A 72,089-nucleotide genomic window follows, 5' to 3' on the forward strand; every position below is an offset into this window, starting at 1 on the left:
TTAGGGAAAAATGTTTCTTGTAGAACAACTCTAAGAATCGGGTCCAGGTCAAATCTGGATTGCTCCCTCTAACCATCATCCACCACCTGCGGGCATCATCATCTAATGTGAATGCTGCCAACGTCACTTTCTGAGCGTCGGTGCTAGGGAAGATCTCGAACAACTTTTCCATTTCTAAAACCCATGCCTCAGCCTTCATCGGCTCTATACCCCTAGAGAATCTCGGTGGTCTCATTTTCTTGAACTCCCTGATCAAAGCTATCGTGCCATCCCCATATAAGGCAGGCTGCGGGGGAACTTGCGGCACTGGCGGAGGTGGAGGCGGAACTACATTTCGGCCGTTGGTCTGCTTGGCCTGAGTCGACGTAGCACTAGCGAACTGCTGTCTGGTTTGCCTCAACTCGCGGGCCAAACCTTCAACTAATCTTTCCAATCTGTCCATTCTATCTTCGGGCTGATCTCGGCCAATTGGAGGTCTCCCTCTCCTCATGATGCTATGAGCGTGTAAAGTATGACTTTAAAACAATTAAGCAATAACCCGTAGGCAAGCAACAAATAAGCATATCAAGACAATGCACATCTCACGCAAACAACAAGTACCATGATGCAACCCTACTATCTTTCTAAGGGAAAACCTATGCTCTTTAGGACTCAAAGTGTGTGATAGCGTATACCGAGGAACTTGTGCTCTGATACCATTCTGTCACGACCCCAAACCGCCCCTAGTAGTTTGGTGCCGTGATGGCCAGTAATCCGTAATTACCGAAGGCCAACTTTCAAAAACTTAACACAATCAGAGTATAGTGAACGGGGCTCACAAATGCGGAAGCAATAAATCAAATATAAGTGGTCCATAAGAGCTGTGCATAGATCAAATGAAATGTCATTCATCTTACAACTTGAATACAACAAAGCAAAGTATGTGTTACATCTTGATCAAAAGGCTTCTCGAGCCGACATACACAAAATACAGTAAATACAAGTCAAGAAGCATGATTTTCAAGATTCGCTGACATGAATGCAAAATAAAGCCGACATAAGCACGGATCCAAAACAAGCTTTCAAAACAGTCTAGGCGTCGCCGACGTCCTGCTCATCACCTACATATATATAGAGAGGGTGAGCTTGGATACTCAGTGAATGGTACTAGAAATAAAGGTTTTGCATGAATAAAGCCGGAGTCTTTCAAAACAAACGAATCAAACTTTATCAAGACAAGGGATGAACCGTATTCATCAATCAAATATCACAAGTCACAAGGGATGCTTACTGACATCGGCAAAACGAGGGATGAACCGTATCCATCAATCAGGTATTACAACATCGGCAAAGTAAGGGATGAACCGTATTCATCAATCAAATATTACAACATCAGCGAAGCAAGGGATGAACCGTATTCATCAATCAAATATTACAACATCGGCGAAGCAAGGGATGAACCATATTCATCAATCAAATATTACAACATCAGCGAAGCAAGGGAAGAACCGTATTCATCAATCAAATATTACAACATCGGCGAAGCAAGGGATGAACCGTATTCATCAATCAAATATTACAACATCGGCGAAGCAAGGGATGAACCGTATTCATCAATCAAATATTACAACATCGGCGAAGCAAGGGATGAACCGTATTCATCAATCAAATATTACAACATCGGCGAAGCAAGGGATGAACCATATTCATCAATCAAGTATCAAGGGCTGTACGATCCATAATCGTTTAGTCAAAGGTACTGCGAAAGTTTATAGTCCTCCAGCACAAGGGACTGGTGTTACTTAGGCCCGTAGCCCGATTTAACATAGTAATCTTTCAAGAAAGGACCGTATCCTATTACACTTAGTACTGCGAAAGTTTAGAGTCCTCCAGCACAAGGGACTTGTGTTACTTAGGCCCGTAGCCCGATTTAACAAGGACCGTATCCTTTTAAACTTAGTACTGCGAAAGTTTAGAGTCCTCCAGCACAAGGGACTTGTGTTACTTAGGCCCGTAGCCCGATTTAACAAGGACCGTATCCTTTTACACTTAGTACTGCGAAAGTTTAGAGTCCTCCAGCACGAGGGACTTTCCAAGAGAGGACCGTATCCTTTTCAAAGATGGCATCAAAACAAGGATTATACTTGACACATCAAAACAAGAGCTATTCATTCATGCTTAACAAAACACTTTTGTCAAAACAAAGCAAGCAAGATTTACCAAAACAAGTATAACATAGCTTTATCAATAATACCACTCACCTAGTTCTTCAGGTGTAGACTCAAAGCAAGGATCAAGGTCCTACAATCACATAGCAAACCACATTCTCAAGACAAGCCTTATATGCATGCAAATGATCTCGGCATTCTTACCAAATCCAGGTAATCATCAAAGCAAAACATGCTGGGAGTTCAAACACTGCTCCCGCCTCATGAGAACACACTGGGTACCAACCAGGTCTTTGCCGAGGTCCCACACATCCTTGCCGAGGTGTGGTCCCGTTGGCCTCAATCAAAAGCAAAGTCGGGAAAACCTGGGTTTCCCTTTGAATAACATGAAGAATATGACGAATATGATCATGAGAAAGATGAATGCAAGATCAAAACTTGTTACAAAATCTGAGATTTCGTGCCATGAGTTCGAAACATGGACCTGGGTACCCATACAAGAAGGTTATGCAAGATCAAACACAAAAACATGATTCTTATTCCAAACTTTTCGATCAAAACGAGACTTTCTTCAAAAACACATGAAAAACCATTTTCTCTTTTCAAAACCAACTTCAAATCGATGCATGACATGCAAAACAGATTCGATCATGCAATGCAGCTAGATGATCAGCAACAACAACCAAAGTAGATCAAGATTCTAACCTCAACACTCGAATCCAACGGTTCAAACCACAAAGATCAAGCTTGGAAGACTTACTCCCACTCAAGAACTTCTCTTCCTTCTCTCTAGAGCTTCTCTCTCTAAAGGCAAAGATTTGAGACAAGAAAATGATTTGTTTCTGGGTCTGCCGACTGTCTTAACAATCAGCTCGGACACGTGGCGCTGCCGGGTTGGTTCAACTCAAAAAGGTGATTGATAGATAAGACAAGTCTCTGACAAAGGGTATGCAGCAAGCTCGGTAAAACACATCGGCAAGAAATGATATCGGCTCAAATCAAGGATCCGGCAACAGGATAACAAAACATCGGCTAGGGAGGACGACACTTGACTAAGCTGTGCCACACCTTGGCCGGGGTGTGCCACATCTCGGCCTAGGCCATACCTGCCTGCGGACAAGGTTCACTGGGTGCAAAACATCTCGGCAATAAATGCTCGAGGTGAAGATGGGGGTCGACCAAGGTCTCAAAACAGTTCTAAGTACAAGGGTTCAAAGGCGAACTAAGCTCAAGACGACCTCGGCCACACACGCCAAGCAAAGATCAAAATCATGCAAGCAACTTTAAGCGAATCAAAACAAGACAAAACCTTCAAAACAATATAACAAGGCAAGATCATGCATGAATGTATGCAAGTATGACAAGAGTAAGGTAAGGGTTGTTACAATAATATTTAGCTGCTAATTTTTTTCAGTCGGGAAATATTGATTATTGGCGACTAAAAATTGTTTTAGTCGCTGTATAGATAGTTTTAGCTACTAAAATTTTTTAGTCGCCAAATGAAAAACAGAAAATTACTTTCAGACTTTTTGTGACTAAAAGTTTGGTCGCCAAATTTTTTTTTTCAGCAACTAAAAAATGTTTTAGTCGCTGTATAGCTAGCTTTGGCTACTAAAATTTTTTTGTCGCCAAATAAAAGATAAAAATTTACTTTTTACTTTTGCCGACCAAAAATTTGGTAAAAAAATTTTTAGTCGCTAAAGAACTAAAATATTTAGAGGGAGATGTTTCAAATATTGGAGGGATTTTTAAAATGAACTGGCGACCAAAAAATTGTTTAGTCGCCAATTAACGGATTACACACAATAAACTTACTGCTCTCTCTCTCTCTCTCTCTCTCTCTTAGTGTCCTCTGTCTCTTTTCTAGTCCTTCTCTTTCATCTCTCTCCTCTTGCCACCACTGCCATCACGATGCCACTAACCAACTCTCATCTTGCCGTCATCGTCTCTCGAAGACACCACCGACCACATTTTCTCTCCTTTTTTGCTTTGTTGATTATTGTAGCACCTAATTTTTTGATTTGTTACTGTCAATTTTTTTCTCGTTCTTTGGTTGTTTCGCCAATCCAACACGCTTAGAGACTTCCAAAGAGATTGCTCGCGTGTGCCCATTTCTTCGAGTTCCGCCATGGCTTCAGTCATTATCTCTTCTTCCATCTTCAATCTCGCTATACATTCTCTTCCTTGGATCTAAACCAATCATTTTCTTTCGATTTCTTGATTGTTCCCAAATTAAAGCCCTGAATTTCATTTGTTTATTGTTGATCTGATCTGATCTGAGCTGAGAAATCGTATACAGTTTTAATGGCTTCAGCGAAAGCATCTCGGTCAAGGGTAATAACACTGCAACGAAGAGCAACAACCCTAAGGACTCGAGCAATAAGCTTGAGCAAAATCTCAATGTCTTCAAGTCCGATAATTTCGATGTCGATAGCTTTGTACAGTCCAAGTGTAATTCCTTGAACGAGAAGGTCTAATATCCAATCCTTTCTTGTCATAGAATTTATCAATTGATTCTGAAAAAAAAATACTAAAATTTATTAGGTATTTGATTTTCTTTTGATTATTGATAGAAATTGGTTTGGATTGAATAATTGGAACTTTTATTTGGGAATTTGAATTGAATTCTTTTTATTGGGAATAAAATAAAATGTCTTGGGCATTTTATGTTCTTTTGATTATTCATATAAATTGGTCTACATTGAATAATTGAAACTTTTGTTTGGGAATTTAAATTGATTGTATGCTAGAATTGTGAATTCTTTTGATTGGGTATTTTAATTTAATTTAATTTAATTTTTTTAACAACAAAAGAGAAGGGGTTTAACAACTCAAAAAGCATAAGATGCATACCATACTCGGAATTTAGCCTCACCCCCCCCCCCACACACACACACAACAATCACTCTTTAATACTCCTTTATTCTATTCCTGAACCAAACAAATGTAGGACTGGGTACATTTACTCTTAGGATTCCTTGTCTTGATGCCAATTGCCTCACGATTTAACAATATCGTATTGTCTCGTCTTGGGAACAAATGGTCACATGTATTCAACATTACTTGTACTTATCTTAAAGCCTCTCGATCTAGAGTTGTTTTTTTTTTTTTTTTTTCCAAAAGGTTTTGGGCATTCATAAATGTCATGTTTATGCTTGAACTGGCACATAATTGTGCACTAATATACTATGCTGTCCCATTTCTCTTTTGGGTTCACAAAGTTATGGAATTCTCATTTAAGGTAATATACCTTTTTAAGTTGGGATTTTGTGGTTTTGATTATTGAGTTCAAATATTTTCAATGTAGTTTTGTGTACAACTCATCCTCCCTAACCAATTGAGGTGCTTATTGTCATCATTATTTTTCTCTACTTTTACTCATCTTGTTCTTATTTGTTTTAATTTTTTTTTCTCTTATGCCAAATGGTAAAAGGTTTGTGGTTTGGTATGCATACTTCTATATGGGCCAAGCCACCCTTTGGTAGTGCATACTTGTATACATAAATTTTCTTATTAGTAATGCATACTTATATTTTTAGATATTGAATTCTCTGGTGGTAGGTTAAGCTTGTTATATGCATTGTTCAGAATATTGTGGTAGATATCTCCTTCAATCAATTAGGAGGGCTCTATACACTTTGCTTTCTTGAGCGGGTACATTACCATCTTCAATTCTCAAATCTAAAGTAACGCCACTTACTTATTATCAAATAATGAAGGGAAAAAGGTGACCAACTCACTTAGTAGTTCAATGATTTTACATGAATACATTTTGTGCAAGTTGCCTCAATAAGCCTGGTACTGATAGAATTGGTAGTGTTAGTCTTTTATGTAATCATTGATTTATTTATATTCTCCTCCACCACTATGTTAAAATTATGGACATACATCTTCTTGAATGGAACCCAGGTTACTATCATTTGGGATATAGATTGTCAATATTTGCTCGGACTGTATAGTTTGGAATGTTCTTATTTCTTACATTTATAGTTATCTACCGTTGTGTTTTAGTTACCATCCATTATCCAAGGTCTTTAATATGTTCAATACTTACATTTTTGTGCTCATAGCATTGTAGGTTTTTGTTGTTTTTTCAAGAAAAATATCAGCTAAGTGTAATCTGATTCAATTAATATTGAAGGACACTTGTGTGTGTCAAAAATGAAAATTAGGTGTAGTATTTGAGAGAGTTGCACCTTAAGGGCACTATTAGAATCCCTATTCTATTAGTTAACAAGAAAACTAGTCTTGCATTTGAAACTGGAATAAAAATGTTATAATGAACTTATTGTTTGCATTCCCATACTCATTTTAGGAAATACATAGATTTGTATTCCTAGTGTTATTGGTGTTCTAATGAGTAGGTTAGATTCTTTGTAAGGAGTTCAAAAATCCTGGGAAATGAAGATTCAAACAATCCACAAGATGTAATTAGTTCCACATATAGGAAGTAATAAGCATAGAAGATTTTAACAATCCACAAGATGTAAAATCTGAGTGATGTTGCCATCACTTTCTTTTGTTTTCTTCTTTTTATTTTTTTATACTTTTTTTCCCCTCTTTTCATGCTCATTCTTTTGTCACTATGTTCTAATTTGATGCCAATATCTCTTGAAATTTGCATTGATTAGTGATGACATAGTTCTTACTTTAATTGCTACCAGAAAGTCTTGCATATATGTAGAAGAATTTCAGGTGAGTGTTTAAGAACAAAAAAAGTTACATTGACTCAACAAAGTACTAACTAGTTGACAAAAAGCAAAACATCACATGGTTTCTTCATTTCAACTTCATTCATAATGGTCAACGCTCTTGTGTGAGTTCATATTAAAGAGGTTATTGAAAATCCACATTTGGATTCTTTGCTTAAAATAATTCTGTTAGATGAGAATCCTGGTTCTGAGTTGGATTATTTAATAACTAAAGACCGAGCTGTGCTTCATGATCTTTTTATGCTCACAACTTTTCCATTCTCTAGATGTATATTGATAGGTATGATAATTGTAAATATGTTTATATCCTTTGAATAATTTATTTCATAATTTTGTACAACCAATGTATATTTGGTTTCTCTCCCAAACAACTTTACTGGTTTCCATCAAGAAGGAAAATTGTTGTAATATTTGGTTGTACCTCTCTCTCTCTCTCTCTCTCTCTCTATGTGTGTGTGTGTGTGGGGGGGGGGGTAGAGGAAGAATTGTTGATTGTAATTTAGAAGCTATGAATAGTGCTTTATAAGGTCTAAATATTCCAAACTTCAAACCTGTTCCTTGGTATGGAATCAATTTAAGACCTATTTGGGAATATACATATTACTTGGTAGGTGTCTATTAACCCCATTCTCCATCCTCCATTAAAGTATCCTATGTAAAAATGATGCAAAAGAATTAGCCGCTATGTTGGTTGGTCATAACTATTTGGTTCTGCCTCGTTCTTATGCTAGGCAAGCCTATGGTAGTAACTTTTTGGGCCTACTCCAAGGATTAGATCTTCTTGATTCTTTAGCAAAGGCTAAAGGTAATTTTTGGGCTCTTTCTATAAACAAACAAGTGTCCTGTTTAGTCATGCAATAGCTTTTTATTATTTCAGTCTGAATCCTAAAAAGATCAAGTGCTAAACCCTAAGAAAAAGAAAATCACTTTGGCTGTAGCTGTTCTTAGTATGGTTTCACATTTGAATGTATATATGCATTGACAATTTTGATTTAACATGTTTTATTCATTTCCAGTCAAGTTGGCCAAAGAATCCATGTTTCCCTCTAGAAAAAAAAAAAGGTTTGAAGATATGAGCAATTACATATTTGGCATTCAATTACAAGTTGATAATTGAAGAAGTTGCAGGTCGATGTTTTCATTGTTTTCACTAGGAATGCAATGTTGTTATCATGGCTTTTCATCACTTAATGTTAGATGTAAAAAGTAAATTTGTATATCATTTTTCTTAGACATTCTTGAAACATCAAATGATAGATGGACACGTGTTTTAGTAAAAATTTTAGTGAATGTAGTATTGCTCTCATATTTTTGTCGTGTAAATGCCAATTCTTGATTCACCTCACAACCAACACTACAATAAACTAAGGTTTTAGAGGAGGGGAAAAAAAATTTAGGACGAAAATGACATATTTTTGTCATTATTGCATTTTTAGTGATCAAATTGAAAATTTAATATCAAATCACTATCCTTTTGAAATCAAAATTTTCATTTGAAAAAGTAAATTTTTTTTGTATGAAATATTTTTATCCCTAAAAGTATATCTATTAGTGATATTTTTAAACTTAACCAAAAAAGGGCGTTGAGGGGGTGAATAGGACCTGTGACAATAGATGAAATGTCATTAGCATGTGTAAGTTGGGAGTTAGGGTTGGAAACGGCTTAAACTTAACCGAAAAAAGGGCGTTAAGGGGGCAAAAATGCAAAACAGCCCCCAAAGCACCGTACGAACGTCACGACCAATTTCCTCACGACAAATAGGACCTGTGACCACAGACGGAATGTCATTAGCACGTGTAGGTTGGGAGTTAGAGCCGAAAACGCCTTAAACTTTACCGAAAAAGGGAGAGTTTGACATCCAATAAATATTCAACAATTTGATTGTAATTGGTGTCATTGTTTCATCATATATGGTGGTCATTTGGGTGGTAAACGTATTAAGAAAGCATGATATGGTTATGGAGATAACCCTGTAGATTACTCATTTATTTTGCTTTGACTTAGAAATGGGAATAAAGAAGTGTTAAAATAAATTTACAAGCAAAACATTCTACCAATAAACATTGTATTTTATGAAGAGGCATGCTCCTAAAAATTGTATTTTTTGTACATCGAAATCAAGTTTGGAATAAATCTTTCATCAAACATACGTATGATTGTATTTCGAAAAAAGGTTTTATAGATTGTTCTACCTTAAATAAATGTTATTATAACCTTTTTCCTATGTCTAAAGCAATTGATATTTTGTAATGGGTGCTATTTTTTTTTTTTTTTAATTTTTTGTAGATGGCTTGTGGCGTGGACTTGTGGATAATCAATTTTTGTGTGTGGAGGACAGTTGACACTTTTGTATAATTCTGCTAATTATGTCGTCCTCTGCTTTTGTATAGATTAGTATTACTGAAATAGATAACTTTTGTAATCCAACTTATAGTTACTGGTGTAGCATATTGATCGCCTTTTGTCGTGGTACAGATTACGATGGTAATTTGTACCATGCCAAATGGCCATTTCACATGGTAGTAAATATATATATTTTTTTGTATATGGAGAGTTGGATTTTTGTATGCTTCTCTATTTTGTGTGGAAGTATAATTTTTAGTTTGGACAATAGTTGGTTTGAGTGGAATACGTACATTTATAGTTATTCTTTTTTGGATGGATAGAAGTAATTTGGATTGTGGAATGATTGATAAAATATGTGTTGTTTTGTTTATATACATACTACAGGTTGCACGGAATATAGACAGGTTGTGGAGAAATTACAATTTTGTAATAAAACATAAGACCAATTTTTTGGCGACTAAACAATTCGTACTCCAAAATGAAGTACATATATCAATGACTAAAATGTTAGTAGCTAAAACTTAATAACTAATTTCGCTAAACAATTATGGCGACTACAAAACTTAGTGCCATCAAAAAGCAGACATTAGGCGATTAAAACTTAAAAAATAATCAAACATTTGGCTACTAAAATATTTTGTAGCGAAAAAACAAAAAACATTTGCCAACTATAATTTTAGTAGCAAAAAATGTGAGACTTTAGCCAACTAAATGTTTAGTAGGCAAAACAAACTATTTGGCTACTAAAAGTTTAGTAGCCCAAAAAAAAAAAAAAAAAAAAAAAAAGACTTCTAGCGACTAAAAAATTGGTAGGCAAAAATAAAACTAGACTTTAGGTGACTAAACTCGTAGTAGCCAAAAACAATCTGACATTTTCCGAGTAAAAAATTTTGTAGGCAAAAACAATTTGGTGAACAAGGAAAACACTTTTTACGACTACAATTTTAGTAGCAAAAAATGTGACACTTTAGGTGACTAAACTTTTAGTAACTAAAACACAATCACACTTTAGGCAACTAATATATTTAGTAGCCAAAAAAATAATAGGAGGAACCAAAAAAAATTTGGCGACTAAACCTTTAGTAGCTAAATATAAGTAACGTTTTTTGCGAAAAATATTTTTAGTCACTAAAAAGGTTGTATTTAGTTTTTTTTCAATACTTTTGGCGACTAAAAAACTAGTCGGCATTGCATTATATTTGGCGACTAAAATAATTTTAGTCACCATATACCTTCCGCGACAATTCTTCAGTGACTACTCTTGCGACCAAAATATTTAGTCGCTAAAATTTTTTGGCGAATAAAAGATGGCTTTTGGCGACTAAAAATTTGGTTGCCAAAAGTGTAAATTCATGTAGTGAATATGACTTATCATAGTCTCTTTATTTTCAATCAAAATAAGCATTATTGTTGTCATAAATTTAAAAATGTCCTTGGCAATTTTAAATAATATTTTTATAAATTTTTTTATTTAAAATATTTTCTTTATACATATATTTTTTTTAAAAAATGAGTAGTGTTTGGTTTGAAGTGGTGCTGTGTGTTAGTATTAACCAAAAAACAAAAAAAAAAAGGAGGTGAAATGTCGGGGGGGGGGGGGACGTGACCCCCTAGACCCTTAGTGGCTTTGCCCTTGCGCCCAAGCCTAGCTCGTCCGCCCAATGGACGGTGGCGCGTGTGTTTATTTTGAGTCCAATGGGTCTAGCCTACTTTGTTCACAACCTCACCCTTTCACAAAACTTGGATACCCTTTGGGGCCCTCTCCAAGTAGTGAACCCAAGGCTTATGAATCCATACAATGTTAGCCTAACCAAGCAATATGGGAGAAGCTTTCCTTCCTTCAATTTAGGAAACTTACCAAAACACAATTTTCATAGAGCTTACTTTGGTTTCAATTTCTCATTCACCCGATAATGATTTTGAATAATCAAATATAGTACACGAATGACAATGCGGCATAAAATGCGTTACCACCAATCAATGCCGGTCCTGGGCATGGGCCAACAAGGCCATGGCCTAGGGCCTCTCAAAATAGACCCAAAAAAGGGGCCCCCCTTCTATTATGATTTAGTGTAATATATTAGGTATATTTTATGTTAAAAAAAAATTAAAGAAGGCCCAAACTAAATTAAAATAAATTGACCCATTAAAAAATTAAAAAGCCCATTTCAAAAAATTAACATTGTTATCTATGAAAAATAGACCCAAAAAAGGGTCCTCCTATTATAGTTTATTGTAATATATTAGGTATATTTAAAATCTAAAAAAAATTAAGGAAGACCCAAACTAACTTAAAATAAATTCACCCATTAAAAAATTGAAAGGTCTATTTAAAATAATTAGTATTATTATCTATTAAAAATGATTTTGCAAAAAAAATTAGATTATGCAAGGTATGATTGATTTATTTGCTTCTAAAAATGCAAGAAGAGCGAGAATTAAGCGACACTTATTAATTATTGTAATGTAATACTAAATATTTTTTGTGATTTTGACACAATTTTTTTGTCTTTTATCTTCATTTTTTTTTTTTGGTCATTTTTTGTCATTCAATGAAAAAAAAAATGTAAACAATCCAAAAATTTATTAGTTAATTATTGACCTTGTGCACCGGAAATCCCAGGGCCAGGCCTGCCACCAATACCCGCCAACCTTATCGCATGGGTTCCACTTAAAAAATAGACTAAAGTTTAAGAAAAAAAAAAAAATTTCAAAACCATTTTTACAAAATCTATTATATTTATATTTATGTTTAAGTAATATTAAGATATTACTATTCATAATAAGAAATATTTAAGTGATTGAATTAGAGTTTCACACGACCATTCTTACGATAGGAGTATGTAATAATTTTTCTTTAATATGAGAAATTTTTCCATTGGAAAGTTGATTAGGTACTAGCACTTACATTAACTACAAACGAATTAGGCAACTAGCCACAGATGTATCCTTTGTGGCAGTGATGATCACATGTTTTGACATGTTCCCTCACTTCTCGATTATAATAATGCCATACACGCTTTTACCCACGCAATTATATATCTCCATTGTGGGTCAAAACGGGGACAATTACCCAATTTTTGACCCACCTATAAAGTACAAAATATGATTAATTTGGAGTTGATGGTCAATTAGGATAATGTTTTTAAAAATCAGTACTATAGGTTGCAGCTGAGAGAGGTGCTTTTTCAAAGGCTGCGGCTGACCTCCAGTTGGCCCATTGAAATCATTTTTGAGTTTATTTTTAATAATTCAAACCGTTTATATTTTCGGATCATTTTTTTATGAATCGGTAATTTTTTGATTGTTCATTTTTTTAAGACAAAAGTGACCTGAATACATAATATCCGTTATCCGATCGACGTGATTTTTTTACAGGAATAATATACTTAACAAATCTTAAAATATGAACGGTTCTGATTATCAAAAATGGACCCAAAAGTGAGCCCAATAGACTGAATTAGACCAGACTATCCCAAATCTAGACGGAGACGGTTCAGACCCTTTACAAAACAATTCTTAATTGGGCAATTTATATAGTAGAACATGTCGTAACATTGAATAAGGTTCCTTAAACAGTAAAATGTAATTTACTTTAATGAGAAGAGTAAAATGCGAAAGCGAGTCACTTGAATTTTATTCATGAAAAGCTTAATGATTTAACAAAGCCAAGCAAAAATTTTTAACTCCACCTTATATATATATATATATATATATAGATTTCATATGCAATGTAATTCAAAGCCTACTGTCCAATTTTATTTAAGAAGATGATTTTTATCAAGATTGTTCATGGATCGGTTTAATTTAAGTATGAGGTGAATTGATAAATAAATTGGCACCTATAATTCTAAAAGTTTGATAATCAAACTAAATCATAAAATTTAAGAAATTACTCAAAACCAAAATGTAAAAAATGGTTTAACTCCCATTTATTTTAAAAAATACGGACTATAAGTATATTTTTTAAAAGTAAATCATCAATTTTTTAGAGACAAATAAGACAAAATAAAAAGGTTATGATTTTTAATTAGATGAACTTAATTTTTCTTATGGAAGATATATATAGATAACGCTAAATGAACCGTTGATCGTCAAAATAGAGGAGTGGTGAGTTCTACGAACCTCCCAAATTCTCTAAAATTTAAATTTAAACTTGAAATAAATATAAATCTTTTTTGTATTCTTTCTTGTCCAATGTCATTGAAAACATTCCACTCTCACATGGTCTATTTTATGGTTCACATTTTATTTTTATTTTTATTTTTTGTTAAAAAAAAAAAGAAATGAACCTATTTAGAACATGGTCTATTTTATGGTCTATTTTATAATCTACTCTTTTCTATGAGTTTTGACATAAACGTTGGTTATTTCATATAGATGGTGTTATTTGGGAGTTTTGGGAAAGTTAGGGTTTGATTTGAAAATTATAAAAGAGGGGTTCCTTGGTTTTGGGCTCCATTGTGAATATGAGGTTTGAATTGGGGAATTATTTGTATATAAATGATGAAATTGAACCTTAAGGTCATTATTTGAGAAAGAAGGGAAAATGCCCTAATTGGGACTAAATGAGTTATTTGCCAACATAATGAAATTAATTATGGGAGTATATAATTGGATTGTAAATGATGGGATTTGGTGGAAATGTAATTGAATGGTGTAGTTGGATTGATAAATCGCTCACCTATGGAAAATGTATTAATTTATCTGTTTGATAAATTTAATTATCTGTTTAGAAATAACTATTTGGGGCTATCAGTAGCAGATAGCCATGATTGTTGTAGAATTTCATGATGATTAGGTAAATTGAAACTAATCAATTGGAGCATGTCATTAAATATGACGGTTGGATTAACACATTGAATATGTGCTTTAATTGATCATTGTATATGATAAAGTGTTTAAATATATTATATATGTATGTTGTTTAGGAGGAGATATGTGATGGACTACATTGATAATTAAGTTGGCCGGAGTGTCCAGGGTGAAAGTCCCGGAACTTTATACACATCTGAATGATGTTGATGAATTGAAGTGTTGTTAATATGAGTTGTAGTCTCATTTTGAATTGTTGATGAATTGAAGTGTTGTTTTCTTATGACTTGTAGTCTTATTTGAATTACTTGAATAGACGAACCATGTCAATGAAATGAACTGGAAATACAAATGTAACTCAGTTAAAAATGAATATCAATGTTGGTGGATTATAAAAATGGTGTACGTCGATGTTCATGTGTTGAACATTTATCAGATGCTAATGTTTTAGTTATTTCTCATATTTGGTTTAGTATATCTTTACTGGGCTTTGGCTCAGCCTTCTTGGGACACCATTTTCAGGTGCAGGTGACATGCCGCCTCCAAGGTCATAGCTTGGGCAGTCTCGAGACTGAAGTCTTTGTTTTGGTTGTTTTGTATATGTTATATGTTTTCATTTCAAAGCCAAGGGCTTAAACTTGTAAAGGGCTTTTGACCCTCTTTTGGTTGTATCCAAGTGTTGACTTGGAAAGTTGTAAGCCTGTAGGGCATTTACTTTTGTTGTCAACATGTAATACTTTTTGTAAAGAATACTCTAATGGATGAATATATTTTATTTTCCGATATCTATGAATATCATGAATGATCGATTTATGCATTTATTTTGAGGGCTTATAGATAAATTCTGAATTTTTCTAGATTTGTAGTGTTGCTCTTCTTGATTTATAGCAATGAAATATCATTTATAGAAAATATAGCAATTGGTCATACCTCAACCACATCAATCTATAGTTTTTACAACATCATTCATTCATATACAAATCATCATAGAGATGCATTTTATTCAACAATACATAAGAAAGCCAAAACACGCAGCAAATACCAATAAGTTGGCATGATATATATATATATATATTATCCACTCTTCCTTGAGTGTTCCTATAACACTTATTCATTTGTAATATCCCAAACTATGATATGCTCTAAGCATTCACAAATGGATTATCTGAAGTTATAACTCCCTCCAACTACTCTCCCACCTTCTTTCCTATCATAACAACTTGGAAGCTCACTTATGATTCCATCAAGACACTTCTTAGAATCAACACTAGAAAGATCTCTAGTGCGTTGAACCAACCCATAGAGTTTCTCGGAATATCCGAGCTCTGACTCTCCGGTAGCGTACATTTTTGGTGCAACATAAGCTTGTTGAGATAGCTGACTCAACAAATCTTTGGTTTTTTGGTTGAATGACAAAGGGTTGCTCCCATGTTGAGTGTCATATCGAAAATCCAATAATGTTGTATCTTCACTATTTTTTTCGGTGATCTAGTCTTATAGTTATGCTATTAGAACTTGACCTGCTATTAGCAGAGTTTATTTGTGCCTTGATGCGCAAGTTGGCCTACCATTTCCAAAACTAGTTCTAAGAATCCAATGCCTGTTATGTCGTAGATGACCCAACTACAGAACATATATTCTAACAATATTTTCAAAAATGAAGTGTAAATTAGAATATCAATTTCTACGAATATAAAAAGTGAAAAATAACATCCAAAATGTATATAAATAAACGTATTTTTTTTTATACTTGTTTTGAGTTATAAAAGATCAATTGTAATATAATTTATCGGCACTAATTGTGAGAAATTAAATTTTTTTATTATATTTTATTGAGATTATTAAATTTCATACTTTGAATCTCACGTTTCATAGATAAAAAGGTATACGTCGTGCAACCATTTTTTATTTATTTATTTTTAACCTAGAGAAGACAAATCTATATAATTTAAAATAATTAATAGTTAATACTAGTATAAAGGTTTTTTTTTTTTTGAAATTATAGGAGTGATCGCCCCTTCTTGGTCCCCATTAGGTCCATCCTTAGAGCATCTCCAATGCATTGCTAAAACAGTTGCCAAAGTCATAATATGACAGCTTGAGCAGAAATGGCTTTTCCAATGGCATGCTATAGCAGCTGCCGAATTTGGTAGCAGCCAAATCTGTTGCCAAATTTGACACCAACTTTGGCAGTTGCCAAATGTGCCAACTCACCAAAAATCAACTGTTTTCTTCCTTTCCTCCCTCACCCTTCCCAGCAAAATAGAGTTAATTTTTTGTAAAACCAAATTCACTAATTTTTTTTTCTTAAATAGAAATTGTTTAAAACAAAATTTTTTTAAAGCATAAATTATGTCAACAACCAAACCCTTCAAACATAAATTATTTCAACAGCCAAACCCTTCAAAAAAAATAAAAAAATCACAGACAACGCCAACAACAACGATAATCAAACAGTTTCAATGTAAACAACCAATTTCAAACGAATTTTAAACAATAGATATTAGGAATTTCTGGTGGTTGATGGATTTGGGACAAGGGATTCGATTTCTGTGATCTGTGAAGAGGGCTCGAATAGGGTTCCTTGATGTGATCTGCGAAAGGGAGGAGAATGATTTATGATCTTGGTTCTCATGTTTGTTTTCATCTTCTTTGTGTTATGTGAAGAGGGGTGAGAGAGAGAGAGAGAGAGAGAGAGAGAGAGAGAGAGAGAAGAAATGAGGGCATAAAAAGATTGACAGAGAAAGAGAGTGTGGTCTGATCAAATAGTATATGATGGCACCAATGTGAGCCATTGATGTAATCCAATGGTTAGAAAATGGATGGTTGTGAAGGTTGAAGCATTATTATTATTATTATTATTATTATTATTATTATTATTATTATTATTATTATTATTATTATTATTATTATTATTTTAATTTTGTAGTGCAGTGTGATGAATTATATATATTTTTTTAACTTTTTAATTTTTAATTTTTTTTATATAATTGCCAAAAAATTTATCTGAATTAAAAAAATTATATACATCATTTTTATTTTCTACTTTTTTTAATTTCATTTCAAATATAATTGTCAAAAGAATTTTATATATCATTTTTTGAATTTTAATTTTTTATATTTGTCTAATTGGGAATAATATAAATATATAATTTTTGTTTACAAACAATTAAAAAAAGGTCACAAAAGACAAAAAATAAACAAAAATAAAATCACTAAGAATCTATATCCAAACAAGACCTATAAACGTGGAAGGAAAGTTGGTAATGCTCTTACCCAACTCAGTTTTGAGCTATTAAGGGCCAAAAAGACGTATTTTTTTTATTTATAAATTTAAAGTATGGAGGAGGATCCCGTCCTAGAGGACACCGTTTGGACTCATAAGACTTACCACGGGCCCCGTTTCAATAATTTGAGCTGTTTATTTTGTCAACGACTTTGTATATTTCATCCACACAAAAAATTAAATTAATCTGATAACTACAACTTATTTAATTTATTGCCTTTTTAACCAAAAAAACTTGTATTTTTAAAAATAAACCATACATTTTTTTTGGTTAAAAACACAATAAGTTGAATAAGTTATAATTATCGAATCAATTTAATTTTTTGTTTGAATAAAATATACAAAATGTCTGACAAAATAAACAGGTCAAATCATCAAAGCGAGCCCATGGTGAGCTCGCAAGCCCAAACAACACCCTCCAATCCAAAATCTAGACCGGAGGAGATCCTCCTCCTTAAAATATAATGTAAGAAAAAAAATATTTGATCAATTTGTGTTGTGCAAATTTTATTTTATTATTTTCAATCATACCATCCACTAGTGTTGTGTGGTCTAATCTAAGGATTATGGAAAGGGATAGGAAGTGCATGGGTAGGGATAAGCCGGGACGGAGCCGTGTTGGGCTCAGGGGGGTCACGTGCCCCCCTTAAGTTTTGGGAATTTTTTTTTTACATAAAGAAAATATATTAAATAAAATATTATAAAAATATTATTTAAAGTGAAATGTGAATGACATTTTTAAAATTATGAGAACAATAATAGTTATTTTGATTGAAAATAAAGAGGCTATAATAAAGCTTACCGAGTACTCCAAGCCAAAACAAAAAATTAGTTAGAAAAATACATGATCTTAACAATGTTAAATGACTAATGCAACACATGCAATAATGCAATTAATAGGCTCGGCTACTAATATGGCATATGATACAATTTGATAACATGTTTTGAAACACGTATTCAAATAAGTATTGAACTGACAATGTAGTTTGAATGATGTGCCGAGCCTCGGTGCATGCAAGACGAATGAATGGATGCAAACATGCAAGCATAAGGTATGCTAATTGAAAATGATCCCTAATCTAACCATCAAAAGCGATTAAATAAAAAGGAGAAAGATGTGAGGTTGGAAGACATACACACACTCACGTACACTTATTACAACATTGTGCCCTCGCAAAGGAGGGTCCAAATGAATAAGAGCTAAGCTAATCTAAGCTGAGTTAAGCTAATCTAAGCTAAGCTAAGCTAGTTAAACTAATCTAATTAAACTAATTAGACTAATTATTACAACACTTAACTAATTAGCAAACTAGTTAATTAAAACAACATGAACACTAACTAAGCATGCAAGACATTAAAACTGCACTGCCTCGGGAAGTGGAATATGCATGAGGTTGGTTTTTGCCCCGAAAAAGCCACCATTTTGCTCTTGAGAGGCTCTGTTTGCAGGGTTGACCATACTCCAGAATCTTTCTGCTCCACCTTACCAAACCAAAGCTGAGGACTGCACCAGTGGCCTGCCGGCCATGAGTTCTTGCTGCTGGCCATCTGCCGGCCAAAATTGTGCCCTGCCGGCCTAGAGTGAACCACTGCCGGCCACCAATAAGCCACTGCCGGCCACGGGTGCTTTGAGACACCACACTGCAACAGAGCACAAACAGAGGAAAATTGAGGGTTTTCCTAGGATATGTTTGTACTATGCCCCTCCTTATCATCTCAAAACATCAAAGGAGTGGCATTCTTGGATCCAAAACCACCAACCAAGCATCTGTGATGCATGATGGCCAAAGATCCAAGGAGCACAATTTCAATAAATGCACAAAACAAAACTCGAGGCCATTACCTTATCCGGTGTGATCAAAGGTAATGGATACCAAGGTGACTGGCTCTTTTTATCACTTCAAGTATGAAATGCTCTAATCTTCCTTGTGTTCAATATAACGTCCGATTGAATGCATGCAATGCAACACAACATGCTTAACTTGCTCAAGTTTTACTTGTCATGTTTTATTTACTCATTTTAATTACTGATCCATTCTTTAACCGATTAAGTCCAAGGTGAGTGTCCTCTAATGAGAGAGGGGCCAACCAAAGGATGATTTAAGGCATGAGAGAGATCATGTAGTTGATTAGTAGAAACCCTCAAAAGAGGATTAAAACCATTAAGCACATATCTCAATCTCAAGCTTAAATACAACCCTAAGGCTAACCAACCCTCAAAGAAAATGAAAAAGTGAAGAAATGAGGAAGGTTGCAGATATTTCAGCACTGAAATGACATGCAAAAATGATACTACAACATGCAAGCAACTCATGCACAACATCTTTAAAGGCCAAAGACACCAAACTAGTGAAGATCACTACATTATAGGCATGCAATACAAGGCTCCAAAGGTACAAACACTTCAAAACAGCGTAAAAGGAGTTCTAAAACATGCTTGAAGTAAGCTAAAAAGGGCTAGAATAAGAGGCCAACACATAGCACAAACTAGACTATTAAGCACAATTGCATTACAAGCATGCAAAGCAAGCCTCAAGTGGCCAAACCAACTCAAAACAGAGCTAAAGCTAGTAAAAAAAGTAGCAAAAACATGCTGAAATCAAGTCACAAAATGCTAGAAAAACATGGCCACATGTTAAGCTATCTACACATACAAACAAGACACTAGAATGGTAGGCTACGCCCTCCCATTTTGGACCTCAAAACATAGTTTTTAACACTAAAAATCCCCTGAAATTCAGTGGTTAAAAGAGCTAAAAAAAGTTGTTTTAGAAAGCTTTAAAAGATGGCACAACAACTTAATAATCAAGCAATAAGAAGGGTAGACTACCCCTAACTCCAAACAAATCTCAAACCACCATTTTAGACCATAAAAATAGAGATTTTCAGAGGTCAAAACCAGCCTCAAAACAGCATGCAAAGATGGAATAAAGCACAAAATATTTAGAGAGAGGATTCGAGAGAAAGAGAGAGATTTTTTTGTCTCCAAAATTTCCAACCCCGACATATGCAAGAGGGGGCCTCTATATATAGAAGATACAAAATCCCCTCAAAGAGATCCAGCCATACATGTGCAAGAAGATGGCTCAATCTATGCAAACAGCTGGCACAAAATATCAAAAAATATTTAGTGATACACTAGTGGCCGGCAGGACACATCAATGGCCGATAGGACAAAACCCATGGCCAACAGTGCATGAACAACAACATGCTGAAGGGGCCTACACATGGTCCAAAAATGAGATAGAATTGATGTAGGGTTTGGAAAGCTCAAACCTATGGCGTTCCGCTGCGGACTTCGAGTGCTTGACGAGCAATCAAACTCATCACTGGATATACTTTCAAGAATATCTAAGTCTTAAGGACGGTCAAAAATAGGGTGTCTACAGTTGCCTCTCTTTGATAGAACTCAGAGTCATAAAATGACGTGAGTGAATGTCTAAGCCCAGAGATGACCCATTTTGACAAGGCCGCAAGACTTAGACAAACATTCAAGATAACAATATATAGTTGTGTCGTAGGCTGCGACAAAATGCAAATGGTATGCACAATGCAAAAACATAACTTATGATCATGCAATAAGACTGTAATGAAGCATTTACATACAAATATCATACAAAGATAATGCCACATTTTAAGCAAACCAATGAGGTACAGTAATCTCATGCATGAGAAGAAGTAAGTAAATAAACACGCCACGCGTGAGAACCACAAGCCGAACCGCACTTCATGCAAAAAGGATGTTAGAAAATTATGCAATCTTAACTGTGCCTCGCGCAGAAAAGGCTAAGAGCGGCTGTTGGGCGTACCCGAGGTCTTAAACAAAATTCTGACGCGCTGCATGCGTAAGGAAAAAAGGGATAATGTGAACACTAGGACTTGCCCACGTGCTTCTAAAGTGTAGCATCTTAATGCGTCGCACGCGAGAGGAGAAAAAACAACGAGAACACCGGGATGTGCCCACGAGTCTCTGACCGAAAATGTCCTCATGCATCGCACGCGAGAGGACAAAAGGGTGGTGCAAACACAAGGCGTACCCAAATGTTTATAACAGACATCCTAACTCGCCACATGCGAGAGGAGAAAGGGAATGGTGTAAACACCAGAGGGTGCTATAAACATCGGAACATGTCCTAATGTTTCTAACCAAAACAAGGTGGTGTAAGGATTGGAACACGTTCCAAACGCTTCTAACCGGGGAGTGGTATAAACATCGAGCGAACGTCCCAATGTTTCTAACCAAAAAGGTGGTATAAGCGTCGGAACATGTTCCAAACGCTTCTAACCGGGGAGTGGTATAAACATCGGGCACACGTCCTAATGTTTCTAACCAAAAAGGTGGTATAAGCGTCGGAACACATTCCAAACGCTTGTAACCGGGAGGTGGTATAAACATCGGGCACACGTCCCAATGTTTCTAACCAAAGCAGCGTGTTGGTGTAAACACCGGGCGTACCCGAATGTTTATAACCAACAAGGGGTTCAAGGGACATGAATGATCCTACTTGAAGTTCCTCTAAATGAACCGTAAGTACAATATCGTGCCTGCATAAGAAAGAAACTTGACAGGTACAATACAACAAGAATGCATGTTTCATGCGACACGAATAACCGTGACACAATGTTAGAGGCATGTTTCATACACCACATGCAAGAAACAAAATAGAAGCACATTCTATGCAATGGAAGCGAAAGCATGTTCTATGCAAAATAATCAATGATGCATATTCAATGCAACATGCATATTCTATGCAAACATGGTGATGCATGTTCTATGCAACAATTCAAAATGCATGTTTCATGCAATGATAAAGAAATGCACATTCTATGCAACGACAAAAGCATGTTTGATAAAGACGACTCAAAGGCAATTTTCGATTTACCTCTCCAAAGAGTTGCAATATATTAAAAAGATACACCTTGTTTGTGTTGATGAGTGACGACCATCATGTACTGGAAATGTGATTTCAAACTTCCGCGAAGGCAACTTGAAACAAACACTGAACACCCCTTGCATTTCTTGGAATACAAGGACACAAAACAGAGCCAGAGATGCAGGGGAGGCTTGTGAGAACCTACCGGCCACCAGGGGAGACTTCCAGCCACCTACCAGCCACGAGTGTGCCCTGCTGGCCACTAGCGCACCATTGCCTACCATCGATGTGCCACTGCCGGCCATCGATGGCAGATTTGGGCAAAACAGACTTTTTATTCTTGGGTCTTTAAGTACACATCTCTAGACTTCATTTCCCCACAAACCCTTGCACGAAATTCCTTCCTTTTGCTCTCTAGGCGCTCATTCTCTCTAGATCCACGCTTTCTACGCGTTTTCCAACACCCTAAACAAACTTTATTCGCTAAATCCCTCTAGTTCTCTTCACTTTGAGCCGATCAGAATTTGATTTTGACGCTTCTTGCCTCATTTCCACCATTCTAGGCTCATTTCCCTTGAATTTCTCTCAAGGTTTGTGCACTTTTCCGGGCTTTGACTTTCTTAGACTTTTTCTCTTTTCCTATGGTTGACTTTTTCAAAGTTTCACCCTTTTCTTTCATTTTTCCTCATTTTTGCCTCTCTTGCAACTATTTTAGATGGCGGATGATGTTTCTCATGATGGGACTCTTCCCGAGCTTCCTCCAATAGATTTTGAGGTAGACTTTGAGGCAGAGCCAGAGCTATTACCGCTGAGCATATGCCTCTTCGATCCAGCGAGGTACCATCCTTAGACCCACATAGTACTCGTCGCAAGAGGCATCAAATCCTTTACTGGCTTTGTTGAGGATGCGCTAGAGGACCTCCTTCTAAGAGAGCCAGTGTCTCATTTGTCGACCATAGCCATAGAAATACGAACACTATTTTTTTGTAGTACTACCCTTAACTGTCTACATTTCTTGCACTGTTTTGATCTGATTTCATAGATTGCCTTGATCTGACTGTATCTCATACATTGCTACTTTATATTCAACTGTACTTTCATTGCTTGATCTGATTGCATCTGATGCATTACCACAGGACGGATCCCACTCGTTTAGAGGCTACGGCACGACGACAACTCGAGACTGGTGTGGTGAGCTCCCAGTTAGGGTTCGTGATGCATTACTGATGAGACGGGCTTTGGTATCTACTGCTCCACCCTAACTCGGGTCACAGCGAACTGTCCTCGCTTAGGGGCTTTAGTGGAGAGGTGGTGGGACACCACCAACTCCTTCTATTTTTTCACCACAGGAAAGATGACGATGACCCCTTACAACTTTGCTATGATCACCGGCTTGGGCGTAGGGAGTGATACGATCCCTCTTGACCCTGATAAAGCGGAGTGGGAGGTAGCATGGATCGCGCTGCTTGGGGCACATCCACCGACACTCCGGTCAAGCATGGTCTGATATAGCTAGTTTGAAGAGCAGTTCAGGGGGACTGAGCCCGAGACAATCAGGGTGATAGAGTAGTACGCCAAAGACTTCCTCATGTTCTTTTTTAGTACCACCTTGTTTTCGAACTGGTGGAATACTGTGGGCCTGTACCTGTTGAATGCCTTGGTAGTGCTCGATCGAGTTCAGTTCTATGATTAAGGCAGAACCGGCCTCACCACTTTGTATGGATATATGAACTCGACTTCTTGCATGAGTGGGAGCTTGATCGGCGGCTACTGGCGGGCTTGGGAGCTACACAACTTAGTTCCCCCTTTTCGATTTTCATTTTTCACTTACATTTCTTGCTTTATATTTCTTCAACACATGTACTTTCAGCTCTGCATTTTCTGTACCTGCTCATACGCTGTATGCTTTCCGCTTTGCATTTTCTGTATCTACTTATGCACTGTATTGATCACATATCATCACACTTTCCCTGCAGCTATGGGTGTACGCATATTTCCTGGCTTTTGCTCCAGAGCCTATAGTGGAGGTTCCAGTGACAATCCCGTTTCTCAAGTATACGACGGCCTACTCTGCCATAGGACTCGGGAAAACTTCATGTTTTTTTGCCAGTATTTTCGATGTGGTTGCGGCGCATGAGGTAACCCTAAACAAAGTCATCCCGCTTTTCATCCATTTGAATTCACATATTATAAACGACAGCGACTAATCATCTGTTCATTTCCATTCCAGATCACATAGCAGCCCTGGGCCATGATACTGTCAGGGCTTCGAGCCCAGTATGATACAGCTTGGGTCATCACACGCCACCGCATTCTTCTCGAGGGCCCGATTTGCCGTGCCTGGTTCTTGGGCTGAGCGCTTCGTGCGCTAAACTTTGGGCCTGCTTGCCCCATTCATATCGATGGCGCCTCCAGTGTCCATGAGAGCGAGACACAGACTGTCTATCGAAGAGGTGATCCAGTTCATGGTAGGACTGGAGGTAGATTACTTTCACGTAGAGGGCGATTATGCGACCTTCATCCAAACACACCTGATGCCGCCTCTGACTGACGTTCGTAGAGACAAGGGTGCGCGGGCTCTAGCTGTGAGAGAGAGAGATAGAGGGGCCAGGACGACTAGGTCCCGTGGCAAGAGAGATTCTGGGGCGAGACAGAGGACTGGGTGGCCAGAGCTACCTACCACACTCACTTACTGAGGATATTCAAGGGAGGCTTGCCAGATCCCCATTGTGCCTGCACCACCTGGGCATGAGTTTGTCGGGGTTCGAGGCCTGACTCCAGTATGTACCATACTTTACATTTTGCATATTTACATCATTTCAATTATGCTTTATAGAACACTGATCCCTTCAACGCACTTGCAGGCACCCATAGAGTACACCAAACAAGCCCTCGAGCTAGTGGCTTCCTTGACGGAGATGGTGCAGAGGATCATGGACTTGCTCAGCCTCTATAGGATTCTAGTAATTTCCTTTAGTTTGTATTTCATGTCATGAAATTTTCTGCAGATACATTAGCATTTCAACTATAATTTGTTCCACACTACACTGATCTGATACATTGCATCAAAACACTACATTGATACACTGCTTCCATACATTGCATGCATACATACACTACACTGATCTTTACATCTGATATATACCACAACTAATGTATTTTGACAAATTGCCCTTTTTAGATCCCTTTTCAAATGCCAGCCCCACCGGACGCCCTAGTGGGAGCCGCAGTAGGACCTTCAGTACCTCTTCTAGTAGTAGCGAGGAGAGGGAGACAGGCTCCGACACGTAGTCGAGGCAGAGCTAGGGGCACCCGTGGCGAGAGTGGTCCCTCAGAGCCCGTTCTGGATGATGATGATAATGAGACGAGCGAGGATGATGGTGAGGCAACGAGTCTATAGTCAGAGTCATCTGAGGACGAAAACGACAACACTGGCTCAGATTCTGCTAGTGGTGATGTCGTAGAGGCTGAGGCAAGCTCTGGTTCAGACTCTGATTTAGATTTAGACAATGGCGCCGATGGAGATAGTGCTTCAGAGTCTGCTCCACCAAGGAAGATGACGAAGAGGGCCTCTCGAGCCTGAGATAGCCGACGCTGATCTATCTATGCTTTTGACTTAGTTTTTTTTTTTGCTAGTAGGATTGGTACTTTGTACAGTACAGACGAGTTTTATTTCTTTAACAACTTGTACTCTTTTGCAAAAAGTGACCATGATCGAAATGAAAACAGCTTTTGATTAAAAGTGTTATATTTTGCATTCTGAGCATTATCGCATAGCATAAAAAGAAATGAGTTTGATTGAAAATTTGCACATTCGATTAGCATTGTCTTAATCAGGTAATGAACCGACCAACACCTGAAAAGACAAACGGAGTAAAACAACTCGATAAACAAAACAGCAACTCGACAGGCTAATTAATGCAAATATAACTCAATAAGCAAAACAAAGACTTGATAAACAACACAAATACAATTCAATGAGCAAAACCAGACGATTACAACTTAAATAAACATACTCAAACCCAAAAGGACTGAAAACAAGACCTCAAAAGATGCGAATAACAGAACACAGCTGTTGCAAGCAATTGAATCTTCACAAAGGAGGTCAGTGAGCCTGAAAGGAGGCTACTGGCCATGAAAGATGGCCTGTCGGCTATCATTTCCCCTCTACTGGCCATCAATGTGCCCCTGCTAGCTATTAATGAGCCTCTGTAGGCCATTAATAAGCCCTGCCGGCCATCGATGAGCAAAACCTTCGAAACGTTGACACTTAGCCTCCACTCACTGCCTTATCTTCTACAAAAGCTCTAGCTTCGTGGTTTCTTCATTCCAGCTATATTTTTACCCCAAATGGAGCCATTCTTTGCCAACAAACTCTCAAATTGGATTGCAGCTTTAGATGGCTCAGAAAAGTTAAATTTCTGAGGTTTCGGGATAAATGCACTATTCCCGCTAAGTCGTACCCCGCTGTGTTTTATGTTCTCCACGCCATAGCTAGATGTTGGAATCCGGTTACACATGTTTTTAGCTTTGGAGGACAAGAGATATGCCCTACAATCGAAAAATTCAAAGCTTTGATGGAATCCCGGCGTGACGAGGAAATATTGCCCCAGTCTCGTTTCAGCCACATCCAAGCTTTAGGAAGGATGTGTGGGCTTACTTTACACGATGCCCGATCTTTATTTCACAATGGGGAGTTGAATATTCCTAGCTTGATTCATCGGTTTTCTAATGCCGGTGACCGCAGCGATCGTCTTTGGCAAAGTTTTCGGCAGCATGTCCTCTGCTTGTGTATGTTGGCTTATTTCCTGCTTGCCCCTGGCTTTGGAGGGTCAAGCATTTGCTTGATCGAAATTGCCCAAGGCTTGAAAGAGGGCAAGAGATGCATTGGCTTGACACTAGTAGAGACTTTGATGGGCTTGGATGCTTTCCATTGCCTGGAAACAACCAAGTTCGTAGAAAGTCCACTACTTTTACAGGTAATGTTTCCCACCCTTCTCACATGCGTTTCTCACATCACTAAGTCCTCAAGCTCTATTTTTCTCTCAAAACCCTTTCTCACTTTTCTGTCCAGACACTTCTTTATTCATTAATCTCTTTTATTTTTCATCCCTCTCCAGATATGGCTCATGGATAGGTTGAAAGTAGTGGACTCTTGCCCTATATACTTAGCACGAGGTTATTTCTTCCGTTAACGGCTAGTTGATTTCCTGAATGAGGGGTGGTGGTGCCACTGGATGTGCAACAGGTCTGCTGCTGACATTGCTTGGCGTTGCCCCTGGTTTGATCTGCCTAAGATGAGCTACAACATGTCCCGGTAACCTGGCATTCAGTTGATTGGCCTGACACACTGTGTCTTCAATTTTCCATTCCGATTCAGGCGTCAGTTTGGACATGACCAGACTTGCCCAGAAGAAGGAGTAGAGTACCCGGCTCCATTTCCAATCTGAGGTTCACAACTAGCTCGATACCCTACTGCATGGAGAACAAGAGAACTTCTAGCTTCCGCTCCCAATTTTAGTTGTGCTTTTTCTGGGGAATGCATAGCTTGGCTTGAAGATGAGGCGCAAACTGGGCCTACTTTAGCATCTAAAGCTTCCACAAGCTCTGAGAGAGGACGTAGGAACATGACTCATAGATGCCCCTAGTTTATTGCTTTGATATGACTTTCAAGTTTTCCTTTTGAATGTAATAAAAAACAACTTCAATTTGTATCATGAGTTGGAGAACTCTGTATTGAAATCAATAAAAGTGAAGGTTGTGGGTACTGACAATTTTTCTTTTGGTCCAAAAATGGTCTAAGTTGTAAAAAGATTAATTTGAACAAAATCAACTTTTACTAAAACTTTTCAAAACCATTTTCGATAAGGATCACAACTGGACACACCCGGAATCTATCCTTGAAGTGTATAACCTTGAATCTAGCACATGGAAAGTTACCCCTTGTCTGAATAACATTGCACTGCACTGCACTAGCTCTCATAGTGAAGATCACAACCGAACTCTTGGATGCAGAAAAGACAAAGATGACCAGAACAATCTCATGGACACAATTGATTTGGAAGTGTTTATGGCTGGAGTTCATAACGAAGTTGCCTACGTATCCTGAAGATGGGAGTCAAGCCTTACGTAGTTCGGTGCAGGTTTACTCGAGTATTAACACTCTCCTTTTGTGCTCTAACTTTTGCTAAGGCCGTCCTTTCTGGGTTTTCAACCTTGCGAGCTCAATTTTTCTTATTTTTCTAATTTTTAATGCTTTAACTTTTGCCTAGATCGCCTTTTCGGGTTTTCGGCCTAGCGAGCCACTCAAGGATAGTATTTCTTCAGCTTGTCCATGTTGATTTCTTGGGAGAATTCGAGGCTATCTAGGTCCATAAGAATGACAACTCCACCTAACCAAATAGATTTGATGACGTAAGGACCAGTCCAGTTGGGTCTAAACTTGCCCCTAGGGCCATGGATGGGAGCTCGATTGTCTTTGAGAACCAAATCCCCTTCTTTCAGATTCTTAGACTTAACTTTCTTGTTGAAAGCCCTGGCAATCCTACAGTGATAACCTTGGATGTGGTACAATGCTTTCAGCATCCTCTCATCGAACAGCATCAGTTCATCGAACCTGCTCTGCTGCCAATCCGCTTCTGCTGTCTGGCACTCAGCCATAACCCCGCAGCGACGGTACCTCAATTTCAATTGGCAGAACAACCTTCATCCCATAAACCAGAGAATACGGAGTTTCCGTAGTAGATGTTCGAATTGATGTTCTATAGCCCCAGAAAGCAAATGTCAACTTGTCTGGCCAGTCCCTATAGGTTTCCACCATCTTTTGTAGAATGTGTTTGATATTCTTGTTAGTGGCCTCAAAAGCTCCATTGGTTTGCGGCTGATATGTGGATGACTTATGAAAAGCCATGCTGTATTTCTCCAAAAAGTCGATCACCTCTTTCTTGAAGTGGGAACCATTGTCCGAAATAATCTCATTCGGGACTCCATAACAACAGATGATATTATTCCTGATGAATTTGGCTACGTGTGACGCTTTCAGCACTACGTAGGATTGGGCCTCGTCCCACTTTATAAAATAGTCTATCGCCACTAGGATATACTCATGCCCGTTTGACCCCTTTGGAGTAACTGCCCCAATAACATCAATTCCCCAGACTGAAAATGGCCATGGTGAAGTCATGTTGTAGAGCTTTGACGGCGGGATATTCATGCGATTTGCATGAATTTGACATTTGTGGTATCGTCGAACAAAACCAATACAATCCTCCTCCATGATTGACCAGTAGTACCCCTGTTTGAGAATTTTTTGAGCTAGCATCACTTCGCTCATGTACGATCTGCACTCTCCTCTGTGGATGGCCTCCAATAGGCATTCCGACTCTTCTTCATCAACACATAGCTTGTGCATTCCCAAATGGCTTCGTTTGTATAATTTGCCCCGCAAAGGATAAACTGAGCAACCATTTGCCATATTGCCCTATTATCTTTGGCATTTGCCCCTAGTAGATAAGCCTCTTTTTCTAAGAAGTTCCAGATGTCATGATACTAGGGGTTCTGATCTTGTGCTTCATCTATTGCGGGGATCAGCTCATAGGCTGGCACATCCCTCTGTTCAATAATGATTGGACGCATCTGGACTCCCAAAGGGATGTCTATCATGGAAGATAGAGCTGATAAAGCGTCAACGAACATGTTTTTCTCTCTTAACAGATGCGTGAAGGTTAGCTTCTTAAACCTAGGAATCAGAACATCCAGGGTTTGATGATAGATTTTCATCCTTTCTTCTTTAACCTTCCAGTCTCCTTTTGTTTGAGACACAACTAGGTTTGACTCCCAATGACATCCAACCGTTTTGCCCCTAGTTCCAGGATAGCTTCCAAGCCAGTGATACATGCCTCATATTCTACTTTGTTATTTGATACTTTAAATCGAAGTTTGAAAGCTAAAGGTATGTGGGAATTGTCGGGTGCCATCAGCAACACCTCCATCCCATAAGCGTACTAGTTAGACGCTCCGTCAAAGTACATAGTCAAATCTCTTCTTCGACCTGCAGAATGGCCTCATCTGGGAACATATACTCTATCGCTTCATCTCCCTCCACTAGTGATCGACTAGGAACTCTGCTACCGCTCTCCCCTTCACAGACTTGCGAGTCATATACTTCAAATCAAATTCGGAGAGAAGAAGCAACCAACGGGCTAGCCTATCCGTAAGCGCTGGTTTCTCGAAGTGATATTTGATAGGATCCAATCTCGAAACCAGAATTACAGAGTGAGCTAACAGTTAGTGCCTCAACTTCCTAGTAGCCCATACCAAGGCCAAGCAAGCCTTCTCGAACGGAGTGTAACGGGTCTCATATTCCAGCATCTTCTTGCTCAGGTAATAGATGGCTTTCTCTATTCTATCCTCAGATTCCTGTGCAAGCATGCAACCCAAAGTCGTGCTGGTTACTAACAGATACAAAATCAACGGCTTTCTCGACTCTGGCAGTGACAACACAGGTGGGTTCTGTAGATACTGTTTGATCTGCTCGAAAGCAACCTGGCATCGGTCATCCCATTGGAATTTCTTTCCTTTCTTCAGGAGACCAAATAGTAGTTCACAAGTTAAGGTTAATTTTGCAATAAACCGTCTTATGAATTTCACTTTACCCAGAAAGCCTCGCACCTCCTTTTCAATCCTTGGTGGTGGTATTTCTAAGACAGCCTTGGCTTTGGAAGGGTCGACTTCGATGCACCTTTGTGTAATCAAGAACCCCAATATTTTCCCTGCTGTGACACCAAAAGTGCATTTTTGTGGATTCAGCCTCAACTGATATTCCTTGATTCATTGGAGAAATTTCTTCAAGGCGGTGTAGTGGCCTTCTCTTTCCTTGGACTTGATAATCATGCCGTCCATGTACACCTCAACCTCTTTGTGGATCATATCATACAAGATCGTGGTTGCAGCCCGTTGATAAGTAGCCCTAGCATTTTTCAGACCGAACGACATCACCCTACAGCAGTAGATTCCCCATGACATGGTGAAGGCAGTCTTCTTCTTATCCTTTGGTGCCATCAAGATCTGGTTATACCCGGAAAACCCATCCATAAAGGAAAGCAACGCATGGCCTGCGGTGAAGTCCACCAACTCGTCGATGTGTGGTAAAGGAAAGTCGTCTTTCGGATTAGCTTTGTTCAGATCTCTGAAATCCACACACATCCGAATTCTGCCATCTTTCTTCAGCACCAAAATGATGTTGGCCAACCAAGTAAGATACTCAGATACTAGCAAGAATCCTGTATCTATCTGCTTGGTGACCTCTTCCTTAATCTTCAAAGCCTAGTTCGGGCGTATTCTTCGATGCTTCTGCTTGACGGGTCGGGCCTCAGGGTCAAGAGGGATCCGGTGCTGTACAATCTCAGGATCGATCCCCGGCATGTCTTCGTAGGACCACGCGAAAACATCTTTGAAATCTTTTAGTAAAGCGATTAAGCACTCGCGTTCCTTCAAAGACAACGTGGACCAGATCTGGACCAGACGTGGATCTTTCTCAGTACCACATTATTTGAAATGATTTCATTTGCCAAAGGTTTTACAAACCTCTCCTCCTCTCAATTAATCAAATGTTTTAAAACCAGAGAAATTCCTTCCTCGGCGTTTTTATCAAAATTTTAAAAGTCATGATCAATGCAATACACAAGTGGCACAGAAAAGTACTCAGAAATAGCAGTGGTACCATTCTCATTCACAACTTCCAGCTCGTCCAATTCCTCGGTTAAAATCGACTCAAAAGAAAATGAAAAAAATGACCTGAACAAAACAACGACATCCGGGTTATTAACCGCAAGAATACCAGACTCTGACTTAGAAGAATTGGAATATGATTCCGACTCCATAGACTCGGTGGAATTAGATTCTGGTTCACTACCTGATTAAGAACTGCTAGATAAAAAGCCCTCCTCGAATTGCCAAACTATGGAGGGTGCGATAGATGCATCCAGAATGCCGATAGAAGGTCCCATAACCGATTGATCTCCAATCATGGAAACAGAGAAGTCATCCCCCAAGCTCTCCGGTGTGATCTGAGGATCTAAAAGGAGACAAGCCAGCCCTACTCCTATCACGAGTTTTATGCCATCGGACTCATCCTCTATACACTATTCAGCCTCAGCTGGTAGGTCAGTCTGTTCTTCTACAACTTCATCCCTTTGCAATTGCAGGTCAAAAAAGATCTCAAAGTCGGCCAGTGCCACTTTTCTAAATTCAGCCATGGCTCAGGAAAGCCGCAAAATGGGAAATCCTCCTTCTCCTGGACAAAGCGGCCGTTCAGGGTCCCTTGAATGGGTTTATGCACTAGCTCATAGTGCTTCCTAGTTTGCTTAGCTTTGGCCCTTCCTGCCATTTCCTTTCCCATTCTTATCCAGTCCTCTTTGGTAGGTGTGTAACCTAGACCAAAGGTATGAGGTTTATATGGCAGCTCGGCCAACACAACAATGCCCTCCTGGTTGCTCCTTCCTAATCCCATTCCGGGCACATGTTGCAGCTTATTCATGAGGTATGCGGATTGAGCACTGACATACAATCCCTCATCAATAGCCAGAATACCTTGCACTACCCGAGCCTCGGCTAAGGTGAACCCAGACAAAAAGACATCCTCGTCGCCGTGTACAATTTCTAGTATCGGTGTAGTGACTTCCGGCAGAGGATGTATGGAAGAGTACCCAAAAACAATAGCTACCCCCTTCCCATGCGGGTACTTCCACACCTGATACAAAGTGGAAGAGACAACTTTCACTTGGTGCAGCCACGGCCATCCAAGGAGTAAATTAAAGGTGGTTGGAACATCCAAGACGTGGAACTCGATGTCCTGTTGTGCCGGGCCAACCTGAGTTCTAATCCGAACTGTCCTTGTCACTTCCCGACTTGTATTGTCATAAGCCCGAATCACCTGGGCCTTTGGTGCGAAGTTTGCTGGCTTCAAACAGATAGCATAGGCCGTGTGCAATGGATACACATTAATTACAGACCCGATATCAACCCAACCAACTGGTGTCCACTTCTCTTTACATTCCACAGAGATGTATAGTGGTTTGTTGTGCTCAGAGCCCTCAGGCGGCAATTCTTGATCTATAATGGTTAAAGTCGGTGAAGTGCCAACTGGGAAAACTAGTCCCACTAACTGCTCGGGGATTGTGCCGATAGAGAGCTTAGCCTTATCCATTGCTGATAGGACGGCTTGTCTATGCACCCATGAAGCCATGAGTAATCCCCAAATAGAGATGTCCGCTTAAATCTTCTTCAGCTACTTCAGTACAACTTCTTCTTCTAATAGTTTATCTTTCTGTTTCTCTGCCTCCTTATCTTTCCCCGATGCTTCTGGTTGGCCCAGGTGTGGGGGCTTAAAATACCGCCCACTCCGAGTCATGTGATCGACTTCCTCAGCATACCATGTATCATTTGGCAGATTCTGTCCCCAATCCTCATCCGTGTGGACAAGATGCAAATCCTCATCTTCCCACCACATTCCTCCGGTAACCGACAAGCAATTGTCTAGTTCTGTTGTAAACACTCTTGTATCCGTAACACATCAGTCCCTACAGGGCCTTTGGCTTTTCTAGCCTTCTGATCATTCTCAGTTCTTTCATATTCGAATAGCTTCAGCGTAGCCTCTTGTTCTGTATCTGCTGTGCAAATACTACCCAATTCTTGAGCAAAATTCTTAGTACCGATGCTCTCCGGCAACTTCTCCTTATTGTCGACCATTCCGGCCGTTGCAGTAGTTCTTGTTTCCAAATATCCCTGCTTTGGTTGAGACACCTCATCAATATCTGGCTCATCACAAAGCCACCCTGCATTATCCGTTGATCCATTCAAGTCAAACCAATTGATGTGCACATCCCCCGAATCCTGTTCGTTGAAGAATTGCAGATTAGCGATGTCCTCCTCAAGATCAGCTAAGTCATCCAGTCCCTAGCTTGGCTCATCCTCCTAGACTACATTAACCTCCGTTCCCGTTGGCAATTCCACCCTTGGTCTGGCCTGACCAGCTGGCGCAATATAGCGACACGGGTTGTACTCTTCTTCAATTAAGCTCATAGAACCCTCAGGCATGCCTTCTTCTACCATAGCCACCACCACGGGTTCGGTTTGGGATATGGGCGCGCTCATTATGCACAAGTCTGTGCTTTCTGGAATGAACAACACCAGCTTAGGCAGGTGGGAGGGGGTGAGGTATATTCTTCGGTTGTATGGGACGACCAATGTTTGGATAAGGTTTACTTGCTTGGGTGGAGGAGGGGGTTGGTTATGTGGTGGGAGAGGATTTATAGTGACATTAGGCTTTTCAGGAGGCGCTATCACTTTGTTGTCAATGAGATCCTGAATCTCATGACGGAGTCGAAAGCATAGGTCAGTATCATGACCATGCTGCTAGTGAAAGGTGCAATATTTGGCAGGGTTGTGTGTAGAAGGGAGGAGATTAGGCAACAGACGCAACTTTAGGGCCTTCAGATGCCCCTTTCTGATTAGGACCCTCAAGGCTGCAGATAGAGACATGTAGAGTGGGGTGAAAACCCTCTTACCTCGGGGTTGGTGCTTTGCAAGTTGGGAGATGGTTTCAGATGTACTAGTAAAAGGGGTGGCTATTTTTGGTGTGGTGGTGACCATACCAACATCAGAGGTCGTTGTAGCTGCATTACTATTTGTAGCCGCATTTGAACCACATGTAAAAGCCTTCTTGGGCTGCTTTTTTTCATGGTCAATCAGACCCTGTTTCATCACATCCTCTATCTGCACCCCTATCTCATGAAGGTCAGCAAATATAGGTAGATATAGGATTATCATCTTTTGTAGCAACCTCGGTTGTAGATTACGAACGACCATTCTTATCTGGTCTTTTTCAGCTGGCCGGGTGGTCATCATGGAGGCCTTGGCCCTCCACCGAGTGACGAAATCAGAGAAGCTCTCCTTTGGCTCTTGATGAGTTGCCTCGAGATCACGAGTTGTGACCTCAATTTGAGTATTATAGGAGTATTGAGCAATGAAAGCCTCAGTCATCTTTACCTAATTCCTTTTTACAGAATCCTCGAGTTTAGCGTACTAGATGGCCACGATTCCTGACATGGTCCGACCAAAAAGGGATAACTTCTGCAATCTGGATAGGCCCATTGGCCACAGAATGTCTGAGAACAGCCGCAAGTGGACCATGGGATCACCCAAGCCATCAAAGCGGTCTATGTGAGGCATTTTAAATCTATCCGACAATGTCACCGTTGAATTTGTTTAACCGTCCTCTATATCTGGGATCGAGTTGACGCCCTGAACTCGTTTAAAAAGCTTCTCAAGCTTGCTCACTTTCAGAGTGGTCGGGTCAACCTCAAACTCAAAGGGTGCCTTTGTTGGGTAGACCGGTGCTTTGGAAGCCTGAGGTGGGACTGGCCCTGATGGGATGTCTGCATTCTCCTGGACATTAGTTGTATCTCCAGGTATTAGAACCCTAACTAGGGGTGGATGCAAATCAGAAACTACTGCTTGTGGTGGTTGTTGTTGCTGTTGAAGCCTAGCAATCAATTCAGCCTGCTGGGTTGCAATCTCCGCTTGGCGGATGGTGACTTCTGCTTTGGCGGGCAGCATCTAGCTGCATGGCCTCGATGGTCTGCTAAAGTTGATGCAACATATCCTCTATGTTGTCTACGGGGTGCTGATCTATTAGAACCAGTGTATACTCTTTCTGAGGTAGAAGCAGACGATTGGGTTCGACTGAGCATAGGCAGCATAGATAGTGACCGTTGAATTGACGACTACTGAACCGGTGATCTATGCCTGACTCTCCTCCGTCTCTTAACTGGGGGTAACAAAGCAAACACTGGTTGTCCTCCAATAAGATCCTCAGATCGGTAATCCTCCTGACCCAAGTCCAGAGTGCTCGGGGGGTAACTGCCTCGTCGAAAGTAATTGTGAAAAACTACCTTGCAAAAAGAAAATAAAGCAAAAAAAGAAACAACAATCAGCAAACGCACAGCACCTCGGCTTAGACAAGGACAACACACAATTGAAATCATAAGCTGGACAATCCGTACTCAAACACTGATTTTTGTTCCAAATTTTCTGCCTCAAAACTGATATTCTCAAACTGATACCTAGACTTGCAATTGATGCATACATTCCTACAGAGTTACTCTCTAAAAGCACATATCAAGCAAGTGTGAGCCAAAACACCCCTATGATGGGGTAGGGTTACCCTGTCCTAATTTCGTCAGGAACTAAGGGTTCGCTACGCAAGCAAGTGGTTTCATACAATCCTGCATTCAGGTGAGCAACCTGTCTTAGTTTGGAATAGTCTTTAAGGCTTCCGATATGTAACTAGGTTGACTGGTCAAAAAAAGGGTGCCTTAGCAAGACCACCTAATATACCTCAAGTTCCTAACACCGAGAAGTGAAAGGAGTATCAAACGGTATAGCAGTAGTCTAGATCCAAGGTTTGTGTTCCCATCGTGGCAGAGCCAGCAACCGGTCAGCCTTATGGCAAGCTTTTCCAAGCAAGCCTTCAGCAAACCGCTCAGGAATAGCAGATGGCAAACACAGTGACTTAAGCGCACCAATCTAAATGCAATGCAAAGGAACACATAAGTGTAAATAAAACAACATATCACGAGTTTGAGTTCAGTTCTCTAAATCCCCAACAAAGTCACCAAAAACTGTAGCTCGACTTTCTTGAAGGCCCCTTTCGGAGAGCTTGAATTGGTCCTACAGTTTGGATGCTTGTCACGGTTTTGAATCTAATCTCACAAAGTGCAATGTGAAATGATAAACACCAAAGAGTCCAATCCGGCAAATCATTTTGGAAAATCAATTTTAAATCAAATAATGCCAAAATTGGACTACTTTGCCAGATTACAGAGCCGCCACCTAAATATTTTATTTTGAAAAAATTTAGGAAAACCTAATTCGTGCCAATTGCCACGTGTCTGTTTTCACCAAAGTTGCCTAAGCTCAGAAACTTGGGCACGAGAGGGAAAGGTCCTGAAATGAGCACCTTCGCTCGCCCGATCAAAGATCGGCCTCTACTAATCATGATATGTTGTTTTATAAATCTCATGTGTTCTTATTTCGGTTATTAGCTAACTTTACTATGTGACACACACATGCAAGTATAGACTAAAATCGCAAGAATTGGAATGAATGTAACTCATGTTTGTTTTTGAAAATGGTTTGAATTTGCCACCCTCAAGTGGTCTAAAACGCGGATTTGCCACCTCAAGTTGGCTTAAAACATGATTTCCACTTCGCAAAGTGGGCTTAAACTCACACTCATTGAATTGTTCCAATTCAAACAACAAAGCCTTCATCCATAGGCATTCATGCAGTTTAGCATTTAAGCACATAGCCTCATGGCAAGCATGTGAAACATGGCAGTATGGCAATCATACTTATGTAAGTATGCTAAAGTGTGAAATCTTACCGAGTACTCCAAGCCAAAACAAAAAACTAGTTAGAAAAATGCATGATCCTAACTATGTTAAATGGCTAATACAACACATGCAATAATGTAATTAATAGGCTCAACTACTAATATGGCATATGATACAATTTGATAACATGCTTTGAAACACGTATTCAAATAAGTATTGAATTGATAATGCAGTTTGAATGATGTGTCGAGCCTCGGTGCATGCAAAAGACAAATGAATGGATGCAAACATGAAAGCATAAGGTATCCTAATTGAAAATGATCCCTAATCTAACCATCAAAAGCGATTAAATAAAAGGGAGAAAGACGTGACGTTGGAAGACATACATACACTCACGCACACTTATTACAACATTGTGCCCTTGCAAAGGAGAATAAGAGCTAAGCTAATCTAAGCTAGGCTAAGCTAGTTAAACTAATCTAATTAAACTAATTAGACTAATTATTACAAACCAATCGAATAACTAGTAAACTACTTACTAATTGTTACAACACTTAACTAATTAGCAAATTGGTTAATTAAAACAACATGCACACTAACTAAACATGCAAGACATTAAAACTACACTGCCTTGGGAAGTGGAATATGCATGAGGTCGGTTTTCGCCCTGAAAAATCCAACATTTTGCTATTGAGAGGTTCTGTTTGCAGGGTTGACCATACTCCAGAATCTTTTTGTTCCACCTTACCAAACCAAAGTTGAGGACTGCACCAGTGGCCTGCCAGCCATGAATTCTTGCTGCTGGCCATCTGCCGGCCAAAATTATGCCTTGCCAGGCAAGAGTGAACCACTACCGCCCACCAATGAGCCACTGCCGGCCACTAGTGCTTTGAGACACCATACTGCAACAGAGCACAAACAAATGAAAATGGAGGGTTTTCCAAGGATATGTTTGTACTATGCTCCTCCTTATCATCTTAAAACATCAAAGGAGTGGCATTCTTGGATCCAAAACCACCAACCAAGCATCTTCGATGCGTGATGGCCAAAGATCCAAAGAGAACAATTTCAATAAATGCACAAAACAAGACTCGAGGGCATCACCTTATCCGGTGTGATCAAAGGCAATGGAGACCAAGGAGATTGGCTCATTTCATCACTTTAAGTATGAAATGCTCCAATCTTCCTTGTGCTTAATATAACGTCTGATTGAACACATGCAATGCAACACAACATCTTTAACTTGCTCAAGTTTTACTTATCACATTTTATTTATTCATTTTAATACCGATCCATTCTTCAACCGATTAAGTCTAAGGTGAGTGTCCTCTAATGAGAGAGGGGCCAACCAAAGGATGATTTATGGAATGAGAGAGATCATGCCGTTGGCTAGTAAAAACCCTCAAAAGAGGATTAAAACCATTAAGCACATATCTAAATCTCAAGCTTAAACACAACCCTAAGGCTAACCAACCCTCAAAGCAAATGAAAAAGTAAAGAAATGAGGGAGGTTGCAGATATTTCAGCACTGAAATGACATGTAAAATGATACTACAACATGCAAGCAACTCATGCACAACATCTTTAAAAGCCAAAGACACCAAACTAGTGAAGATTACTACACTATAGGTATGAAATACAAGGCTCCAAAGGTACAAACACCTCAAAATCGTTCAAAAACAGCCTAAAAGGAGTTCTAAAACATGCTTGAAGTAAGCTAAAAAGGGCTAGAATAAGAGGCCAACACATAGCATAAACTAGACTATTAAGCACAATTGCACTACAAGCATACAAAGCAAGCCTCAAGTGGCCAAACCAACTCAGAATAAGGCTAAAGCTAGTCAAAAAAATAGCAAAAACATGCTGAGATCAAGTCACAAAATGCTAGAAAAACATGGTCACATGTTAAGCTATCTACACATGCAAACACGACACAAGGAGGGGAGGCTACCCCCTCCCATTTTGGACCTCAAAACATAGTTTTTACCACTAAAAATCCCCTGGAATTCAGTGGTTAAAAGAGCCAAAAAAATTTGTTTTACAAAGCTTTGAAAATGGCACAACAACTTAATAATCAAGCAACATGAAGGGTAGACTGCCCCTAACACCAAGCAAACCTCAAACCACCATTTTAGACCATAAAAATAGAGATTTTCAGAGGTCAGAACCAGCCTCAAAACAGCATGCAAAGATGGAAAAAACATGTATTTAAAATAAGCTTAAAACATAAGTATTCTACCTCTTGAAGACAAGATACAAGTTAGGCACCAAAATCAAGCCAAATCAAGCCAATTCCCTCTTCTAGAGCTCAAATAGGACCTCAAGCAACCTCAACTCAATGGTGATCAAGTTTGATCAAGGGCTTATATGCAAGAGTGTAGAGAATTCAAGCTATAAAGCACAAAATATTTAGAGAAAGGATTCTAGAGAGAGAGAGAGAGAGAGAGAGATTTTTTGTCTTCAAGATTTCCAACCCCGACATATGCAAGAGGGGGCCTCTATATATAGAAGATACAAAATCCCCTCAAAGAGATCAAGCCATAAACGTGCAAGAAAATGGCTCAATCTGTGCAAACAGTTGGCACAAAATATCAAAAAATATCTACTGATACACTACTGGCCTGCCGGCCATCAGTGATGGCCGGCAAGGGCTCATTGATGGTCAGCAGAACAAAACCCATGGTCGGCAGTGCCCAAACACGGCTGGCAGTGCATGAACAACAACATGCTGAAGGGGCCTACACAAGGTCCAAAAATGAGATAGAATTGATACAGGGTTTGGAAAACTCAAACCTGTGGCGTTCCACCGTGGACTTCGAGCGCTCGACGAGTAATCAAACTCATCACTGGATATACCTGCAAGAACATCCAAGTCTTGAGGACGGTCAAAAATAGGGTGTCTACAATCATTTTTTAGCAATTTGATCCAAAATTTTTTCCTTTTTTATTTTAGTTTGATTAATTGACAATTGAGTTTAAAAAATATAGCGATTCCGGTTTTGACCCAACCTTTGTTATATTCTGGACTCAGGTTTTGTGGTTTAAAATTGTTATCCTTGTCTTGTTTTCCCTCATTTGTCTTTGAATTGGAATTTTGGAGTGGCTTAGGCATGTTTGAAATAGGTTGGTGGCTAGTTATTCAAATGGTTGTTGTCTAGAAATTTGCCTCTTTGCTCGAGCAAAGCTTTGAGTGTTCCTAGTATTTTTTCCCAGGCCTGCAGAGATTCTGGGAGGGTATCGTTCTTCACTCGAGCGAGGCTTCTTGCGCTCGAGCGACGATGTGCGTCTGTAAAACTTCTAAAGGTATGTATTCTGCGCTCAAGCGACACTTCCTATGCTCGAGCGAGGTCACTTATTGTGTCTGGTTGCTCGAGCGACAACTTTTTCGCTCGAGCGAGCCTCGCGTATATCAGTTCGTAGCAGCTCATTTTTACATAGAATTTTTTGTATCTTTTTACTCAAAAACCCTAGATCGGCTCTTCCTCTCTCTAAAAATTGACTTCTCTCTACAAATCTCCTAGGATCTAAGGGTCTCTCTACCCTACTCCCTTTGAGAAAAAGTTGGAGCACCTCAATGGCTACCATTACATCCGAATAGAGTTTGATTTCGTCATTCTTAAAGTTCCTCCACTTCTCCTTTAGGCTTCTACACTTAAGGTAGAGATATTCTATACTTTGTTATGATCTTTAACCTAGTTATTTGTTGTTATGTACGAATGGTGAGATTTGGGGTATTTTGAGAAAACCTATGGTTTGGATTCAAATTGAAAAAGGGGATTTCTATGTTGTGCTCTATAAATGAATATGGGGTTTTGAATATGAGGTTATCTTGTATTAGAATGGTGGATTTTAACTTTTAGATTGATATTTGGAAAATGGGGAAATTACCATAATATGTGTTAAATAATTATTTTGTATAAATAATAAAATTGGTATAAGAAATGTGAAATTGGGAGGATGTATAAATGAATGGTGTAGTTGGATTTTTTGAATCACTCACCTATGGAAATTTGATGAATTATCTGTTAGAAAGATTGTATATCTATTTACAAATAACTGTATTGGGCTATCGGTGGAGGATAGCTATGATTGTTGTAAAAATTGCATGGGGATTAGGTGAATTGAAACTAATCATTTAATTATGTCATTGAATATGACGGTGTGCTAAGGCATTGAATACGTATAATTGATAGTCATTGAATATGACGGTACTTTTAAATACATTGTATATATATATATATATATAACGTTTGGGAGGAAAAAGGGGATGTACTCCATGTTTTGGGAGAAGAAAGGGGATGGACTCCATTGAAACTAAGTTGGCCGAAGTGTCCAGGGTGAAAGTCTCGAAATCATTTGCATATATGGGTGCCAATCCCGCGGATGAAATTTTTGTAAAATGGAAAAAGCTGAAATGCATGTATGATAGTTGTGTAGATTGAGAACCACTAAGTTGCAGTCTCAGTTGGGTTATTTTGAAAATTATACACTTGGAATATGAATTGAAATGAAATGAAGTAACTTGGAATAAATAAATGGAAATGGATTAAGATGTGGGTATTAGTACTGAACGGTCATGGGAAGATTGTACATTGGTTATAAATATTGAATATGTCTGACACTTATATCTTAGTTAAACCTCATATATTGTGATAGACTGTTTCTACTGGGCTTTGGCTCACCCTACTTGGGCAACCATTTTCAGGTACCGGTGACATGCTTCCTCCAAGGACGTAGCATGGGAGGACGTAGGAGCTGGATGTTTTATTTTGTTAATTTGTGTTTAAATATTTATTCAAGCCAAGGGCTTTATATTTATAGAGCTTATGACTCACTTTTGTTGTAACCAAGAAATATCTTGGAAAGATGCAAGCCTGTAGGGCATTTATTTTGTTGTTATTAACTAGTGTTACATCCTGTAAATTCAGGATAAACATTTATGAATGTATAATGCATGTAATATCTTTTGTAATACGAACTCTGATGAATGGAAATACACTAATTCTATTATATTCATTTCTCTTATGAGTTGGATTAGTTGTAATATTTTTTGGGGCATGACAACGTGGTATCAGAGCATACCGGGTTTGAATACCTTGGGTACATAGGAAGTGGTTATTACCACAATGGGTTTGTCTCACTTGTTAGAGACTTAAGTATGGACGATATGTGCTTACATGATATCATGTTTATGTGATTATATGAGTATGAGATTTAATTTCTAAGATGTTGATTGGGTCTACGTGTTTCTGGAAGTCTTATTAGAAAAGGACTTGATCACTGTTGTTTTTAATTGAAACTTTAGCAATGCCGCAGGACGGTCATTATATAGGAAGGAAATCCGTATGTGTTTACGTGACTATGTGCTTATATGGAGTGAATTATTGTTGTCCAATGCATTCAGACGAGAGTGAGTTAGCTTTGGCACATTTGTAAATGTGCTAATCTATTTCGTCACCTTTATTAGGATGTCAGGACGTAGACATGGTGGTGGTAGGCATGGTAGGCGTGGTAGGTCTAGGCAGCAGGAGATGCTGATACTAGATGATATTCTGGCATAGAAGGAAGGAGTTGGTCAGGCCAATGTGGCCGAACCAGTTGGTCAATAGGCCATGGACACCTTAGCCCGCGAAATGACCGGAGTATTGAGGGAATCCACGGACATTTTCAGGGCTAAGAATCAAGTCCAGGCCCAAGTAACTAAAGAAGGGCCGTCTTTTCTAAAGAGAGAGTTCTTCCGGTCAAATCCGGACAAGCTTCTGGGTGATCCTAAGGAGCCACTGAAGGCTGATGAGTGGCTAGAACAGATGGTAAAGACGTTTGAGATGTTCGGCATCGAAGACGGGGGTTTGAGGGTGACTTTGGCGTCCTTCCAGCTGAAGGGAGACGCAGGTCAGTGGTGGAAGTATGCGCGGGGGTGCATTGGAAGGACTTGTGAGGCTTTTATTGACGCTTTCTAGGACAAGTACCTACCTGCTACAGTAAGGAAGAAGTTGAGGGATCAATTCTCCAAGTTGGTGTAATTGAATACGCCAGTGGCCGAGTTTGAGGCCACATTGACCAGTTTGTCAAGGTTTGCACCAGAGTTAGTGGCGACCGAGGAACGCCATTGTCTGGAGTTTAAGAAGTGGTTAAGGACCGAGCTCATGTTTAAAGTAACTGGATCCATGATTAGGGATTATGGGCGCCTTGTGGAGGCCGTAGCCCATCTTGAGACTATCATGCATGCAGAGGATGAGAGAATGAGGGGCTCCAGGAGGAGTCAAGATAACCAAGGGGACAGTAAGAGCCAGAGGGGTTCTAATCCCCAGTAGTCCCGGGGAGCTCAGTCAAGGTCCACTTTTCTAGTACCGAGTTTGGGTTTTGGGAGGGGTGGTCAGGGAGACATCACTTGTTTCAAATGTGGTCAGTTGGGCTACAAGTCTCCAGCTTGCCCACATAGGGGAAAAGGGCAGTGAGTAGCATCGTCTTCGGCTCGTTCTCAGGGCCAAGATCAAGGGAGAGGCCAGCTGCTCACTTGTTATTATTGTGGGTAGGCGGGGCACTTGAAGAGGTTTTGCCCACAGTTGGGTGGCCTATTTGGTGCGTCTAGTTCAAGGCAGACACAGAGTCACTAGCCTACACAGTCAGCACAGGCCTCAAGGGCCAACCAAGAAGCCTCTTCGGCTCAATCAATGCAGCAGTCCTACGCTCCGAGGGGTGAGGAAATAAAAAATTATAAACATATAAAGAAAAAATTATAAAATTTAAAATAAAAAAATAACAAACAATAAAAATATAAACTTTTAATAGCGATTAATAATTTGAATACATCTATTTAATAACATATTATGTTTAAATCAATAATATTATGACACATCATTATGACATATGTTGATCTCATTTTAATTGTAGTAACATAATTTTAAAAAGAATTTAAATTTTAAAATTTTATTTTATAATTTAATAAAAGATGCATAAATTAAGAAATGAATATTGATTTTATTCTGGTAACAAAATTTAAGAAAGAATCTAAATTTAAAATTTTATTTTAAGAATATAAAATTAATTTATAGACTAATCATATTATGACACATATTAGCAAAAATTAAACAACATAAAAAAAATAAAATAAAAAAAGAATTGCAACTTTCAACTTTAATAAAAGCAAAATGCTCCATAGCTCGAACAAACTGAGGCTCGAGTGGCCTGAAAATTTTCTCTCTCCTCTTCATCACTTTCCTTTCCTTTTCTCTCCTCTCCTCTCTATCTCTATTCTTGGAAACAAAAAAGCATTCAACATGCTCATCACTCTCACCTCTCATCCCTCTCTCTGATCACTCTTCTCATCTTCCTTTGTTTTTTCCTCCACATTTTCTCACTCTGTTTCTCTCTCTACAAACAGCGAACAGTGACAACCATTGAAGAACGAACGGAGAAAACCAGATTTGGGTTTGATTTTGAACTGATTTGTTTCTCTCTTTGTTTCATTTCCTTTCCTTTCCTTTCCAGATTTGTTTCCTCTCCTCTCCTCTCTATCTCTATTCTTGGAAACAAAAAAGCATTCAAACACTCTCATTCAACAGATTTGGGTTTAATTTTGAACTGATTTTTGTTTGATTTTGTCTGATTTGAGTTTCAATTTTGATTTGTGATTGTGGGTTTGGTTTTGGGTTTGGGTGATTCTTCTTCTTCTTCTTCTTCTTCTTCTTCTTCTTCTTCTTCTTCTTTCTAGATTGAGTTCTAAATTTTTTTCATTTATTCACCTACAATTTTGTTTGATCTTGCATGGTGTAAAATTCCCATCTCTCTCTCTCTCTCTCTCTCTCTCTCTGTGTTTTTTTTTTGTTTGGTCTCATTTAACAGTTTGGAAGAGAAAAAGAAGAAGAAGAAAGAAGAGAGGAAAAAAAAAAAGGTGCCAAAACGAGCCATTCGAGCCTAAGATTATTCGAGCTATCTGGCGGGGTTGTTAATAAAATGGCAACGTTTTGCAATTATAATAGTACAAAGAATTTCTATGAGATTTTGAAACTCTTATAATATTCTTCTTAAATGCATTCTTTTGTAAAATATATAAATAATCTCAACGTAAAGAAAAAATTATCAGCAATGGTAGAGGGCCACAAAAACACTGGCTCAAATGGCTCAAAACTGCCAAAACGAGCCACTGTTTTTGTGGCCCTCAAACATTTTTAAAAAATTATGAGCTATCATTATAATTTTAAATTTATATTCTACCAATTTTAAATTTAAATTAGTAGATTACTTTTCATATTTAGTGACCTTCAAATTTAAATTTTGAAATAGATTTGTATACTTTCTATTTTTTTGAAAGTCAAAAATCAAGAGATATTAATTTTTATTTTATTTTATTTTATTTTTTCTTGAGTAAAAGCTAACCAATAGAAGATTTTTTTATTTTTTAAAATTAAAAAAATTAAGAAATTAATATTGGGGTATTGAAACTCTCAAAAGGCTCGTGGGTTACAAATCTCATTTTCCTTATATAATATTTTTGCTTGAACAAGAGCTAGCCAATAGAAGACTTTTTTTTATTATTAAAAATTAAAAAATTAAGATTGAGATATTAAAGCTCCACAAAGCTTTGATTCCTTATATAATATATTGATAACTAATTCGCAATAAATAAAAAAAAATAAAAAAGAAGCATTTTTTTTTTAGGTACATAAGAAATAAAGTAGTATATAATTAAATTAAATTAAAATTACGTATTATATTTTTTTTCTTTCTTAAAAAATAGCTTCAATAGTCATCCTAACCAACTAATGATTTTTGGGTTTGGTTATTTTGTTTTGGTTGTTGCTCTTTGGTTTAGTGCTAGCACGTCAAGTTTGCTTTTCAAGGACCTGGGTAGCGTACTGTGGGATCTAATGACAACTTGTCTCGAATTTATTTTGATAATTTAAATTATTTGTACTATAAGATTTATCGAATATATTATTCACACAAAAAATTAAATTAATCGAGTACATGTAATTCCATGATTAAGTCTTAGGTTTTAATCGTTTATTTTTTTTGAAAACTAATGTGCTTTTGTTTTAAGTCTATAGATATTTAATTAATTTAATTTTTTTCATAAATGAACTACTCGACGAATTTTACAATATAAACGGTTAAAATCAACGATATGGGATTAGAACAAGGCCCATAGACCCTCATAGCACTATGTTGTCCCTTAGAAGCACAGCACACCCCCAATTCCTGCTTGTCTACAGTTAGAATTAGAAAAATAAAAACACTACAGGAATTTCATTTTTTAGTGGCGTTTTAAAAACGCCGGGAAAAACCTGAAAAACGCCGTAATATCTTATAGCAACGTGTAAAATTTTCGCCGCTAATACGGCCGCCACAATAGCTACCCAACGTTAAACAAACGTCGCTAAAAATATTAGACGGCGTTTCTTAAAACGTCGCAAAATCTTTGACGACCGCCACACCCTCCATCCCAAATTAACGTGTGACGTCACAATGATGTCATTTAGTGGCGTTTTTTTTTTCTTTTTTTTTTGAGGGGGGGGGGGGCTGCTGCTGATGCAAAAATATAAAGTAAAATATCATTTTGAATGATATGTTGGTTTTTTTGTTTTTCTTGTTAGCTCCGTAGGGAATATTTTTTTTTTCTTCCATTAATTGAAATTAGGGAATATTTTATTAAAATGAAGCTATTCTTGGTTCCATTTGAATCGTTTCTTGTATGACAAAAAAAAAAAAAAAAGAAAAAGAAAAAGAAAAAGAGTACTGAAATGAGGAGGCACATCCCTTAGAAACTACTACTAACATCAACTGCAACACAACATGTCCAGACCCATATACAGCAATAGTAGTAGTAGAGGATCAATAAGACCGCGGTAGCAGCAAGTCTATAATAGGAACATCAAAAGATCACTAGGAACGTAAGAATAGCATCAACAGGGCTGTCATCTAGTTCATTTAGGCAAAAACATACATCATCTGGTTTCCTGGTTATCAAAACAAAACCAAAATAGTAGTAGTAAAATTGTAGTAACAACAACAATGATGCCAAATTAGTGACATCCATCATAACAACAATATTTATAGAACCAAAATCTTGCGAACCACACTGCTAACTCTACATTTGTTGACTAGGACTTGAGAATTGAAAATCATCAAGATTTCCATTAACACTGTTAGACAAGCCCTGCAAAAAGGGATACAAAGATGTTAGCTACTTCATTTAGGCAGAAAAATGCATTACATTGTAGCTAGAGGTACAAACAACTTGACTATATGTTATCTGACTCATATACGAGCCAAAAAATTTGAAATGTGCAAAATTCCGTAAATAGAAGTTAGGATAACCAGAAAGCTGTATCAAACATTATTAGTAAATGCCAACAAATAATTAAATTGGATTGTTTCATACAATGTAAACACCATAATTAAATTAGAAAAATACTTGATTTGACATAGCATCATTTGTTATCAAATTGATATGCGGAATGGTCAAAATGGGAACAAACTGCATAAAGAAATAAATGTAAGTTAATTTAATCTTTGTTTTGCCATTGTGTGTGACTAAAATTTAGCCTTACCATTTGATTGGGTGTGGACACAAATGAAGTAGGAATTTGTTGTGGCCAAATGTTGATATGTGATGCTCCAATTGTTGTGTCAATAAATCTGCAAGAAATACATTGTAAGAACTCATCTTCAAACATTCTGAAAATTTTAAGTGTGTACACATTGGCTACATGCTTGAAAATTTTAAGTGTGTACACATTGGCTGCATGCTTGAAAATTTTAAGTGTGTACACATTGGCTGCATGCTTGGACATTAAAATTCCTGGACTATCAATTTTAAATCACTGAGAAAAAACAAAATCCATTTAATATCAACTAACTAGACTGAACCTGAAGCCAATCAACAAATAAGTTAGAAGGAGAAAGCAATCCAACTAGAATGGTTTAGAATGAACCTGAGTTTGTCATATCTACTTCTTCTTCTTCTTCTTCTTCTTCTTTTTCTTCTTCTTCTTCTTCTTCTTCTTTTCTTTCTTTGATATGTGAACCTGCATTTGATAAGAACAAATAACATGAATAACATGTCATATGAAAATTTCATATTTAACTATTTACTCACTTCCTCGGACGAACAATGGCAATTAAACGATGAGGTGTATGCATGGGATTGTTGTTGTGAATGCACACGTGTAGCAGCTGGTGCAATAGGCCCACTCATGGCCTGTTGAGACTCCAATTGCTCAATTCGTGCTTGTTGAGCTTGGATTGTGCCTTGCATCTCCATTTGTACTTTCTGTTGATTAAGCATAGCATCCATCATCTCTTTCATTTGCATCTCCATTTGTGCTTTATATTGGTTAAGTTGCTCTTGGACTTACATTTGGATGATACGAGTTTGTTCTTGCAATTGCCTATATCCGCCTCCAAAGACATCTGTTGGAGAAGGACCCAATCCATATGTTCGAACACGACCAGGTCGCTCAGGCCCTAGAACCTGTGTGATAATTTCTTCATCTGTAGCCTTGGATTGTGCCCCAAGATCCTTCATTTGTGTCTACAATTGTTAATTAGTAATTAGCCACCAATAAAATTCAGCCTACGAGCAAGACGTAATTAGTTAATTCTCACTTCCAATTTGCAGGCACTGTTAAAGGTAACTCTCTATCAAATTTAACTATCTACTTTGTCTCTCTTCAAGTTTAGATTTCTTCTTTATTCATCAGGTAGTTTCTACATCAAATCTGTTCATAGTCTCTATGATTCAACTCACACTTGTGTGCCTATGTGGAAAGGTATATATAGTCTTCTACAGAATTTTGATATGCTATCATAACTTTTAAGTACAGTGTATAGGGTCCCAACCCCATCCATTGTTAAGCGACCAATGGCAAAGTTTACAGTAAATTCTCATCCTGCAGTTTTAATCAGAAGTTGTAAAACTTAAATTCATCCTTCACAGATTAATAGCCCCAAACAGTTTTACGACTTAATTACTTTGACACATCTGAAATTTATGTAAGATAACATTGTAATTATCACAGAAGTCCCTTTTCCTTGAGAGATCATATAACAAAATGAAATAATAGAATATTTAAATTTCATTTCAGAAATGCCCTGCACTATACCAAATTAACCAAAAACAATTATTTCATGAGTGATGAATTAGGACATAAATCTAGTCATGTACGAGGCAAAAAGGGTACTTAATGTCTCCGGTTCGGTATATTCCTATTTGGTCAATAACCCAACACAACAGTGAACATCAAAAATTCATGGACACCAGTAAATCACAGAATGCATATTCCAAGTGACAGGTAGATTTGGAGCAATATAAAGGATGGCTCATTCAATATTTATTTTGATTTTGTCTAAGGCCAGCTATATCATCAAAGCAACATTGGACTTTTCCAAAGCAACCAATTCTTCAATCAGTTGTATGTTTAAGTACTAGACTAGTTTATTATTCATTGCTTCAATCTCACGCTGATTCTGATCCTACACCTTTTAGGTTTCAAAACATGTGCAGACATTATTACTTTCAGAACGTAGTGCAGCAAAACTGGGATATTCCGATAGAAGAATTTTTAGAAGCAAAACTCAAGAATTAAATAGCTCAAGGAAGGGGATTGTAACACGAATTTTTTTATCAATCCACAATGACTAAAGTTTGAACAATTGTGTGTGCTAAAATAAAAGAAAATAAGCAAAAGCATTAATATGTACTATTTCAAACCCAGGAACAAGTTTGCCTAATGACCTTTTTTTAAAAAATTATTTTTCCACTCAACAATCTAGCCTGATGCAAGACAGAGTTAGGAAACTTACCTATGGCTGCTTACAATTGGAATTATGATGAGTTATGGGTTCTGGGAGGCTTCTATGGTTGGGGTTTTAAAAGAGAAAAGAAAGTTTATATAGTTTGGAGAAGAATAGGTGTGAAATTTGGTTTGATTTTTCAAATGTGGCAACTCGTTGAGTTTTCAAAAGTTCAAGGGCATAACAGCGAGTAAATGGTTCAATTATCATGCTCTTAGGTTCCTTAACATTATCAGGCCCTATCTTCTCAGTATCAACTTGTTGGTTGATATGAGACAACGAAAGAGTAGAATTAAAAGATTCTAAATACACCAACCAAAAATAATTACCAACTACCTTATATATATGTTAGTAGTAGATTTATGTCTTTAATTCAATAAGAGTTCAAAATTACTTGGGTTGATATCATAAACATCTGGAAGCCAGTGCTCCACTTAGTCTCTAGAGTGAGCACTTGAAATGATTTCTCAAACTAATCATAGCTGTCAATGTTCTGCAAAATGCATTATTATAATTATGGTGCTACATACCATGACCTCAGCAACTTTATCATTACTTGGTTTGTTATCCTTCGAGTACCCAGCCATCCACACCTCTAAGCGAGTTGCAGGAACTCCATTCTTCTTATTAGTTTCCTACAATTACACTTAAAATTAAGTAACAAAATCAAAATATACAATTTCAATTTGAAATATAAAGAAACTATATACCTCTACTCGAACAACTGAGAATGGTTTTCTGCCAGTTATGTGATTTAATGTCTTCTTCTTCTGAATTTCTTTGTTTTTTGTACTTTTTTTCTGTTACATATGAACACAAACACAAGATAATTTATTAATTTAGCAAACTCATCTTATGAGATTACGATAGAGATCAATAAACAATTTAAATGATACCTGTGCCTTCCGAGTGCCCCAATAATAGACTAAGCTTCGCCATTGATGCTCATGTACTCTTTCAGGTCGATGAGTTAACCTATCAACATCGTTGTCGAATGGCATATACCCCATTTGTTTAACTCTAGCCTTCCACTCTCTCCATTTTTTTCCAACAGATGCCAAAACAAATTTCTTCATTGACTCATCGGCATCTGTATTGACCTGCAAATAATTGGCAACTTTGTGACTATATATTGTGCCATGCCAGATGACTGAAGACTGAAACTCTATATTTCAGAAGTTGATTTCAAGATCACAGGCTTGTAGACATTTAAAAGACAAGAATCAAGAGATTAGGACACAATTACTTTATGAAATTACACTGTATCATTCCCATAATTCGATATCTGAACAACCCACTGTTCAAATGCCACAAGACAAGTTGCCCAAAAATCAAGCTACAGCAACAAGTAATTAGTGGTTTTATCAATCCTGGCTCCATTCGTATTGGAAAAACAAGAATAGTTGGAAATTGATATGTAAAATGCAATAATTCTTTTACCTTTACTTCTCTCCAAATTCTGTCTTTGTTTTCCTTTGGTACATGGCTCGAAGCCAAATGTAACATAGTATTTGATCAAATCATGCCATCAGAGCCAACAACAGTTCTTGATAATTAAGTGCAATAAAGAAAGTAGAGATGGAAGGAAACAGACAAAGAAACAGTTAGCAGGATTCTAAACTTGTCCTTGAAGGTTGAATATCACCAATAAAAGTCATGGGAGTTCAGCCAGGTCCCTAGAGGGCTGATCAAAGTTTCTAAAACTAACTTGAAACTGAGAATGATGTAACTTGAAACTTAAATGATATGGTGCACATAAATAGTAGTAGCAGTCGATCAAGATGCAAAATAAATAACAGAAAATACAAATAAAAAGAACAAAAGAAAAAGAAAATACTATCAGATGGTGCACTGCCATCTGTTGTTTTTTTTTTCCCCTTTCCTGCAAATGTTTCCTATCCTTTAAATATAGCATGTCTGCTCTTTTGTAGTAGTAGTTTAACACTCTTATGTGTATGGGGGCTTCCATTGCAATTTGGTATGCATTCAAAGAAAAAGAACAAAAGAAATAAATAAATACTGAAATGAACTTTAGTTAGAATGTTATGTCAATCTTGAAATGAACTTTAGTCGGACTATATATATCTTGAAATGAACTGTAGGCTTTAAAGAGACTAAAGAAGATATTAAACAAAACCACAACTAAAAAACTATAACAATGGTCTAAGATGCACTCAAAAGTACACCAGTCTTAAATCTCAAGAGTACTGAACTTTTTTCATAGAGCTTCCTTAAGATCCCTAAACTTCAAGGATTAAAGTTTCTAGTACAAATTATGGCTGCAAAAGATGGCATTCAAATCACAATGACCATACTAAGTCCAAATGAGAACTAGGGGTTTAGGAATGTGGCTACAATAACAACCTAATGGAGTTATTTATTAGAACCATGAGGATTTGGAGGCAAAGGAAAAGCTAGAATAAAAAGACAATATAAACAGAGTGAAGATCTGACTTTTTCACAATATTAGGTGAGAAAGTGTTGTACCTGATTAGTAAGAATAAGGAAAAATATATATATAAAAAAAAAATCAGCAGATAATAAAGCATATTACTGATAAGAGCCTACATACATGCATCAAATAACATATAGTGCATTAAAGTTGTACCAAGTATCGACAGGTATTGCTAAGCATCAAGAGAAACTACATATGTAAATGAGCCCATGATGTAGTATTGCAGCCTTTATCTCCATGTGCTCCCAAGATGACAGAGAAATCAAAGGAAATAAAGAATTACGAAGAAGAAATGCCGGAAAGGTTCAAATGAACAAGGGTTAAAGGACAAAAAAAAATTGCCTCAAGTGCCATATAGGAAGTAGTCACAAAATATTGTCATTTGTTTCCCAACATAAAAAAAAATTAACAATTTTGTGGTAGTTTTCAGAATTAAAGAACTATGATTGCACCCTTTACTGAGTCCAAGCTAGTAGAACTACAATCTCTGTAATTGTAGGGAAGTAATAACAGAATCAATACCGTCTACTAACACAAATGCAAATTCCTAATCTTCAACATAGTGTGAGTGAGCTATTTTATTGAAGAAGATTTTGAATTTAGTGGTATATGTCTCAGATCTACCCATTTTTTATCCTTTTCTTAAGCCACAGGACTTATTAGCAAGACCCATTTTGTAAATTGAATAAATAAATAAACAAAATCTTCAATTGAATTAAAAGTACCACCCAAAGGATAGGCATGGGGCAATAACATCTTCACAACACAAACCTTTAAAAATTCAAAAGAAAAAAGAACATTAACAAAGAAATCTAATGGAGTAATTCAATTGAATAAAATAATTCATACCAGCAGTAGTGTCATGTGTTGAACCAGTACTCGATGATGCACTAGGCAAGCTACCTGGAGGATACCATGACATGGGTGGATCAGGTATGATGCGTGTACTCTCCTCTGAACTTTCATCTAAACTCCCACTATAAGAACTCTCATCTCCACTCCCACTATAAGAACTCTCAGAATTTGCAGAGGCTGAATGTTGCCTCTGCCTAGAGCATCGTCGATCTGTCATGCTAGTTTACAGAAGACCACAAGCATACGTGTAGAATTTTATGGGTTAGCAATGAATACAAAGTACAATAGATACGATAGTGAATACAAAAACAATAGAATTTTAATATCTAACAGAATATGATATTGTAATTTTAACCAGTTCAACACCATTTTTGGCACAAAAGAATCTACTACATTAAGATTTTCCAAAATAGTAAAAAAATTTCTCTACAAATTTAAATTTTAAACACAATCTTAATATAACAGGTAAGATCATTCTCAAGGACATAAAAGGATGTCTCAAGGACAATCACGTTGAAAAGAAAACAAATGACGCATTTTAAAAGCGTTTCATTAACATGAATATCCATGCTAAAAGCACAAATGTAACAATGAATATGAAACAAAATTACAATATCATATCATTTCTTCATCATCTTCAGATTGTGTCTGTGTCAATATCCCAAGAGGTCCAATAGTTTCATCAATAGTTGTTCCAACTTCACCTTGTCTAACCCAATTTATATCCTCTTCACAAGCAAACGAAGTTGCATCTAACTCTTGGTCGCCAAATCCTTCCACTTCATTGTGATGTTCTCCATCATTAATTGGTTGTTCTCCACACACCTCATACAAGTCTCTAGGTTTCATCTTGACTACAACATCCCAATCAGCTCCAACGGGATCATTAACATAGAAAACTTGTTGTGCCTGAGATGCTAGGATGAATGGCTCGTCGCTATTTTGTTTCTTTGTATATAACAAATGATTGAAATTAACAAGTGTGAAACCAAACCCATCCTGCTTCAGTCCTTTGTTGTTGTCAATCCAGTCGCACATGAATAGCACATATCTACGGTCGTATGAATAATACAATTCAATAATATCTGTCACATATCTATAGTATGCTACTTCACCTTCCACGGGATTCATGTCTCTGGTACTTGCATAGCTACAAGTCTTTGCTTTCACCATAACCCCATTATTTTGAGTTTTTCTTCTCCACTCACGACTCCTCGTATGATACCTAGTACCATTAATTATATACCCACTGAATCTCGTGGCCTTTTTACTAGGTCCCAATGCCAAAGTTTTAATCTCATCTGACAACACAGCATTTTCAATAGCTAGAAGCTCTTCAACCTATTTTTAAAAAGTCAACAAAATTAAACATCAACTAACAGAGAATTAAAAATTGAAAACATGAGAATTGAAAATTAGAAACATGTAAGTTATTAGTACTTACATGAGAATTAAACCATCTGGGAAACTCATTATTGTGACGGCGATCTACATCAAAATCTTTGAGACGATGATGTGACCGCTTAATAAAATCACAATGTTCCCTATACATTTAAAGTACTTATAAAATGCAAGATACTTATTAATGGTATCAATAAAATTTTGGAACAAAGATTGTATCTTACTCTCGATATGGGACAACCGCAGCAGTGTTAAATAACACATACCGATGAGCTTGTACCCATGATGTGCTATCAAGCGCAAACCCTTTTTCTTTTCCTAAAGCATGACCCAGTAATATCCCAGGATTGTCGCTAACATCGTAATTCCTAATTGGTCGATTCAATTTTGACTCGACATCATCCAAGTACCTTGAGCAAAAGGTCATACACTCTTCAACTAAGTATCCCTCTACAATTGAACCTTCTGGATGACTTCGATAACGCATATATGACTTAAGTGTCATAAGATACCTATAACCAAACAAATGCACATGACTTTCAATTATAAACAAACAAATGAATACAACTGTAAATTGGAGTAGAATTGCACACCTTTCTATAAAGTACATGCAGCGATATTGCACTGGACCGGCAATCTTGGCCTCCTCTACTAGGTGAATAGGCAAGTGCTCCATTATATCGAAAAATGATGGAGGAAAATTTCTCTCAAGATGGCAAAGTGTAAGAGCAATTTGGGATTGAAGATGATCTAACCCATTTGGCTCTAGAGTTTTGGAGCACAACTGTCTGAAGAAATTGCTTAACTCAATCAATGGTTCAACAACTTTCTTCGGTAACAAATTTCTCACTGCTATTGGAAGTATTTGTTGCATCAATATATGGTTGTCATGACTTTTCAGTCCAGATATGCTATGTTGTTTGAGGTTAACACGACGAGAAATATTGGATGCATACCCATCTGGAACTTTGATATTCTTCAGGAGTGTACAAAACAAACCTCTCTCTCTATTGTTCATAGCGAAACATGCAGGCGGCAAATAATACCTGTTCCCAACCCCTTTTTTAGGATGTAATGCCTTTCGAATTCCCATATCTTGCAAGTCTCGACGAGCATTTAAATTATCCTTTCCTTTCCCATCAACATTTAATATCGTCCACAATACATTATCACACACGTTCTTCTCAATGTGCATTACATCAAGATTGTGGCGGATCAAATTATGCTTCCAATATGGAAGCTCAAAGAAAATACTCCTCTTCCTCCAATTATGATCCTCCTCGTTGTCCTCTTTTTCCTTTCCTTTCCTAGTTCTTTTTTGTCTGTTAGTTGGTTAATGCTTAGGCCCTAGCTGTCGTAACACATTAGCCCCCGATAACCGAGTTGGACATGGTTCAAATTCAAAAGTTCCATCAAAAGACACACCATCTTTTCGAAATATGTGACTCGCATTCAACCAGCGGCGATGCCCCATGTAACAAATTTTCCTTCCATTCTTCAAATACCGATGTCGAGTACGTATGTTACAACAAGGACAAGCTAAAGCACCTTTCGTGCTCCATCCAGACAAATTTGCATATGCAGGAAAATCATTTATTGTCCATAATAAGACCGCGTGCAATTGGAACATTTGATTAGTTTCTGCATCGTACGTCTGAACACCATTTTCCCATAATTCATTCAGTTCATCCACTAACAAGCACAAGTAGACATCAATGTTATTGCAGGTGAAGAAGGACCATCAATGAGCAATATCATCATCATATGAGGTTGTTTCATGCACAACCACGGTGGCAAATTATAAGGCATCACAATAACTGGTCAACTGCTGTGAGCAACATTCATTGCCTTGAATGGATTAAATCCATCCGCTGCTAAACCTAGTCTGACGTTGTGAGGCTCACTCGCAAACTTGGGATACAAAGTATCAAAAATTTTCCAGACAGGAGAGTCAACAGGATGTCTCATTTTGCCATCATCAATTCGGCCATCTGCATGCCATCTCATTAATGAAGCAGTTTTGGATGACATGAACAATCTTTGAAGCCTTGAAATCAAAGGAAAGTATCTCACAATCTTTTGTGGAATTCTTTGTTGCTTTTTTTTATAATCATTCTTCTCACCCTCAAACTGTTTGTATCTAGGCGTCTGACACACTATGCAATCATCCCTACTAGCTATCTCTTTCCAATACAGTGAGCAATCTCTTGGGCATGCATGTACCTTGTGATAATCGAGGCCCAATTCCCTAAGGAGTGCCCTCGTTGCATAGAACGACTTTGGCAAAGTTTCACCTTTTGGGAATGCATCCTTCAAAAGTTTAAGTAACATCGTGAAAGACTTGTCGCTCCATCCACTAAGGCACTTGATATGCAATAATCGAACAACAAATGAGAGCGTTGAAAACTTGTGACACTCTGGATACAACTCTCTTTCGGCCTCCTTCAATAAACTGAAAAATCTTTCAGTTTTCTTATCCGGGCCTAGTTCGATATTAGAACTTCCTGTCTCATTACTAGCACGATGAACCAAGCTTGGTGGAGGAAGTCCGAACCCCTCATATATCATTTCATTGACTTCATCGCCATCATTCAAATCACTGACATTCAATGGCACAGACGCCGGTAAATCTTCCCCATGAAAAATCCATCTGGTGTAGCTTGGAAGAAACCCATTAACCATTAAATGTTCCCCCAAAAGGTCTTTCTTTACTAGTTTGACATTCCGACACCGTTTACATGGACATGTGACTTCAACTGATAGAGGATTATTTTGGCATGCAAGTTTAACAAATTCCTTAACCCCTTCTATATATTTTGGATGCAACCTATGCTAATTTATCCAACTTTTATCCATCTGACTTCGTATTACACTACAAATGTCACTGTCAAATCAACAAAGTTTAAAATTATCATTTCATTTTAATTATTCTTAACCTCAATTAAGTACCTTATAATGCATGCGACATGACACCATTCACCTCTAACTCTTCTCTAATAGGTTGGTTCATCCTACTTTCCCATTCAGGAATGCACAATCTATATTGTAAAAAGTAGCTCATACCGCTCTATCCATCTCTAACAAAATTTCGGCAGCATCTCCCCATGGTTCTCCAAGTACACTACACAGACTGGGTGTATTGCTACACCTTGTCTAGTATGCACCCGGAGAACATGAGGAGCTACTACATGAAATCTCTACGAGATGGACTAAATTTAAGCAGTAGAACTACTAATTACAACATAGACTTGTGCTCCTGAACTGTCCAAACTGAACAATCCAAGAAGAGCCTCATCAAAGATGACTAGGTATCTTTGATGAAGATTCTTGAACGGGTCTACGGCTATTTATGCATGCATGGATAATTACTTGCTAAATTAACAACTTTCATGATTTTTGCATCCCGGTGGTGCAACTTGAATCAACACTATCAAGCATACTAGAAGCATTTCTAGCATGAAGCATATTAATGATGAAACTAAAAGTTTCTACAATGCTCTTGATAGATTATGATATAGAACTTCATCAAGATGACTAGGTATCTCTAATGAAGATTCTACAAGAATAACCAGATTATCCTGATTGATCACAAAGTAAAAAATTCCATGATTGTAATTGATAGCACATAACAATGGCAAGTACTCGATATTAGGTATGCTTCATTTAGTTTGTTCTTGTACTCACAAGTAAGCAACAAGTTCTCACTACTACATGAACACCCACACATACCAATATATCTTCGTAGTGTTCTATTTCATTTGTATAGCACCATTTTTGTGTCCCTATCAAAGCCCAAAAAGAAAACTATGCAAACGAGGGTAGATTTCAAATTACTTAACAAAAAATTATGATAAACATTAGAAATTCAAAATCATAATGTTACACAAAAAATATAAGCACAAAAAATATAGACCAAGCACACTTGCCAAATAGATAATTAATTGCAAAAATCCAAATAATCTCATACATTGTCACTCTGAGATCATGAGACCATCTATAGTATAAGCTATCTAATCCCAAACTGTCTTGCAAATCAATTACCACCCCCTCTCAAAAGTAATGAAAACAAACAAATCTACAAAATCTTAAATTAGAGAGTTAATTGATTTGAAAAACAAAGAAAGTAATGAAAAACAAACAAAACTACCAAAGAATTAATTGCTTTGAAAAATGTACCTGAGATGAAGAGCAAGAGAGATCGATCTGGTTCAACTATCTGTGAAAGCAGTATATCAATTATCGTACCTCAAATAGAATATTTTGTAATACAAAAAATTAAATTAATTATGATCTAAAAAGCAGAATATTACTGGATAAGATGTAATAAAACACCAAAAAAATGAAACATGAAACTCTTTTAAGATATCATTCTCCATAATCTAGACTACATGATCTATGTGTTTTGACATTAATTGCTAATAAAAAAAATTGCAAAAAAAAAATAAAAATTTGTCATTGTACAATTCAATTCCATCAAATTTTCTACTTAAATTAATAGAGTTTGATTATATTTTGGCTTCACCTTGTCAACCATATATTAATTTCTACGGTTCCGTGGATTTAACTGAGGATGTTACTTACAAAATCCAAGTGTTTCTAGATTCAGAAAATTACATTGTAGCATTCCTTTCATAACACAATCATGTCAACGGACTCTTAACTTATGGTGATAATATGATAGTGACAAGAGACATCCTAAGTTCCTCAGAAGCGCAAACAAGTGACACGGCAAGGACACAACACAGACACACGGACACATACATTTTAAAAAATTGCAAGACATGACACACATGCAAAACATATAATGCCATATATATAATTATTATATATTTATTCTATATCAAATATTTATTTTCATCAAATTCATTAACCTTGGGCATGTGTGTCCCCAACGTGTCCATCGCGTGTCACTTCGTCCACAGTGCATCCATGTCGAACACATGTCACACACATGTACGTGATCTATGAAGAGGTGTTTGTGCTTCATAGCCAAGTTCTACTCATCTTTCAATTTTTATTGATTAATATGCCAAATCACATTCATATGACAAGGAATCGTAGATTCCAATTACATCTAATTTGCATATTCACAGCCAAATTCACCATATGATAGGTTGCAATATTGCAAGAAGAAGAAAGCATCTAAACTTAAGGGAACGGGGGAAAGTAATTAAGCACCTCATGCTGATAGCAGACGTAATTGTATATACAACACCCACCTTCAAAAAATTTAATCTTAGAAAGGCACTACACACTGCTGAGCTCCTCTTTCCTGAAATTTCAACCAGTGTCAACTGTTATAACTATATACATGCATGATAATAACAAGAAACAATTCATCAAAATGACTATCCCCTCAGGTTCAATCTTTTCTACTGGAAAAACAATTCTCAAACTTAGCCTAATTTTCTAAATATCTTTTCTGTATTTGTAGCCTTATTTTTCTAACAATATTAATTATTTTGGGTAGCAACAATTTAAAAATAACAATATGCTTATTTTAAAATCAAAGGTTGCCTTCTACTTCAATTCAAGTTCCAACAAACATAGTATTCATCCCACAAACACCAACCACTAATGGACACAAAAACTATGACATACAAAAATCATTATTAGTGTTGTATTGGGTGATAGAAACTAGTATGGTTATCAAATCTATTTGGTTTAAGCATGGTAACCAACTTTAAGAATGGTTTAATTTTAACCTTACATGGTTAAGTAATTATTTTGATTTTAAGAGGCTCCACAGAGTTGAATAAGTCATTTAACAATTTGAATTATATTGGGGAATTTTTTTTTTTTTGCCAAATCAATGTAACTCAATCAACTACAATAAAGTACATGTCTTGTTTGCTAACCATTAAGAAAATTAAAATAATTTGAAATCTAGCAGCAAGAAGAAAAGTGAATATAATTAAAGGTGATAACTAATTGTAGTACATATCTAGTCTCTAGATATTGCACTACATAAATTTGTTAAAATACTAATAAAAACATCACCTTGGTTATGTTGTTGTACTCACTTGTCAATATATATATATATATATAAAGATGTGAAAAATAGTAATATAAGACCTATTACACTTTTCAAATTATAAAGTTTATGTTTGAGTTTTCTTCCATTTTTCTCCTTATAAGCTCCCCCATTGTTGGGGTTAGCATTTGATTTGCACTCCCTCTATTATTTTACTTTTTTGTTCACTTCTCACTTATCTGATAATTCCCACAACAACAACAACAACAACAAAAAGAAAAGAAACAGCCTATCATATTCTCAATTTCTTATCTCATGAACCCACATTAATAACAATACATTAATTATGTAATTAATATTATTAACATAAGAATTCTAAGAATGAGTGGACAAATCAGTTTAAGAGATAATTGGTAAAAATCAAAAGGACCTCAATTCTAATGCATGCTTTATTATGTGTCAACAATGCAAGATTCAGGACAAGAATGAAGCCGCTCTTAGAGATGAATACTTACAAACCAGATTCAGGACAAGAATGAAGCAGCTCTTAGAGATGAATACTTATAAACCAAATTTGATCGATCTGGTTCAATGATCTAATCTGATCTAATCTGAAAATGAAAAAATTAGAGAGTAAATCAGCAGATTTGACAATGAGAAAGTAGACCAACAGAGATCGCACTGGTTCAAACTCGAACACCGATTAAGAGAATGAAAATTATACCTGAGATAGGAGCAATAGAGATCGATCTAGTTTGACAGATCGATGAAGAGCAATAGAGATCCAGAGTTCGACAAAATCTGCAATCGAGCGAGAGAGAGAGAGAGTGTGTGTGTGTGTCATTGATCTGGTTCGATGAATATCAGTCGAGGGCTTTGGAAGAGAGAGGGAGAGAGACCGAGCTATGGAAGAGATGGAGAGAAAGTGAGAGACGGAAAGTGAGAGATGGTGTCAATATATACACCCAATACGACGTCGTTCAACTGAGCTCTAAGACAACGTTTTGAAAACGTTGTCTTTCATCCATCTATAATGGCGTTTCCCAAAACGCCATAAAAGAAACGTTGATGTAGGCCATTTTTCCTGTAGTGAAAATAAATAAAAATACATATATATATATATTGAGTTTTATACTAGTTTTAACATAAATTTTTTTTTTGGGTGCTGACAAAAAATAATATATCAAACAAGTTTTGAAAATTTATCAAGTTATGAACCCGGTAAATGTTTATAGACAACAATAAAATGTTACAATACAGGTTCCTTTAGCGCTTACATGGTGTGTGGTTAACCATCATCACCAAAAAAAAATAAAAATAAATATAGTGTAGCAAACACTAGAATAGGTTGGATGAAGAGGTTGCTGTTGCATATACCTTTTGATCACCTCACTTGTCGCAGCTATGCTACAAGAAAATGGATTTAAAAGACAGAAGCATTTGCGATGGCACACTTGCCGTCTCAAAAAGTGACTTTTTGCAATGACACAACTTGCTGTTGCGCAAAAGGTGAGTTTTTGCGACAACATAATTTGGTGTCGTGAAAAAATAGAGTATTTGTGACGGCATAAAATGTTATCGTGAAAAAGAAGAGTATTTGCAACGGCACCAGCTGCAGTGGCAAAAAAAAATGTGACTTTTTTGCAACTGTAATAGGCATCGTTGCAAAAAAAAAAAAAAAAAAAAAAAAAAAGTAAAAAACAAAAAAAATATTGTGGCTTTGAGACGGCTTCATATATATACAGTCACAAAATGGTTTGAATAAATGCAACGGTATTTTTCTGTCGCAAAAAAAATTAAAAAAAACAATGTCGTCTTATTCTTTTGATATAGCATTTCTCTTTTCACCCATTTTTTCATCTTCCTCTCTTTCTCTCTCTCTTTCTCACTCATCACTCTTCTTTGTATGTTTGTCTGTCTCTCTCTCTCTTTTTCTCATCTCTCTTCTATCTCTCTCTCTCTCTCTCTCATCTCTTTTTTCTCTCTGTCTCTCTCTTTTTCTATATCTCTCTCGTTCATATCTTTTCGCTCTCTTTCTCTCTCTCTGTTTATCTCTCGCTTGTCTATTGTTTCTCTCCATTTTTCTGTCTCTCTCTCTCTCACTCTCTCTTTGTTTATCTCTTGCCCATATATTGTTTCTCTATCTTTTTTTGTCTCTCTCTCTCTCTCTCATCACTCTTCTCTCTTTCTTTCTCTCTTTGTATGCCTGTTTGTTTGTCTGTTTCTCTCTCTCCCCCCCACTGTGTTCGCCTTGCTCACTTCCTGTCTCCTCTCTTCTCTATTTACTGAGCTCCCTCTTGATTTATTGATCCACAACAAGAAAATGCACTTTTAGCGACCACTTTCTCTCTCTCTCTCTCTCTCTCGTTATTCTGTCTCTCTCTCTCTCTCTATCTCTCTTCTCTATCTGTCTCTCACTCATCTCTCTCTCTCACCACTCATCTCCTCTACCACCTTTACCACTACTGCAAATGCCCTTCCACTACCACCACTACTACGAATGTTGCCACTCCACCTCTATGACTACCACTACTACCACCATCGCCACCACTACCACTACTTCCACTACTACTACCATTATCTCTTCTCCACCACCGCCACTCCATCTACTCTACCACTACCACAACTTCACCACTAATCTCCTTCGCCATCACCACCACCACCACATTCACCACTACAGCCGCTCCCTTTCCTCTACTACAAAAAATTAGTTCCTAATTTTTAGTAACAAAAAAAATGGGCTGCAGAAAAATATTTTTCATTGACCACAAAAAATTAACTTTATTTTAACAAAAAATATTTTTCATTAAAATATTACCCCTACTTCTACCAAATAAAAAATAATAATAATTTTTTTTTCATTAAAATAAAAATGAAACAAATAAATTTTCAACCTTAGTAACTAAAAAAAGAAAAATAAAAAAAAAATTCATTGACTACAAAAAAATAAATTTATTTTAACAAAAAATAAATAAAATCCATAAATATGATCAATATAGTGTGATCAATATATATTCTTAGAAATAGCCCAAAATTTCCAATTTTTCCAAATTTCCTCAAACCCTTTGGCGCCTATAATTTCTTTTTCCCTCTTCTCTCATTTTCATGTTCAAATCTCTCTCTCTCTCTCTCTCTCTCTCTCTCTCTATCTTCACGTTACTCATCTCACTCTCATTCCGACTCTTCCACCGGCAAGAGCTCGAATCTGCAGAGCATCAATGTCGAAGCACACTATAATATAAGGAACCAGGGATTCTAGAGAGCTCGAGTTTGCTGAGCAACTTGTTGCCCATGTAAACCCTAACATTGGTGTGTATTCTCTTATCTCTCTCTCTCTCTCTCTCTCTCTCTCTCACTTTATTTATTTATATTTTATTTATTTTTTTATCTTCAAGGCTTGAATCTCATGTTCTAGGTCGCCGACCCTATGTGATCTCCAAACTCACTCTTAATCTCCAAATTTGACTCCCTCAAGTAAAAGCGCCCTCTTTTGTTTCATGGTTTATATATGTGTTTGCTTAATTTACTCTTTGAATTTCTTCTTTTCACTTTCATTTTCTGTTCTACATATGTTCTTTATCTTTTATTACATTCACTAAACTTGATTGAATTCGTTGTTACTGTTTGTGTATATATATATATATGTCAATTTGTGGTGATTTGTGATTTTGTCTTTTTGATTTAGGGTTTTCATCATTTCATTATAAAAAAAAATTGATTAATTCCTATGAAGATTTAATTTTTTGTGGTAGAGGAAAGTGAGTGGTAGTAGTGGTGAAGGTGGTGGATAAGAGGTGATGGTGGTATTGATGGTGGATAACTTCAAGAAAGAGATAGGTCAAGATCGAGGCGCTCTCGTTGAGTTCTATGCTCCTTGGTGTGTAACTCAAAATTATCATCACCACCACTACTAATCTCCTTCGTAGTAAATGTTTATTAGAATTCAAATTGATTTGTTGGTCAATGTAGTGGTATTATTACCTAATAGTTAGTTGAATTTTGTGGTGATGTTGATTGTGCTTGATTGAATATATCTGTTTTTCTCATAATATAGATAGATCTTAGTAGTATTGGAACTTCTGAGCTAAGGCTATGTTTCAATAACAACAATCTTGAGGGGAATGTGAATCTCACTAATGTATAGGGTTAATTATAGTATAGTAAGACCCTCTCATCTATGAAATTCATGCAAGTATACCTCTTTTGGACTGGTCTACAGGGGAAAGTAAATTTTTTATTTTTTATTTTTTTATTTTTTTAGAGGGTCAAAATATACGGTCTCATAGATAAGAGGGGTAAAGTGATATTCGCTAATAATTGAGGGGTCTTGGTGTAAATAACCCTTAAGGTATATGGCATTGTCCATGGTAAAGGGAAAATATTGTTAAGAGACCAACTTGGTTTTTTTACTAAGCTGGTGGTTATTATCTTCTATTCATTTCCAATTTCTCTACTATAAGATTTTTCATTTTTATTGGACGTTAATTAGGCTTCTTTATTGAACCTATTCAATATGATGTTATTCTTTTTGCTGAATTCCACTGCATGTAAGTGGTATTATATTGTTGTTGGTATTTATAATGCAATGCATTTTTTATGTCATGTCTGTTTCATTGGGTTATCTAATGATGGAACCTATAATTTCAGATTTGTGTTCCATGGTAGGTGTGGGCACTGTAAAAAGCTTGCACCAGAGTTTGAGAAAACTTGGTACAAGTTTCAAGATGGCAAAATCTATTTTGATTGGAAAGGTTAGGCTTTAGGTCTTAGAACAAAATTTCCCAAGTTTGAAGATTTAATTTTTTCAATGCTTGTTGCATAAAAAATATCATGATGTTCAATGCACGAACTAATTATTATAAAAGCCAAATGAAACCAAAGCCTTTAGATCATAGAACAAATTTTTCCAAGTTTAAAGATTTGATTTTTGCAATGCTTGTTGTATGAAAATACACGATGATGTTCAACGCACGGACTAATTATTATAGAAACCAAACCAAACCAAAGTAAGCCTTGTGTCCCTAAATCGATTAATTCATCATTCCATTTGCGATGCTGATTTTCAACCCAACCCTGATTTTCTTCAAAGAACACTTCCCCATTTCAAGGTATTAAATTGGGTTCTACATTGTTTGGTTTACAATTTCATGAATTGCACTACATTTCCATGACAATTCAATACTTTGTGCTTGTATGAATGTTGAAATTAAAGAACTTGGTTACTTATCTATGTCAAAGTTCACTGCAATTAAGCTAATTGAACCAATCTTCCATTTGGGCACACATTGTAGGATAACGACGAACTAGGGCTTGTTCAAGTGAGGTGGTCATTTGTGAACAAGGATGAAAACCTTCTAACAAGCTTGCAGAACGTTAATTTAGAGAGTTCCAAGAGAACTTAGACATTTGTTTTCTTTTGAACTGAATTGCTTTAGGGTTTTGAATCTTGTGGTTTTTGAATCTTGGGGTTATATATATATATATACATGTGTGTGTATATATACACCAGATTATAGAGACTAGTTCTTATATGATTATTGTTCAATCCAATTAAATGTTTGGCTAGGTTGGGATTATATTATGAAATGGAATCATATCGGTAAGAATTTATTCTTGTTCTTTAGTAGTTATATTAAATTAATTTTTAAATTCCAATTGAATGAGAATTTGTTTATGTTTATGGTGTGAGTGTTATGGCTCGAAATTATCAAATAGTTATTTATTTATATCTAGTGTTTGAAAATGAAGCTTCAAATGCTGAATTTGTTATGTAGCAGTAGGTAATTAGTGAATACAAATTGGAATATTACTTAACAGCAACAATTTCTTTACAAGTTCTAGAAAATTGTGCTGAAATTTATTTTAGGGGTCGAAAATTGACAACTAGTTGCTATAACTTGAGCCGTGTTTGCTCAATATCTACCATTTCTAAATTACTATTGCATACAAAACTACCTCATCACATCCTGACCATGTGATCTAAATTAGCCTACTCCAATTGTCAAATTTTCTTAGTATCAACTATTTCTATACATTACTTTTATATTTTCCTAACTCCCTCTATCTTTGGATGTGTATAGACTAGAACTGAAGGGTTCCATTCTCTACGGGTCTATCAATCATTAAAGAAGTTACTGAAGCATGAGGGTGTTTTAGGATTCTACAAGTAAGTTTTTATTATATTTCATTGTTTCCCTTTTGATATATTTCCTAGACAATGTTACTTACGAAAAAAAAAAAAAAAAAAACCTGACAATGTTGTTTAAACTCATGTTTTATTCTCTCTTTTAGAGGAAATGGAGCTAGTGTCCTTCGGATTGTTCCTTATGCCGTATTACATTTCATGACATATGAGCAGTATCGCATTTAGATCTTGAACAATTACTCTGCCTTAGGAACGGGCCCCATTATAGATCTTCTAGTTGGTTCAGTAGGCGAAGGAACAGCGGTTTTATGCACATATCCCTTAGATTTGGCTCGTACTAAACTTGCTTATCAAGTAAGTAGCTCATGTATGTATATTTGGATTTTTTCCCCTTTTTTATCACTAATGCCGACTATGTGTGACACTTAAAAGCATTAATCTAATTTTAGGAATAAATTTTTTTATTAGCTCTAGTGTTTTACATTGTCATATTTCATCAATGCATATGTAGAATTTTTTAGTATATGTGAAATATGTCGTCTCAATGATCAACTGTCTAAATATGTTGTAAAAGGGTCAGTGTGATGAGAAAAGGATTAGCACGAAACTAGTTCCTTAAGAAACCTAAAATTAGAGGTGTTGACGCCCTAAAATCACCAAATAGTGTTGGATTAGCATGAAACTTGGCATGCATGACTGCCTTGGCACAAGAGACTTATGGGAGAAGACGGGACGCGAATCGGGTTCCCGATTTAGGAGTTAGAGCCGGATTTTGGTCTAAGCAAACTAGTTCCTTAAGAAACTTAGAATTCGAGGTGTTGACGTCCTACAATCACCAAACGACATTGGATTAGCACGAAACTTGGCACACATGACCGTCTAGGCACAAAAAACTAGTGGGAGAAGACGAGATCCGAATCAGGTTCTCGATTTGGGAGTTAGAGCCAGATTTCAGTCTAGGCAAATTATTTTCTTAAGAAACTTAGAATTCGAGGTGTTGACGTCCCAAAATCACCAAACGACATCGGATTAGCACGAAACTTGTCACACACAACTGCCTAAGCATGAGAGACTTGTGGGAGAAGACGGGACTCCAATCGAGTTCCCGATTTTGGAGTCAGAGCCGGATTTCGGTCTAGGCAAACTAGTTCCTTAAAAAACTTAGAATTCGAGGTGTTGACGCCCCAAAATCACTAAACAGCGTCAGATTAGTACGAAACTTGGCACACTCGACCACCTAGGCACGAGAGACTTGTGGGAGAAGACGGGACTCGAATCGGGCTCCTAGTTTGGGAGTTAGTGCCGAATTTCAGTCTAGGCAAACTAGTTCCTTAAGAAACTTAGAATTCGAGGTGTTGAAGCCTCAAAATCACCAAACGACGTTGGATTAGCATGAAACTGCGCACACACGACCGCTTAGGCATGAGACACTTGTGGGAGAAGACGGGACTCGAATTGGGTTCCCGGTTTGGGAGTTAGAGCTGAATTTCGGTCTAGGCAAACTAGTTCTTTAAGAAACTTAGAATTCGAGATGTTGACGCCCCAAAATCACCAAACGGCGTTGGATTAGCACGAAACTTGGCACACATGACCGTCTAGGCACGAGAGACTTGTGGGAGAAGACGGGACTTGAATCGGGTTCCCGGTTTGGGAGTTAGAGCCGAATTTCGATCTAGGCAAACTAGCCCCAAAATCACCAAACAGTGTCGGATTAGCATGAAACTTGGCACACACAACCTCCTAGGCACGAAAGACTTGTGGAAGAGGACGGGACTTGAATCGGGTTACTGGTTTGGGAGTTAGAGCCAGATTTTAGTCTAGGCAAAATTATTTACTTAATTATATTTGTAATTGTATAGTAGTTAAATTTTTATGTTTTTTTTGTAATTAACATATTAACACATAATTATATTGTCATTAATTATTTTTTCTTTTCCTTTTAGAGATTTCTCGAGTAGGAGTTTGCTTCTTGTAGAATGCATGCCCGTGAAGAATGCGACTAACTATTGTTTTTGCTACCCACAGAGAATGATGAGGAAAATTTTTGTTTTTGGTTTATGTTATTTTGAATTATGAACAACATTCTATTTTTAAACATTATATATGTATTATGGAACATTATGTAGTGGGGTAATTTTGCTGATGTGTAGTTATGACTGCAAGAATGTTTTTACTCTGGAGAAATTGTTATTTCTATACAGGAATTTTTATATTATTATCCAATTATTGGTTTCTTTTTCAATTTTTTTCATTTAATACTGGTAATTTTAATATTTTTAATAATATATATATATATATTACGACGGCACCACACCATCGTGTAGAAACCCCATTTTTGACCGACCTTAAGACTCAGACGTCACCAATTGAGCGCTTGGTGATGTTGCATATCGCGCTCGTTCAGAAGTCTCAGAGTGGCGGCCGTGAGCCCCGCCTCCGGACTTCCGAACCCTCTTCTGTGCCTTGCCTCGGTTTGCGAACCAGACTTGATTTTCTCTGTTTCTTTTCCTGAGGAGAGGGAGAGGTCCCGTAGACCATCTCTCAGTGGCCGTGGGCTACATTTGGTGGCCGTAGGCCATTTTGCCCATTTCGGAGCCTGGTTTCCGGTTTTTCGGGACCGTTGGCCGTGTGCCTCGGTTCGGGACCGCTTAACCATCTCCGTTTGTTCTAAATTTTGGCATGCATCTTATTTACTCCCTTTTGAGGGACACTGAGGTCTGAGAGACCCACTTCGTGGCCGAATGCCACTTTCGGTGTTTAACAGGCAGTTTTCGGGGCCCCGAACTGCGCGTTTTGGCCCCCGAACATTCGTTTTGCATCGGTTTTCGTTCATTTTTGGCAGGTACCTCTGTTTTATCACCAGGAAGGCCATAGAAGGGTGGGAGGCCAGCAATTGTTTCAACAACCAGTTTTGATTCCTCCGGCGCCCTCCGACGCCCGTTTTTCTCACTTCCGAGCTAATGTTGAACAACCTTGGGCCATTTTCTTGAACTTTTAACCACATATCTGTGTTGTACATACATGGGAGGACACTAAAAGTTGGTGGCCGGCCAGTAATTCTGCCTGACCCTTTTGACCCCTTTCTAAAAATGGCCTATTCTCTCTCCTGTTTTGCAGTTGCCAATTTTGAACCATAGGGTTGTGTTGAGGGCACCTGGGAGGACACCTATTTGTGGTGGCCGGCCAGAAAATCAACTTGACCTTTTTGACCCCTAGCCGGCCGGCCATGGGTGGTGGCCGGCCGGCCACCTGCAACTCTGAAAAGTGGTCGGTCATGATCCTTGCAATGTGTACTTTACAGCTGTATAGCTGTTTCCCCCAAAAAATATCTCAATCCGTGGGACAGCTGTTGGGGGAGAACTTGGTCTTTTTTCCCCCACTCTTTCCCTCCCTTTTCTCCCTCTCCTTGGTCCATATAACCAGCCTCCAACACTTGTTTTAGAGGTTAGAAAAAAATTGCCTTCAAGTTTCATATATACATCTCCCTCTATCTCTCTCTTTCAAGCAAAACATCCAAGTCCTACACCTCATTTCTTCATCACCACCAAGCACCACCACCACTACTCCATTTCCAGCAGTTTGGGGAGCTTTTCAGCAGCTAAGAGGCACCACTTCTCAAGCCAAGAAGCAACAAAAGACTTGTCTTCAAGGGTGAGTATCAATCCCCTCTTTTTGAGCTTATTTTTGCAACATTTCTTAGCCATATATGCCTACTGTTTTGAGCTCCGACCCTAACTGAAAGTGGCCTTCTTTTGAGCTCTTTTTCACTTTTGCTTCAGGGCTCAACACTGTTTGAGGCCCCCATATTGCACTTGCTTCAATATCCTCCTTGAATGCCATTTTCTTGCACGATATTTTTAGCCTATATGTGATCTGTTTTGGAGCATGATGTAAACTGTAAATAGGCTTATTTTGAGCCCCTATTCAACATTTAAGAAGGGCTTATCACTGTTTGGGACCTCCATCTTCCACTTCATGTTATATCTCTCTTTGGTCCCCTTTTCTTGCATGATTTGGCAGCCCATTGTACTTCTGTTTTTGGTCATTTTACAGAACTAAAAAAAGTCTTATTTTGGCCCATTACTCATGTTTCATTAAGGGCCTTTCATGGTTTGAGGCATATTTTATACACTTCATGTTATATCCCTCTTTGGTCTCCTTTTCTTGCATGATTTGGCAGCCCATTTTACTTCTGTTTTTGGTCATTTTATAGAACTAAAAATAGTCTTATTGTGGCCCATTATTCATGTTTCATTAAGGGCCTTTCATGGTTTGAGGCATATTTTATACACTTCATGTTATATCCCTCTTTGGTCCCCTTTTCTTGCATGATTTGGCAGTCCATTGTACTTCTGTTTTTGGTCATTTTACAGAACTAAAAAAATTCTTATTTTGGCCATTATTCATGTTTCATTAAGGGCCTTTCATGGTTTGAGGCATATTTTATACACTTCATGTTATATCCCTCTTTGGTCCCCTTTTCTTGCATGATTTGGCAGCCCATTGTACTTCTGTTTTTGGTCATTTTACAGAACTAAAAACAGTATTATTTTGGCCCATTATTCATGTTTCATTAAGGGCCTTTCATGTTTTGAGGCATATTTTATACACTTCATGTTATATCGCTCTTTGGTCCCCTTTTCTTGCATGATTTGGAAGCCCATTGTACTTCTGTTTTTGGTCATTTTATAGAACTAAAAATAGTCTTAGTTTGGCCCATTATTCATGTTTCATTAAGGGCTTTTCATGGTTTGAGACATATTTTATACACTTCATGTTATATCCCTCTTTGGTCCCCTTTTCTTGCTTGATTTGGCAGCCCATTGTACTTCTGTTTTTGGTCATTTTACAGAACTGAAAATAGTCTTATTTTGTCTCATTCTTC

General features: G+C 37.4%; 1 protein-coding gene and 1 long non-coding RNA gene across 2 annotated transcripts; both read right to left on the minus strand.

Moving 5' to 3' along the window:
* Positions 1 to 48,894: 48,894 nt before the first annotated feature.
* LOC145794763 (uncharacterized) lies at positions 48,895 to 51,471 on the minus strand. Its single transcript, XR_014334711.1, has 3 exons — positions 51,085 to 51,471; positions 50,905 to 51,009; positions 48,895 to 49,112 (listed from the first exon to the last, which is right to left on the minus strand). It is a non-coding gene; the product is annotated as an uncharacterized LOC145794763 (long non-coding RNA).
* A 2,073-nt stretch (positions 51,472 to 53,544) lies between these two features.
* LOC114285471 (uncharacterized) lies at positions 53,545 to 57,767 on the minus strand. The gene is made up of 9 exons (XM_082881061.1): positions 56,912 to 57,767; positions 56,591 to 56,777; positions 55,679 to 56,407; positions 55,310 to 55,597; positions 55,129 to 55,228; positions 54,399 to 55,025; positions 54,040 to 54,110; positions 53,679 to 53,902; positions 53,545 to 53,600 (listed from the first exon to the last, which is right to left on the minus strand). Exons 1-9 carry the CDS (start codon positions 57,765 to 57,767, stop codon positions 53,545 to 53,547), a joined length of 3,138 nt encoding a protein of 1,045 aa, XP_082737187.1.
* Between the last annotated feature and the right edge of the window lie 14,322 nt (positions 57,768 to 72,089).

The sequence above is a fragment of the Camellia sinensis genome, chromosome 7 (genome assembly GCF_055761805.1).
Source record: "Camellia sinensis isolate YWXY chromosome 7, ASM5576180v1, whole genome shotgun sequence".
NCBI lineage: Eukaryota > Viridiplantae > Streptophyta > Magnoliopsida > Ericales > Theaceae > Camellia > Camellia sinensis.

Excerpts from the sequence above, each read along its gene's own strand:
- LOC114285471 (XM_082881061.1), bottom strand. The coding sequence starts at position 57,767 with ATGGTTAATGGGTTTCTTCCAAGCTACACCAGATGGATTTTTCATGGG. Across the intron at positions 56,778-56,911 it reads AATGAATGTTGCTCACAGCA|TGGATGAACTGAATGAATTA; the intron begins GTTGACCAGTTA and ends TGTGCTTGTTAG. Across the intron at positions 56,408-56,590 it reads AACATACGTACTCGACATCG|ACAAAAAAGAACTAGGAAAG; the intron begins GTATTTGAAGAA and ends ACCAACTAACAG.